At 40.5% G+C, this 72,089-nt stretch overlaps 1 protein-coding gene and 1 long non-coding RNA gene across 2 annotated transcripts; one reads left to right on the forward strand and one right to left on the reverse strand.

The window, feature by feature from the left end:
- Positions 1-6,895: 6,895 nt before the first annotated feature.
- On the reverse strand, positions 6,896-27,006 carry LOC134756874 (uncharacterized). Its single transcript, XR_010130242.1, has 5 exons — positions 26,529-27,006; positions 23,866-24,173; positions 22,265-22,368; positions 17,467-17,619; positions 6,896-10,520 (listed from the first exon to the last, which is right to left on the reverse strand). It is a non-coding gene; the product is annotated as an uncharacterized lncRNA (long non-coding RNA).
- A 263-nt stretch (positions 27,007-27,269) lies between these two features.
- On the forward strand, positions 27,270-45,138 carry LOC101127657 (spermatogenesis-associated protein 31D1). Its single transcript, XM_063696489.1, has 5 exons — positions 27,270-27,790; positions 28,672-28,755; positions 39,664-39,709; positions 40,311-40,371; positions 40,658-45,138. The coding sequence occupies exons 2-5, from the start codon at positions 28,687-28,689 to the stop codon at positions 45,084-45,086; spliced, it is 4,605 nt and encodes a 1,534-aa protein (XP_063552559.1). The 5' UTR covers positions 27,270-27,790; positions 28,672-28,686; the 3' UTR covers positions 45,087-45,138.
- Positions 45,139-72,089: the final 26,951 nt, after the last annotated feature.

Consider the following 72,089-nt stretch of genomic DNA (forward strand, 5'->3'; position numbering starts at 1 on the left):
ATATCTGAAGAAAGGTTCAAGGACAGGTACATTTTTCAGAAATAGTGGTTTAAGCACTATTTAAAAAAAGTTGTCACTGACCACAGGATCATATAAGTTGGTGGGAGTGTTTAGGGTATTGCTGGTTGGGGTAGGGTGTCAGGAACACTGTGGATGCTGCTTAAGAATTTGACACACAAGGCATGCCCATGATTTAGGGAAGCATATTTTGACCTCAACGTTGAGGTCTTTCTACTGTTAAGTCACTTGGGGAAGTAGTTCCCCTCCCTGTGTATTTCTCCACGCTGCCTGGATTGATGACATTTTTACAGAGCAAAAAGATCACCTGGCTGTCTGTGGCAGGAATGTTGACCAGGCAGCCACCTACCTCCTAGGGTAAAATATAGCTGAGAGTAAGGAAAAGATGCCTTTGAATGAGAAAGTAAGAAAAAAGTGAAGCTAGGAAAGGATGACCATGCTAGTCGAAAAAGATTTATGCCCCATCATGCCCATATCATGACCCTTTCTCAATCTGGATCTAGGCACTGCCCCCTTGAGGTTTACCAGGGCACTTGAAGAGCTGACAGATGCCATTTTGGCAGAAGTGTACATGGGGCTGTTCTTTAAGGACTTAAACAGTATCTGCAGGGCTGTTGTCAACATGGCATCCCTCTCTTTAGGGAAGGTAATCTTTGTGCCTTCTTTCTAGCCATGTTGATGGATATATGCAAGATCTTCCATTAGTGTATACAGTGCACCTATCAGGATGGAGGTGTCACCCATGATGTTCATGGGCTTAGTGGAATATAATAGATGTTGTCTAGAATACCTGCAGCTCATGGTCCAGAGGTGAGTCCTTGACTATGCATGAGGATTACAGACATTTGGAGGCTAGCTATGAATCTTTACAGAATGCTCCTTATGACTAAGAGTGTGCACATATGCACCCTTAAAATATTAGAGGTCTGAAGAGAAGGGAACTCCACTTATACAGACTGGGACTAATAAATGAGGTGAGTTTTCTAGAGGGAACTTGAGGTAGGTTTTCCAGGAAAATGTGTGAATTCTTGGTGTGAAAGCAAAAGCAAAACAAAACAAAACAAAACAGATGTCCACTACAGCTCCCTCACCATCCTTCTCTTTTCCTGTCCATGCTTATGCCACTGACCCTACTGTGTGCGAAACTTAGGATTGCAGAAATAATTCAGATTTCGTGAAGGCCTTAAGAAGGACAAAATTGGGATGAAGCCCAGAGCAAAGAACTTAAGGAGGTGGAGTATCCATGGAGGGCCCAAGCATCCATGTGGATAGGCTTCCAATAACCTGGCCTCCTAATTCCTCTGTCATTCCATGTTAGGTCCTTTACCTCCATTCCAGTTCAGTTACTGCCACACCCAGAAGCTATCATCAGAAGCATCTAAAAGTTATCATCAGAAACCCTCTGTTTTTGGAGGCAGAGTCTTGTTTATCCGCCCAGCCTGGTGTGTAGTGGCATGTTCTTGGCTCACTGCAACCTCCGCCTACCAGGTTCAAGTGATTCTCCTGCCTCAGCCTCCTGAATAGCTGGGATTAAAGGCACATGCCATGATGCCGGGTTTTGTTTTTTTTTTTTTTGTAGAGACAAGTTTTCACCATGTTGGCCAGGCTGTTCTCGAACTCCTGACCTCAAGTGATCTGCCTGCCTTGGCCTCTCAAAGTGCCGGGATTATAGATGTGAAGCACTGCTCTCGGCCACCTTCCAAGGGTTTTATCTTCAGAAGAATTATATGTCCTGAAATGCCTCTATTGAGTGGTAGCTAAACTCTAGTCTTGATGGACTGATCCATTCTTGCCTTGAAATAGGTACACAGTATACGCTTTAAATGGGTGAATTTTGTGGTTCATGTACTATATTGCAATAAAACTTAAAGGATTTAAAAAGAAGAAGTGCTTGAGGATAATAAGAATACAATAGGATACACCAAAAAGGAGTTAACACATTTTTGGAAGATGAAAACCTGGTGGAGGAGAGAAAGCTGATTTAGCAAAGTAGACAAAGCACCAATTATGCTTATTGCTGCTTCCTTCTCTTCATGAGGCACTGAACATGTTTTATTTCTTAAGTCCTTTCATTGAAGAGATGGTTAAACATACACAAGAGCAGGTAGAACAATATAACTCCCGATGTACCCACCACCTAAATTTCACAATTATCATTTGGTATGGATGATGCATCTCATGTTTTACATATGATTAAAGTGCAAAAGTCCATTTAAACATCTTGCCATCCATCTCTTAGAAGATATGCCATGTGCCATATGTCAATGCTGTCACATTCCTTTGATACTTATCACACGAGGAACACACTTATGTACAACAGACATACACAGCATTGGTGACAAGCACATTAAGCTTTAGTGGCCTTTGCAATCAGTTCTCTTTAAACTTCTCCTTTAAGTCAACCCCAAGGAGTCATTTGAATTTTTACCAACAGTCCGTACAAGAAGCAACCTTACAGAGCAAATTCAGTGCACAATATTGCAGTCGCTTAATCACACAGTAACTATAACATGAAAATAACAGTAGAAAACTGTGCATGTTGCTAAAAACTTGAGATTGCCATATAAGTGTTTTCAAATATTTAAAAGAAATTTTTCTATCACATATTTAAAATGAGTATTCATGTTTCCACTTATATAAATTAGATCAAATATACATGTTTATCTACCCTCCTTCCCATAGTGCAATTAAGAGTAAAAGATTATATGAAAAGAGGCTCAACATCATTAGTCATCAGAAAAATACAAATAAAAATCAACATGAGATAGCACTTCACGCCCACTAGGATGGCTGGAATAAAATAGACAAGTGTTTGAGATAAGTTGGAGAAATTGGAAGCCTCACACCGAGAGTGGGAATGTGAAATGGTACAGCTGCTTTGGAAAACAGGCATTTCCTCAAAATGTTGGCATATAACCCAGCAAATCCAATCCTAAGTATATACCAAGAGAAATGAAAATATGTGAGTGCAAAGAAACTTGTACACAAAGGTTCATCGCAGCATTATTCAAATAGCCAAAAGATGGAAACAATTCAAATATCCATCAACTGATGAATGTATAAACAGAATGTGGTATATCCATACAACAGATTACTATCTAGCCATAAAAGGGAATAAAGTATTGACACATGGTACAACATAGATAAACCTTGAAAATTTTATGCTGAGTGAAAGGTCAGTCACAAATAACCACATATGATTCCATTCTGATGTCCAGAATAGAGACATTACACAGAGGTAAAGTAGACTTAGAACTAGATTAATGAGGTGCAAGAAATGTAATAGCTAAAGGATATATGGTTTCTTTTTGAAGTCATAAAAATATTTTTAAAATGACTGGTGATGGATGCACAACTCTGTGAATATAAAAATCGCTGAATTATACACTTAAAATGGGTGACTTATATGGTATGTGAACTGTATTTCAATAAAACTGCTTTAAAAACTGAACGATTTAAAAAATAAATGCTTGACATGACAGGGACAGGAGAGGATACAACAAAAAAGGTCAACTCATTTTTGGAAGGTGGAAATCTGGTAGAGGACAGGTAATTGACTTAGTGCCTGCAAACCAATTCACACCATGTATTAGTCCATTTTCATGCTGCTATAAAGAACTACCTCAGACTGGGTAATTTATGAAGAAAAGAGGTTTCATTGACTGATAGTTCCACAGGTTGTTCAGGAGGCATGGCTGGGGAGGCCTCAGGAAACTTACAATCATGGCAGAAGGCAAAGGGAAAGCAAGCATGTCTTCACATGGCACAGGAGAGAGAAAGCTAAGGAGGAAGTACTACACACTTTCAGACAATCAGGTCTTGTGAGAACTTGCTAACACAAGAACAGCAAAGGGAAGATCTACCCCCATGATCCAATCACCTCCCACTGGATCTCTCCCCCAACACTGGAGATTACAATTCAACATGAGATTTGGGAGGGGACAGAGAGTCAAACCACATCACACCACAAAACTACAGAATACAAGTGACATGATGGAACCAAACAAGAAATTAGGAGTTACATGCCATAAACAAGGTTCATTGAAATTTTGATTCTTTTTTGTTTTACATTGTAATATTAGTCTGTTCTCATGGTGCAGATAAAGACATACCTGAGACTGGGTAATTTATAAAGAAAAAGAGGTTTAATGGACTCACAGTTCCATGTGGTTGGGGAGGCCTCACAATCATGGCAGAAGGTGAAAGGCACATCTTACATGGCAGTGGGCAAGACAGAATGACAGTTAAGTGAAAGGGGAAACCCCTTATAAAACAGTCAGATATTGTAAGACTTATTCACTACCATGAGAACAGTATGGGGGAAACTGCCCCCATGATTCAGTGATTTCCTACAAGGTCCCTCCCACAACACATGGGAATTATGAGAGCTACAATTCAAGATGAGATCTGGGGCCAGGTGTGGTGGCTCACGCCTGTAATCCCAGCATTTTGGGAGGCTGAGGTGGGTGGATTGTGAGGTCAGGAGATTGAGGCCATCCTGGCTAACATGGTGAAACCCCATTTCTACTAAAAAATACAAAAAATTAGCCAGGCGTGGTGGCAGGCACCTGTAGTCCCAGCTACTCGGGAGGCTGAGGCAAAAGAACGGCATGAACCCATGAGGCAGAGCTTGCAGTGAGTGGAGATCACACCACTGCACTCCAACCTGGGTGACAGAGCAAGACTCCATCTCAAAAAAAAAAAAAAAAAAAAAGATGAGATTTGGGTGGGGACAGCCAAACCATATTATTCCTTCCATGGCCCCTCCTAAATCTCATGTACTCACATTTGAAAACCAATCATGCCTCCCAACAGTCCCCCAAAGTCTTGACTCACTTCAGCATTAACTCAAAATTCCACAGTTCAAAGTCTCTTCTGAGACAATGCAAGTCCCTTCAACTTATAAGCCTGTAAAATCGAAACAAGTTAGTTACTTCCTAGATACAATGGGGTTACAGGCATTGGGTATATACAGCCATTTCAAAGTGGAGAAATTGGCCAAAACAAAGGGGCTCCAGGTCCCATGCAAGTCCAAAATCCAGCAAGGCAGTCAAATCTCCAAAATTATATCTTTTCACCCCATGTCTCGCATCCAGGTCATGCTGATGCAAGAGGTGAGTTCCCATGGTTTTGGCATTTTCCTTCCACATTTCCCTAGCAGAGGTTCTCCATGAGGTCCCCACCCCTGCAGCAAACTTCTGCCTGGACATCCAGGAATTTCTATAGATCCTCTGAAATCTATGCAGAGGTTCCCAAATCTCAATTCTTCTGGGCACCCACAGGAATACCATGTAGAAACTGCCAAGGCTTTGGGCTTGCACCCTCTGAAGCCACAGCCTGAACTGTACCTTGGACACTTTTAGCTATGGGTAGAGCAGCTGGGATGCAGGGCACTAAGTCCCTAGGCTTCACAAAGCAGGAGGACACTGGGCCTGTCCCATGAAACTATTTTTTCCTCCTAGGCCTCTGGGCCTGTGATGGGAGGGGCTGCTGCAAAGGTCTGTGACATGCCCTAAATACATTTTCCCCATTGTCTTGAGGATTAACAATTGGGTCCTCATTACTCATGCAAATTTCTGCACCTGACTTGAATTTCTTCTCAGAAAATGGGTTTTTCTTTGCTATCGCATTGTCAGGCTGCAAATTATCCAAACTTTTATACACTGTTGTCTTTTTAAAACTGAATGCTTTTAACAGCACCCAAGTCACCTCTTCAATGCTTTGTTGCTTAGAAATTTCTTCCGCCAGACACCCTAAATCATCTCCCTCAACTTCAAAGTTCTGCAAATCTCTAGTGCAGTGGCAAAATTCTCCCAGTCTCTTTGCTAAAACGTAGCAAGAGTCACCTTTATTCCAGTTCCCAACAAGTTCCTCATCTCCATCTGAGACCACCTCAGCCTGGATTTCATTGTCTATATCATCATCAACCTTTTGGTCAAAGCCATTCAACAAGTCTCTAGGAAGTTCCAAACTTTCCCACATTTTCCTGTCTTCTTCTGAGCCCTCCAAACTGTTCCAACCTCTGCCTGTTACCCAGTTCCAAAGTCGCTTCCACATTTTCAGGTATCTTTAGAGCAGCACCCCACTACACCCGGTACCAATTTACTGTATTAGTCCATTGTCACACTGCTGATAAAGACATATCTGAGACTAGGTAATTTATAAAGAAAGGTTTAATGGAATCAGAGTTCCATGTGTCTGGGGAGGCCTCACAATCATGGTGGATGGTAAAAGGCACGTCTTACGTGGCAGCAGACAAGAGATAATAAGAGCCAAGTGAAAGGGGAAAAACCTTATAAAATGGTCAGATCTCATGAGATGTATTCACTACCATGAGAATAGGATGGGGGAAACTGCCCCCATGACTCAATTATCTCCCACCAGGGCTCTCCCACAACACATGGGAATTATGGGAGCTACAATTCAAGATGAGATTTGGGTGGGGATACAGCCAAACCATATTGCAGTGTATAAATTTTTTATACATAATTAAAATCTTTTTTGGGGGGAGCTCTTTTTCAGTATATTGTAAAACCCTGTTGAAATGTTAGCATGCTTCAAATGTGGAAAGGGAATCCCAGGTTCTTGCCTGGAACAGAACCTGAAACAAGTGTTTTAAAGTTGGCATGGCATACTACTTTGGTGTATTAGTACACCATGCCAACTTTGCACACTACTAGGTCTAGGTGTGGTGGTGGCAACTGTGGGAATCAAAGCCAAAAATCTCAAACGTTATATAAAAATGTAGTCAATGGTCCATTAAAAAATGTATTTATTTGAAGTTTAATGTAATTAAACTTGCAGAAGAGTTGCATGGATGGTAAACAACAATATATTGGTTCATTTGCATTGCCATAAAGAAATACCTGAGGCTGGGTAATTTATAACAAAAAGAATTTTATTTTGGCTCACAGTTCTGCAGGCTATACAGGAAGGTGGCACCAGCATCTGCTTCTGGAGAGGGCCTCAGAAGATTTTTAGTCATGGCAGAAGGAAGACTAGAGCCAACATGTCACATGGTGGGAGAGGGATCAGGAGAGAGAGTGGGGGAGGTGGCACATTCTTTTAAACAGCCAGATCTCATATGAACTCATTTATTACCATGGGGAGGGCACCAAACCATTCATGAGGGATCCACCCCTTTGACACAAACACCTCCCACTAGACCCACCTCCAACACTGGTGGTCATATTTTAACATGAGATTTGGAGGGAACGAAACATCCAAACCATATCACAACAGTGTAACTTTTATCCAGATTTGCCTATTCACATTTTGACCCATTTGTGATCTCTCTCCTATATCCCTCCCTCCTACCTCCTCTCTTCTCTCTCTCTCTCCACACACACACATACACACACACACACACACACACACACACACACACACATGAATTCCTGGACATCAGAGAATACTTTTCATACATCATCCACTTTCTTCTTGACTATTTCATTGTGTATTTCTTAAGAAAAGAATATTCTTTTACACAGTCAATTATCCCCTTCAGTAAATTGAGCATTGGTGTAAAACTTTTAATTAATCTCTTATCCATATTCCATTTTTGTCAGTAATATCCTTTGTGGCTTAAAAATAACCTCCATTACAGGATCCAGTCTAGAATTATGTATTGCATTTAGTTCTCATGTGTCTTTAGTCTCTAATCTAGAGCAGTTTCTCAACATTTTTTTTATGGCATCACCCTTTTTGAAGAATATATTCAATGTGTAATTTTTATAATCCTCTCTTCTTGGAAAGTTTATGGTGGAGCTTATCTTGCTCTGGCTGTAAAGGACATTTTTACATTTGTGAGTTCTAGGGACCATACAGGCTGTTAGGACCAGACATTATAAACAAACAGAATGAAACCAAACATCCAAAACAACAAAAACCATCAGGATGCAAGGCTATATGGAGATATATTTCTCAACAGAGAGACCTCCTGTAGTCAAGGGAGGGTAGATGTGAGGAGGCAGGCTTAAAGTTTACCTCCTTTTGGGTAGAGAAAATGGAGAAGCTGTGGATACAGAAGACAGGTAAAGCTGTCATCACTGGTAAACCCTCGTCAGATGAAAAGGATTGGGTGCCTGGGGTCAAGATGGAGTCATCAGACTCAGTGAGGGAATTTAGGCAAGCAGTGTAAGGCAATGACACAAGGCTTAATTTCAGCAGTTCATAACCTAAGTAGAGAAGCTTCAAGGGTTGTAACTGTTAAATGACTGGCTAACATGGGGAGATAAATACATATATACTATAAACAAAATAGACATTGTTTGAAAAAAGTATAGAGGAGCCATAGGAATTGGGGTGAAAAGTTAGGAAGTAGATGGAAAAAAATAATAAAAACTTTCATAAAAGAAGTAATCATAGGCATAATTCAAAACAAAATGCTATGCTAATTTTCAATTGTGCTCATTATAGGCTATATTACACTAAGGAGAAATCTGCTTCCTAAATCAGGATAAGTTTGGTTATGTGGGTTGTGGTTCAGCACAGTTGCTCTGTGAAATTGAGGCAGAATTTTAAAATGCTGGGAAGAAGAGAGGGGGTTTGGTAAAGAGAAGAAAGAAGGTGCGTAGGATAGAACACTGTATAGGTAGAGGGAGCTAGATTTGAGAGCCCTTAGGGGTGAATAGCCTAAGAGAGATTAGAGGAGAAAAAATTACTGAAAGAGTTCCAAATTTTTTGCCAGAGATGGGCCATGCCTTTGTGCCCCTCTTTGTTGTACAGGTTACTCTGTTCTCTGATGGCTTTTGGTAAACATGGATCTTTTTGAAGAAATATGGAGGGGATAGGTTGCTGCTGAGTATATTCCTGGTTTTGTACAGGTGAAAAAAAAAACATTGTGTTCGTGGGGAGGTTATAGTTGAGGACAGAGTAGATCTTGAAGGTGTAAATCCATGGCCACGTCACTTTCAAAGATAGTGGGCTCCAAAGGCGGATCATGAAGCAGTAAAAGGTAATAGGTGGAATAAATAGAAAATGTTACTAATGTAAACATATAGTATCATGAAAGGGTGCAGTTGGAGGGTAAGATGAAGATCTAAAAGGACCCAGGGGAATGGACAGATCAGTTGGGCTAGATGATAGGGGGAAGAACTGTGGGTTCATCTTCCATTTGTTGTCCCCGCCCCACCCTCAAGAACTTCTGGTGTCTATGTTAAAGTTCCGTGATGTAGGCCTGGAACTCTGATCTGGAATGGGGACTCAGCACTCAGCTTCTGATAATGAAGACTACCTTCTTTGTCTCAGAAGCCTTACTGCACCGTGGCTGAGCTCCAGCTTGACTTCCTGGGTATTCCTATCCTTGCCTTCCTGTGTAGGATGGGGCTCCTCCTTCTATCTCTGTGCTACCTAAAGAGTAATCTGTGCTTTCCAATATTTTGGAAACAGAGAGACATCTGTCAGTTAAGTGAGCCAGAGCTGTACAGAGATTTTAGGTCTTTATTCTTTTCTAACATGTGTATTTAATGCTAGAAATTTCCTTCTAAACACTATTTTTGCTACAATTTTGATTTTGCAGCAAATTTTGATTTTTCCATTTTCATTTAGTTTAAAATATTTTAAAATTTCTCTTGATACTTCTTCTTTGCCCATGTGTGTTGTTTAATCTTCATGTATTTTGGGATTTTCTGGATATCTTTATGTTATTGATTTCTAGTTTTGCTACATTATGGTCTAAGAGTAGACATTATATAATTTCTTTTATAGTTATTAAGGTATGCTTTATGGCCCAGAATGTGATTTACCTTAGTTAATGTTCCATGTGAGCTTGAATAGAATGCTGTTGAATGAAGTATTCAATACATGTCAGTTAGATCAAGCTGATTACTAGTGGTGTTCTGATCAACAATATCTTCACAGATTTTCTGCTTTATCTGTCAATTACTAATAGAGACATTTTGAAGTGTCCCACAATAATAATGGATTTATCTATTTCTCCTTGTAGTTCTACCACTTTTGCCTCATATATTTTGACACTCTTGTTGTTAGATGTGTACACATTAGGAATTATTATGGCTTTTTGGAAAATTGACCCCTTTGTTATCATGTAATGCCCCTCTTTATCCCTGACAATTTTCCTTGTGCTGAAATCTGACTTGTTTTAAATTAATATAGCTGCCTCTATTTTCTTCCGATTACTGTTAGTGTGGTATGTTTATCTCCATCCCTTTGCTTTTAATCTATCTGTGCCTTTATATATTAGATGGCTATCTTGTGGGCTGGACATGGTGGCTTACCTGAGGTGCAATCCCAGCACTTTGGGAGGCCGAGGCAGGTGGATCACCTGAGGTCAGGAGTTCCAGACCAGCCTGGCCAACATGGTGAAACCCTGTCTCTACTAAAAATACAAAAATTAGCTGGGCATGGCAGCAGGTGCCTGTAATCCCAGCTACTCACTGGGGCTGAGGCAGAAGAATCGCTTGAACCTGGGAGACGGAGGTTGCAGTGAGTCACGATCACGCCATTGCACTCCAGCCTGGGCGACAAAAGCAAAACTGTCCCTAAATAAACAAATAAATAAATAAATAAATAAATGGGTATCTTGTGGACAACACACAGTTGGGTCTTATTTTTTAATCTACTCTGACAGTTTGTCTTTTAATTGGTTAATTTAGGCGATTCACATTTAAAGCAATTTTTAAAATACAGTTGGATTAATATCTACCATTTCTGCAACTGCTTACTATTCATTGTACCAGCTCTTTCCTTTTTCTCCCTCACTTTTTTGCCTTCTATGGTTTTAAACAAGAATTTTATACTATTTATTTTTAATTATTCATATTTAAGGTGTAAAACATGATGTTTTGATAAACATAGTGAAATGATTACTATAGTCAAGCCAATTAACATAGCCATCAGTTACTTTTTTTGTGGCAAGAGCATCTAAAACCTACTCTTTTAGCAAGCTTCCAGTATACAATACAGTATTATTACCTAAAATCATGTTGCACATTATCAAGTCTCTAGACTTTTTTATCCTACATAACTACAATTGTGTACCTACTTCTTCCCCGCTTCCTTCACTCCCACTGCCCCCACCCTGGTAACCACTGTTCTACTCTGTTTCTATATATTCAACTTTTTATAAAAAAAAGATTCCAAATACAAGTGAGACCATGTAGTATTTTTCATTCTGTGTCTTGACTTATTTCATTTAGCATAAGCCCTCCAGGTTCATCCATGTTGTTGCAAATGACAGGATCTCCTTCTTTTTAAAGGCTGATATATATATATCTCATAATTCCTTTATTCATTAACTGATGAACAGTTTGGTTGTTCCTATATCTTGGCTATTGTGAGTAATGTTGCAATGAACATTGGAGTGTAGATATCTCTACAAGGTACTGATTTCATTTTCTTTTGGTATACATTATATCTATTTTGTCTGATATAAGTATAGCCACTCCTGCTCTCTTCTGGTTACCATTTGCAAGAAATATCTTTTTCCATCTCTTTACTTTCAGTCTATGTGTGTTCTTAAAGCTAAAATGAATCTCTTATAGGCAGTATAAGAGTTAGTTATATCTTTATTATTATTATTATTTACTTTTTAATTTATTTATTTTTGAGACGGAGTTTCACTCTTGTTGCCTAGGCTGGAGTGCAGTGGCGCGATCTCAGCTCACCACAACCTCCACCTCCCGGGTTCAAGCTATTCTCCTGCCTCAGTCTCCCAAGTAGCTGGGATTACAGGCATGCGCCACCATGCCTGGCTAATTTTGTATTTTTAGTAGAGACGGGGTTTCTCCATGTTGGTTGGGCTGGTCATGAACTGCCAACCTCAGGTGATCCACCTGCCTCGGCCTCTCAAAGTGCTCGGATTACAGGCGTGAGCCACCAAGCCTGGCCAGTTATATCTTTTTTTAAAACCCAGGCACTCTATGTCTTTTGATGGGAGATTCACATTTAAAATAATTATTGATATGTAAGGATTTACTATGGCCATTTTATTAATTTCTGTTTTGTAGTTCCTTTGTTCCTTTTACCAACTTCCTTTATGATTTGAGGATTTTTTTTTTTTTTTTTTTGAGACAGAGTCTCACTCTGTTGCCCAGGCTGGAGTGCAGTGGTGTGATCTCCGTTCACTGCAAGCTCTGCCCTCCGGGTTCATGCCATTCTCCTGCCTCAGCCTCCCGAGTAGCTGGGACTATAGGCACCTGCCACCACGCCCGGCTAATTTTTTTTGTATTTTTAGTAGAGACGGGGTTTCACCGTGTTTGCCAGGATGGTCTCGATCTCCTGACCTCATGATCCACCTGCCTCGGCCTCCCAAAGTGCTGGGATTACAGGCGTGAGCCACCGCGCCCGGCTGGTTTGAGGATTTTTTTTAAACAAGCATTTTATATGATTCAATTATTCTCTTTTCTCCTAGCTTGTAAATTATATTTGATTATTTTTGATATGGGGTCTAGCTCTGTTGCCCAGACTGGAGTACAGTGGGATGGTAATGACTCACTGCAGGCTTTACCTCTTGGGCTCACAAAATGCTCCCACCTTAGCCTCCCAAGTAGCTGGGATAACAGGAATGTGCCACCATGCCCAGCTAATTTTTAAAAAACCTTTTTGTAGAGTTGGAGTCTCACTATGTTGCCTAGGCTGGTCTTTAACTCCTAGGTTAAAGTGATCCTCCTGCTTTGGTCTCCTAAAGTGCTGGGATTACAGGTATGAGCCACTATGCCCAGCCATAAATTACATTTCTTAAAAAAAAAATTAGTGGTTGCCCTAGTTTGTAATATATTGCATTTACAGCCAATCTTAATTCACTTTCAAATAACACTATACTGTTTCACAGTGTAGTAGCACAGGTACCTTACAATAAAATGCTTCCAATTCTTTCTTCCTCTCACTTATAACATTATTGTCATTCATTTTACTCATCCATGATACTATAATCACAAAAATGTTGTTTTTGGTGTCGTTCTTATTATGGCAATTAAGAATAAGAATAATGTAAGTTTTATTTTACCTTCATTTATTCCTTTGTTGGTGTCCTTCCTTTTTTTAAAAAATAGATAGATAGATAGATAGATAGATAGATAGATAGATAGATAGATAGATCTGAGTGATCATTTTCCTTCTCTCTGAAGAGCTACCTTTAAATTTCTTGTAGGGCAGATTTGCTGGTAATTAATTCCTCCTGTTTTGTTTGTTTGTTTTGGCCAGGGAAAGTTTTTACTTCTTCTTCACCTTTGAAAGATAATTTTGCTGGATACAGAATTCTGGGGGTGGGGTGTGGGGTAAAGGGGGTAGGCTTCTAGGCTTCTAGCAACACTTTAAATATTTTACTCTATTCTTCTTCCTTGCATTGTTTATCATGAGAAATCCAAAATTTTTATTCTTGTTCCTTTATAGGTAAGGTGTTTTTTACCCCTCTGGATTCTTTCAAGATCTTTTTCACTGAGTTTTCTGCAGTTTGAGTATGATATGCCCAGCTGCATATATATATATATTTTTTGAGACAGAGTCTCACTCTGTCACCCAGTCTGGAGTGCAGTGGTGCAATCTCCGCTCACTGCAACCTCCGCCTCCTGGGTTCAAGCGATTCTTCTGCCTTAGCCTCCCAAGTAGCTGTGATTACAGACACACGCCACCACACCCAGCTAATTTTTGTATTTTTAGTAGAGACAGGGTTTTGCCATGGTGGCCAGGCTGGTCTTGAACTCCTGACTTCAGGTGATCCATCCGCCTTGGCCTCCCAAAGTGCTGGGATTACAGGTGTGAGCCACTGTGCCCAGCCCCGGATGTAGATTTTTAAAGTATTTATCTTGCTTGGTGTTATCTGAGCTTCCATGATCTATAGCAGTCTGTCATCAATTTTGGTAAATCCTGTCATTATTACTTTAAATATTTCTTCTGCTTCATCCTCCCTTTTCCTTCTGGTATTCCAATGATATGTTATGTCACACATTTTGAAACTGTCTCATAATTCTTGGACAATTTGGGTTTTAAAATTTATTTTTTTTCCCCTTTGCATTCAGTTTGGGAAGTATCTATTGATATATATTCCAACTTACTCATTCTTTCCTTGGTCAAATGTAGTCTCCCGATGGCCCATCAAAGGCATTCTTCATGTCCATTGTGATTTTTTTTATTTCTAACATTCCTTTTTGATTCTTAGAGTTTCCATCTCTTTATTTACAGTTGTCATCTGTTCTTGCATGTTGCCTACTTCTTCCATTAGAACGCTTAATAATCATAGTTTTTTCTATTCCATGTACGATAAATCCTAAATTGGTGCCATATGTGAGTGCAGAACTGATGCTTACTTTGTTTATTTAGAATTTTTTCCTTGCCTTTTGGCATGCCTTGTGATTTTTAGTTGAAAGCCAGACCCAATGTATTGGGTAATAGGAAATGAGGTAAACAGGCTATTAGTGCTAGGATTTATGTTAATGTGGCTAGTACTTGAGCTGTGTTAAGTGTTTGCTGTTGTAGTATATGACAGAGCCTCCTGAATTTTCTCCAGTTTGCTTGTTTTTGTCTCCTCTGGTATCATTAGCTTTCCCTAAGATTACCTTCTTAAACAGAGTCTACACCTTGTAGCTCTTTGCGCCATCATCCCCTGTTACTATACTGGAGCTCTGTTAATGTGGTGTAAGGTATGTAGGAGGTGATGCAATTAAACGTCAGTCTTTTAGTCCTGTGTCCCTGGGCTGTGATGTTCACAAGTGTTTCCAAGCCTTTTCTCCCCCACCTCTTAGGTGAAACACGAAGGCTAGAGAGGGCTGGAGTTGGGTAACTTCCCTTTCCTCATGTGGGATCATGCTCTGGTAGCCTTTTTCCCTAATGAGTAGGCCTCTATTATGAAGAACACTCAGTATATTTGAAAATGGTAAACTTTCCCTTGTCCCTGCCAGAAGCATGAGAGTTTTCTCATTGCTATTCATTGTGAGAACCTGATGGGTTTCCCAGGGGTAAAACCCATGAAAATGCAGGGGAGTCCCTAAGACTGTGACCCCAGGAATTTTCTCACTCTCATACTAGTTCACAAACATCCTCCAGCAATTTGTCAAAGTGTCCATTTAAATGTTCCTACCAGTTTATGGCTTCAGTGGCTTCTGCTCTAGGTAAGCTGATCTCAATTATGATTCTCTTTATTCATCTTTCTGAGGATTTTAGGAGGGTTTGCCCTACAACCTCAATTCCCCAGTGGCTCCAAGAATAGTTATTTTCAATTTGTTCAGGTTTTTGCTTCCAAAGATGGGAGTGGTAAGTTTTTTGAATGTCAGAGCTGGAACCAGAAGTATCCCCTCAGAAAATGATTCCTTATTTTCCTGTTCTTCTTCCCAAATTTATAAATGAGTTTGGTTGGCTTAGAGAGACACTTGACATGGGAAGTCTGAGGAGAGGCTAGAACATCACTCTTCTAAGAGAAGATGTCAGACAGGGTAGGGGTTCAGGAGGACTAAGGTTTCCATCTGAAGCTCACAGACTACCTATCTGGCTGTAATGGAGAATTCCAGGATAAAATCCCAAACACAGTAATTCTGTGGTCCTGGATTAAATTATTTAGAGACTGGGCTCTCAAAAGAACAGTTTCTCCTGACACTTGATCATGAGTAATATTTCCATGTCATGTGTCACTCGACCAAACCTTCCTTCATGTTGGGCTGACGAGGAGGGCAATGCTGAGGGCCCCTGAGCAGAAGCTGGAGCTGGAGTGCTGTTTCCAGGACACAGGTTCTGTGAGGGAGCAAGATGTGACTGTTGGCCTCTGAATCTGTGCCTTCCTTGAACTGAGGACTGCTAACTGAGAACATCAAGTGCAGCTCTCACAGACAAAACGGTCCTTTGCATTTTTCAAAGGGAAAAATTGGAAATACTTTACCACCCTTAAAACTTCAAAAAAGAAGCGGTTTTTTTTTTGTTTGTTTGTTTGTTTGTTTTTTTGAGACTGAGTCTCGCTCTATTGCCTAGGCTAGAGTGCAGTGGCATGACTTGGCTCATTGCAGTCTCCGCCTCCCGGGTTCAAAAAATTCTCATGCCTCCGATTCCTGAGTAACTGGGATTACAGGCTTCCGCCATCACACCTGGAAGAAACACATTTCTTTTTTTCTTTTTTTTTTTTTGAGACGGAGTCTTGCTCTGTCGCCCAGGCTGGAGTTCAGAGGCGCCATCTCGGCTCACTGCAAGCTCCGCCTCCTGGGTTCACGCCATTCTCCTGCCTCAGCCTCCTGAGTAGCTGGGACTACAGGCGCCCGCCACCACGCCTGGCTAATTTTTTGTATTTTTAGTAGAGACAGGGTTTCACCATGTTATCCAGGATGGTATCGATCTCCTGACTTTGTGATCCGCCCGTCTCGGCCTCCCAAAGTGCTGGGATTACAGGGGTGAGCCACCGCGCCCGGCCGGAAGAAACACATTTTTATTAATTAAGATAGAGAGTCATATTATTCTCGTATAACGAAGGTCTGAGCTTCCTAGACGAGTGAGAGAAGTGATTTCTGGCCTCGCATTATTTTCTTTTTGTTCTTAGCATCAAGGCAGAGCCAAGAGGAGAAAGAAAAATGGGACATTTAAAGGTAAGGTTCTGCCCATTCAACCTCAGCTCCCCAAGGATGACCCTTCCTGTCTCTTCCATGAGGTCTCAGGTTCCCAATTTCTGAGGATGTCAGTTACTAGATACAGTCTCTCTTAGAAAACAGTCCTCACAGGAGAGGCTCACGGGAAAGCAATCAGACCTGAGACACCTCTGGGAGTCCCTGCTCTGCCCATCCATGCATATGAAGGAGTGATGAACCTGGACAACAGGTGCTGCCCAATAGGTGGCCATGTGAGATCTATTGTGGAAGGACTACTGGTTGGTTGGTTTGGAGTCACAACTTCTGTCTCTCCACTTTGTATAAGTACTTTGACTTCCTCCTCTTTGAGATAACCACTGACATCCGTACTTCATGTGATTTATTTTTATTATTTTTATTTTATTTTATTTTATTTGAGACAGAGTCTTGCTCTGCTGCCCAGGCTGGAGTGCAGTGGTGCGATCTCCACTCACTGCAAGCTCCACCTCCCGGGTTCACGCCATTCTCTTGCCTCAACTTTTGAGTACCTGGGACTACAGGTGCTGGCCACCATGCCTGGCTAATTTTTTGTATTTTTAGTAGAAATGGGGTTTCACCATGTTAGCCAGGATGGTCTCAATCTCCTGACCTTGTGATCCTCCCGCCTTGGCCTCCCAAAGTACTGGGATTACAGGCATAAGCCACCACACCTGGCCCCATGTGATGGTTTTGAGCATCACATGGAATACTGTATGTAAAAGGACTTTATAAACGAAGCCACTTACATATGTGAACCATGTTAATATTATCAATGACAATTTGAGCTTTTCTACAGATCCTTGAGGTTCTTCAAGACCAATCAACTAAGGGCACCCCTAAGGGGCATTCTACTCAGGCTCCTATAAGATCTCTTTGCTTCTAACTTCATCACTATCCTGTTACTCACCCTACTGGCTTGTCAGGTTGGAGAACTTGCCAGAGTGAAGTAGAGGAAGAGAGGAAGTTGTTTTTTCTTCTGCAAAGGTGACTCAACATTATTCTTCTTTCCAGTATCCCTCTTTTTAGTAGAGTTCATGGAATTATAGGGCATCACAAAAGCCTGGGGTTGAAATGGGAGGAAAAATCCAGTGTCAGAATGTAAGAGCCATAGGGAAAGGGGTAAAAGGTATACTGTGAGATAAGGAAAGCGGAGGGGGGCATATGAAAAGACAGCACGCATTGTGAGGCCTTAGCTTTGCAAGACCTGTCAAGGTCACATATGTTTGGCTGCAGCTTTGTACCTCGTCTCCTGTAGTCCTCTGGGCCAGCATTACAATACCATCCATTTTCGGCAACTATTATGTCCAGACCCCCTCTGTGAGGTGAGTAATAGAGCAAGTGCTGAGGTCAAGTGACTGCTGTTCCAGGAGTCCCCAGAAGATGCTGCTCCCTCTGCGTCCCCTTTGGCTTCCACAGCTTTTGTGACCAAGTCATCATTCACTTTGATCTCTGCCCTTCCAGCAACCCTTCCAGAAGATCTAATACTGGCTCCTCTGCCTGAGCCTTCTCCACTGCCGTGCTCCATTCTCTCACCTGACCTGAATATCCCCTTAGCTGACTTATTTTCACCCTCACCGCTGAGTGACCCTCTGCCACCACAGCCTGTTCCTCCCTTGGATTCCAAATTCTCTGAGGACCATTTCCCATACCAACAGCTTGCTTTTCCCCCTCTCCCACCACAACACACTCAGAAGGCAGATACTGATTTCCAACCCAAGGCCTCTCTGTCTCTGAACCCCATCCTTGACCCCACCCTTTCCCAAGATATCAACCCCTTATCAGATGTTTCCCACTTAAATCCCACTGATTTAAGTGATTGTGATCATACACCACCAACCCTGTCTGCTTCACCACCACAAGACTGAACTGTGACTCAGTCTAAATCAAGTTCCATCTTATTGAAACCTGTTTCAGAGATATCCTCTATGGAAAGTCCTATTTGGTTGTCCACTTACGTTCCGACAATCAGAGGCATGGACCATTCCAACTCAGAATTCTCATGGTGGCAGCCTTACGTCAGGAACATGTTCCTCCCCAGATTACCATATCCTTATTTTCAGCGGGAGCATGTTTCCCTTCCTTCACCAGAGACCTGTCTCTGGGGAGACTCTGATACCAAGCACTTGGAGGCCAGTAGCTATTCGTTTTTGGCCTTAAGATACAGGCACTCTTGGAAAAACAAATAAAAAAAAGAATGGCTTTCCAGATTTTGGAGAAGAAAGAAAAGGAGAAGGGATTATTTTCGAAATAAATGTGGTCAGAATACCAACTGACACCTTCAGGAATTTTATTGCAGTCACTTGTTGATGAGTAGGACACCACAGCCCCCCAAACCAGCTGGAACACCAAAGGCACAGCAGAGCAGCTGCACGTTTGTCAGCAGCTCCTGTATGTCAAAACTTTGGGGGGAAATTTGCAACAGAAATATAGCTAGCTCTTCTAGGGTCTTCCCTCTCTGCATAGTGAGTCCTCAGTGGCTACTCTCCTGGTCTCTAGGAGCAGCTCCCCACTAGTGTCTTGCTTTATTGTATTCAATACAGTCCAAATGCATGATCAAGAATCCCTACCACTTCCTCAGTTCCACCATCATCCCCTCACCCCTATACATCCCCAATCCTTTCCTCAAACCAACCACCAACCCCAGATCCTACCTATCACTCAGGTCCATTCCCAGGCTCACCTTCACTCCTCACTCCCTACCCTATCATCATCTTCTCCATCCCAGGTTAAGGACTGTGGAATATCTTCCCATATACTCCAGAATGAGGCTGACTCTTACACCTCAAATCAACATCTGGAATGCCATGTGTTGCAGAAACAACAGGAAGGTTTGAAGGGTTTAGTCCCTTTGCTCCAAAAATCTTAAGAAGCCCTTCATCCTCCAGCTCCCAACCTTCCATTGGTCAGCCAGTCCTTCCAGGCCTATGTTCCAGTCTCCACCTTTCCTGGTTATTTTCATATCAGAAATGATCCCCAAGAGAAATTGGAGCTCCATGTTCCAAAGAGGCCAGTCTTACACTGGTGCCTCCCTACCTGCAGGAATCTAGGATATCTAGCACTGATGAAGCCTTGGTGCAAATCAACAGAAATATCTTAGCAGAATTGCAGACATACTCACTCACAACCCCTTGAACTTCAGGGGCACAGTAGCAAAAATCTAGGGAAGACAGAATTGAATCTCCCAGGAAGTTTCCATGAGACGTCCCAACAAAGTTTCAGCTATGAAATGACATGGCAAAGAATCTTGGGTATATCTCAGCGAAGTGTTCATTACACAACCTACCAATGGTCTCAGAAAACTACCTGGTGAAGGGTTTGAGGGCTGTCTCTGACAGAAAAAGTAACTGGGTAGATAACTCAAGGAATGAATTACTAAGTGTATCAAGGAGGAACTTAGACCAGAATCAAGTGAAAACCATTCTTAGATTACATTTGAGCAGGAAGTTTTGGCAGGTCACTTTGGATAGGATTCCTGTTAGAGTATGTCATTCATGGCTGGCTAACAATACCTTGCCTCCTTCTGGGAGTTCTCATACCAATAAGGAAAACAGAAATGTGGCACCACTGGTGGGCAGGGTGTACTGCAAGATTACCACTCTGGAGCTTTCCTTTCTTGATTCCAAAACCCATCAGGTGTTGGAAGCTCATATGATGAGGGTTAGGGTAAGTCAGAGGGGGGCTCTACCCTTCAAGGTTCTTGAATCCATAAAATTCTATATGTTGAGAAAAGCCAAAACATGGCCTCTTCCCCAACTTAACTTTCCTTTGTCTGCCACCTATATTTCTAGGATGGTTTCTAAAGGTATGGTTTCAAGGTCCCTCGAGGGATGCTCTAATGCTTTTCAGGGAGACAAGTTAGAAATGACAAATCCAGTTCCCAGCTTGGATTGTTCTCTACCTGCCACTTCATCTGTAAACACAGGACAGGGAGCCTTGAGACAATCACCCTCTGCTACTCGCCATAAACTTACAGAGAATGCCCAGACAATTGAGAATGGCAGATAGACTTTTCTGCCCTCTACACACAGCATCATAGACAAAGAGAATCAGAATGAGACTGTACTAGCCAACAGACACAGCTCAGAGCTGTCCACAAGGCAAGATGGGCGTAGAGATGAATCAAGGAATGAGAAAGTGAGTCCCAGCAATAGTGTAGAAAGGCTTCAGGGCAAACAAAATGGTAGCAGAGACTTCAGAACATTTTTCTATGTCCAACGTGTCCAGGGAGATAGAGGAACTCTGTGCTTTTCAATCACAATCTAATTATATCTTGACAACCAGTGAGTTGGGAAGCTCCTCAGTGATGAACATGAATACAAGTAAAGAAGAAACTACTCTGACCACCAAATACTCCCCACCAAGAATATTGATTGCTGAAGATCCTAAATCATCAGACTTTAAAGGACAGCTGGTGAGCTAAAGTTTAAATTGGAGAGTGGGGAGCATAGTCAGGCTCAAGGCTGTCCCCGCGACATGTTCTTTACTTCAGATAGCTTGATTCTGATTCCTCACTGGCTCACTCCCTGAGTGTCTCCAGTGAGGATAGGGCAGCTTCCCAGGTACAGCATATCCACCCGGATGATGGAGGGATCAGCATGAAGCAGTTGCAAGAGCCCCAAGTCTCTAGGTACGTCTTATGGGAGTGCCAGGATAAGAATTTCCAAGAGGGGACCCAAAGCAAGACCCTTTTGGGACCCAAAGCAAGAGAATGTGGGAGCAAGGACTTGGGATTAGGAATATCCAAAGCCACAAGGAAGAGCCATCTTGGCAAGGACAGGAAATTAGAGGAGACTTCAATATCTCTGTCACAGAAAGAACCATTTTGTCTTGAAAGTTACTTTGGAAAAAAGATAAGGCATTTTCTTCAGTGGATTGATTTCAAGAGAAAAAGCAATGGGCAAGAAAGTCCCATGCAAAAAGACAAGTTAATGCCAGCCTTTCTACAGCACCAAGACCTAGTTGAAGGTAGACCTGTCTTTATGAGGACTCGTGAAGCTCTTGAGCTCATGACAGCCATTGGGAAGATACTAGAGGAGAAACTGGCATGTAGGCAGGAACCTGAGGACTTGGAATTAAATCAGCCAAAGAAGAGCCACAGACTCAGGCAGAGCCTGACAACAGACAACCCTCCAACTATGGGCTTCCCTCTGAACAGTGGCAAGCAGAAGGGTCAAGTACCAACCCTTATAACCAAGAAGCTGTCTCTGATGGCCCAAGTTATCTTTCAAGTGTTAGATGGATCAGGACTAGGATTAGTCATCCTCAGAAAGTTGTGACATTTAAAGAGCAGCTATTATGCCAGAGTAATCCCCCCCCCCCCGCCCTCTAGTGAGCCTGTGTCCCATCCAAGCCCCATCTGCATGCAAGTATGCCAGGTGCCCCTGGCTGACATTAAACCAGCTTAAGGCACTGTGTTCAGAGATTTGACCCTTCTTTGCAAACAGAAAATGCTTCTCCAGCACTTACAGGAAGGAAAAATTTTCCACAAAGAATAATCCAGTTCTTGTAGAGCCTCTCAGTTTTCATGATAGTATATCCTCTGATGAGAGCAATCTCTTTTTAGCATAACCAAGAATATTGACCCTCCCCAATAAATGTTTCTTTTAATATAGAGTGGTGTTCTCCATGTACTGCTCTGGAGGTGTGGATTTTGGGTATTCCAGAGCTTGTGCTCAGGGAAAGGAAGGAATTAGTTTAGGTCTTACTGTTTTTCTCTTCTGGCTTCTAAAAGATGACCAGTCCCTTGTAGGGAGCCTGATAATGGCCTCCTCAGTCTTATCCTAGGGTCTTTTGACACTTTTCAGATGTCCTGTAATTAAAACACTATTATTTCATAAAAGTACAAAAAGTTTACTCTAAAACCTTTCAGGAAGTTCCCCCTCCCCTCCCCTTCCCTCCCCTCCCCCCTCCCTCCCCTCCCCTCCCCTTCCCTTTTTCGAGTTTTGCTCTTGTTGCCCAGGCTGGAGTGCAATGGCATGATCTCGGCTCACTGCAACCTCTGCCTCCTGGGTTCAAGCGATTCTCCTGCCTCAGCCTCCCGAGTAGCTGGGAATACAGGCATGTGCCACCACACCTGGCTAATTGTGTATTTTTAGTAGAAACAGGGTTTCTCCATGTTGGTCAGGCTGGTCTCGAACTCCTGACCTCAGGTGATCTGCCCACCTCGGCCTCCCAAAATGCTGGGATTACAGGCATGAGCCACTGTGCCCAGCCTTTAGGAAGTTTTAGAGTTGGAAATGTGGGGGTTTTTAGACCCTGAAATCAGTGACAGGGAGAAATCTTTTTCTTGGATCTCTTGGTGAGGAATAAATATTCCTCCCAAGAGCCAGCCCTTCTCTCCCTCATGAAGTTTGGGGCAATGTGCCATGTTCCCCACCTCCTACCTTACCCTAATGAAAATGGAAAATGGGTAGTAGTACATCTTTTCCCTTTCTGTACCCTTTTTGGAGCAGTAGTGGGGATAGAAAATGCATCTCTGAAAGAGGCCAGGAATAAAAATAATTTTCTGAAAACAGTGGTTTACTTTCATTTTTAAAAAGCTACTGACTCCAGAGCATCAGACAGGTGAGTGGTCATTGTATGAGGCATGAATGGGTGGATTTTGCTATTGTGGACACTTATTTGGCTGAGGTATGGTCCAGGCAGGGTGGGTCCTGCTGAAAAATCTGTTATATGTGGCATGTTACTCTGTCTAAAAAGAACATTTTGAAGTTGACCATAAGGTCTCTTTGCTTATGAGGTTATCCTGAGGAAAGAGAAGACTCCCTTCTCTAGGGAATCTCTTCAAGATGCATGGCTTGATAGCACTCTTACAAGACCAAGAGATTGCCTGGCAATGACTTGTAGGAATGGTCACCAGGCAGTTACTCAGAACTTGGGAAAAAAGGAGACAGAGACCAAGAAAAATGTAATGGGAGAGTGAGTGGGCAAGGAAAAAAAAAGAAGAGGGAAAAGTATAACCTCATCATCCCTGCTCATAACTCCATCCTGGCATCCACTGCACCCAACACTCCTTTACCTAGGCCTCACTTCCTAGAGTCTAATAAGGGATTTTTAGAGCACAGTGATGCCACTTCAGTATAAGAGTATGAGGGATGATCTTTGAGCATAAACACAATATTTGCAGGGATGTTGTCAGACACAATATCATCCTATTTGGAGAAGGTGATCTTGGTCCCTGCCTTCCAGCCATGCTACTACATCTTACACCAAGGTTATGATGATTTACAAGTATGTTAGATATGTATTGCTGTGTAATAGACACCTCAAAATTTAGTGGCCTAGAAATATATATTTATTATCTTACAGTTTGTGGATCAGGAATCCAGGCAAGGCCTAGCTGGTTTCTCTGCTTCAGGTTCTCTCACAAGGCTGCAATCAAGGTGTCAGCTGGGGCTGGGGTCTCATCTGAAGGCTTTACTGGGGAAGAATACACTGCCATGCTCACTTGTGTAGCTGTTGGCAGGATTCAGTTCCTCAAGGTCTATTGGACTCAGGTCCTCAATTCCTTGCCGACTGTTGGCTGGAGCTAGCTGGAGGCCACCTTCAGGTCCTTATCATGTAGGCCTCTCCAGAGTGGCAGCTTGCTTCATCAAAGCCAGGAAAGGAGAGAGTCTGCTAACAAAACAGAAGTTACATCTTTTTTAAACTAAAATTGAAAATGATATCCCATCATCTGTATCTTTTTTCTACTGGTTAGAAGCAAATCAGAATGTCCAGCCCACATTTAAGGGGAGGGATAATTACACGTGTGTCAATACCATGAGGTAGAGTCACTGGAGACTTTTTAGAAGACTTCCTAACACAAGGGTTTCTTCTTGGCCATCCCATTGAGTTCACTGAAGCCAAAGTGGCCAAAGGTGCCAAATAGGTCGTCATCCTGATCCATATCCAGATGATCAAGGTGGAAGTTGTTTAACAGCTGTGTGGAGTGGTGGCTGGTTAAAAAAAAACACACACACACACAAACAACCCACAAATATCAAAGAAGTTGTAGCATCCAAAGAAAAAGAGAAAGTTGGTATGAAGGTAGAAGTGGTGTGGTAAAGTGAAAAGATCCCTTAGAACCACCTGAAATACCACTGCCAGTATTCAAACTTAGAGAAGAAATTAGGGGCAAAAAGTCTGGAAGTAAGACTGGCCCTAGGCAGGAGGGTTCATATAGGAACTCGATTAATTTCCTCAGCTTTCATTTCTATCCATGTCTTTGCTCTGTGTTATGAGTTGGCTTCATTAAGACTTTGTGTGTGGCAAGATCATAGCTATATTCTCCAGGCTTCAAGTGCAGATAAAAATAGGTTGCCTCTCCCACTAGTTCCTTCAAAAGTTCCATTAGTACCCTGCTGGCTCCAATTGGGTCACATGCCCATTCCTAACCAATCACTGTTGCCAAAAACGTGGAATGATCTTTTTGGCCAAGTCTGAGTTACATACCATCCTCAAAATAGGAATGTTGGGAAAGGCAACTCCACCTGCACGTAGACTGAAACCGAAATTGGGTTTAGTTTCCCATAAGGCAATAGAGGAAATATTTCCAGAAGGTGAGTAAATTCTGGGTGACAAAAGTAAGATGGATTTACTAAAGCCCTCTCTCTTACTGCTCCATTTCTTCCTTCTTGTTCAGAGTGATGTCATCGACCAAAGCTTAGAGGTTCAGGAAGAATGGTAATTCTGTGGATGCCTTGGGAGGGGAAAAAGTTGGGATTGGGGTTCAGGGTAAGGAACCCTCGATGTGAAGGAAATCAGTTGAAGGCCTCAACATCCAGGTGAATGGATGTCATCTTAAAGCCCTTTACCTTCATTCCAGTTCAGTTACTGCCATACCCTAGAACTACCAGGAACATCTCTGCTTTTTGAAAAAATACAGTCTGACATTCCACCCTTTGTCCTTCTCACTTATGCCCTCAGTATGCCAATTCTTCAACCAATTCAGGAATTGCAAGCCACTTTAAACTTTCTCCTTGCCAATCCAATACCCTTTTAATTTCCTTCCTCTCCAAGAAAAACTTCATGATCCACACTTAACCACAAACCTGGTTAAGATCTGGACTTTATGGTCTACTCCAAACAACCTATCCCAGTGTCTTTTCATCTTTCCTGCCTGGGAAAATCCAACTTGCTAACTTTACTAGACCTGTCTTCTAAAAACAAGCTGATTCTTTTTGGATAAAATCACACAATTAAGTGTTTGGTGCCACCATTAATTTATTATCTACAACTAATGGCCAGTTTCTAACACTGCCTGAAAATAATCCATTCATTCCTCCAGTGAGTACTTTGTGCTAGGCAGTCTTCTAAGCACTTGGGACACACCAGTGAGGAAGCAAAGCTCTCTGTCTTGTGGAGTTTATCTTATTATTTTCTTAGTAAATTTCTTTGCTTATCTACTCAAAATTACAATTTCACTTTCCTAATTTTCTCCACCCCACTCACCCATTGAACATATGTGCTGGACCACATGTATTACAAAGGAATGAGAAGACAACAGATGGGAACCTTTCATCATAAAACTTAAAAATATCCCAAACACCTTGAACTCCCATAAAATAACTTTGCTCTTTCCTTCCATTATACTTAAAGAGGTTTCCCTCAGATACCTGCCTTGATCCTCCCAAGCTGTGATCCGTCCTTGGTTTCCAATTCACAACACCCTCCACAGTGTTTTGGAATATTTGGCTTAATAGTCTGTCTTCCAGACTGAGATCATGTCTCCCTCATCACGGCTCTGTGCCCTGCACTTGGTAATTAGATAACTCAGAAACTTCTGGAGGAATGAAAGAGCAATAGGAAAGATTTCAGACAGGAGCCATACTACAGCATCTGTACAGCAAATTTGTATAGCGTCCTTTGGGGCCCAACCTTGCCTGGGGGTGGAGCCACGGCCAGGGGCAAGGCTTCATCCAGAGACCCGGCCTGAGAGGAAGCGCTGCTGGGCTTCCTAAAGGCGGCAGCGTTGGCCACAAATCTCACCTCAGGCTTCTGGATTCTGCCTCCATCGCTTCCGGAAGACAAGAGCTGAGATTTGCTTCAAAGACATGGTCCTGGAAAAGGTCTCTGGTCACCGAGTGCCCTTCTTCCCTACCCTGCCTGAAGGAGGATCTCTTCCTTCGTCCGCCAGTTTCTTTTCTTTTCTTTTTCTTTTTCTTTTTTTTTTTTGAGATGGAGTCTCGCTCTGTCACCCAGGCTGGAGTGCAGCGGCGCCATCTCGGCTCGCTGCAAGCTGCGCCTCCCGGGTTCACACCATTCTCCTGCCTCAGCCTCCTGAGTAGCTGGGACTACAAGCGCCCGCCACCACGCCTGGCTAATTGTTTTTTGTATTTTTAGAAGAGACCGGATTTCACAGTGTTAGCCAGGATGGTCTCTATCTCCTGACCTTGTGATCCGCCCGCCTCGGCCTCCCAAAGTGCTGGGACCACAGGCGTGAGCCACCGCGCCCGGCCTCATCCGCCATTTTCATCCCAACTGGCAGCGCGCCTCGCGGCCTGGGAGCCCCCAACCGATCTTAACGGCCCCGCCAGCGCGTGAGGCCTCGGAAACCGCTCAGAGCCCTGGGCGCGGGGCTGCACCTGCCAAGGATACTCGATGGAACTCGAGGGAGATGATGGTATAATAATTAGAGTAACAATGTTGACCGCTATTAAGGCTTCGCTTTGCATTGGCTGCCTGGCTTTGAATCTCATATTTCACTTATTTTTTGAGGAGATACTGATATCTGCTAGTAGAGTTGGCCCTGAGTACTGCAATGAACAAGTAAAGAACTTTGTTCAGTTAAGGGCCGAAGTTAAGGAATGGGCTAAGGGCCCTGATGCAGTTACAACATGGGATTTTTCAGACACCAGAGAGGCCAGTGCCTTGGAAATAAATGCCTGCGCTGGACAGAAGGACAGTGTAAGATGTCAAAATGCTGGTCCACACACAAAATTAAGAGATCATCATCCCTCTCTGTAGGATCAGTAACCGGAAGAAGGATGCTGTCTCTACACGCTGTTTTTCAGAGGCGTCAACAAGTGCTTTTTCCCCTTCTCTGAGGGAGCCAGAAGTGTGTCTGGTAGGAAGCGTGGTTGGGAACCCCAGGTAAAGGTCTACCAAGGCGCAGTGCCAGTGGACAGAGATTAGGTGTACTCCTGAGAGTGGAAGCACAGCCATTTGTCACGCCTTTCAAGATACAGGACAGCAAGACGGGGCTCTCCAGCAGAGAGGACTGCAGGCTTTTGCAGGACAGAAAATCTCAGGTAACTGTCTTTAATTACACAAATATTGATATATTCATGCATTTATTGAGAGCCTACTACGTGTCCGTGTTCCTTGTAAGACAGGAATAGCACTATGTTTGCCCTCATAAGAGGTGAGAGGGCATCCTTTTTGTGACTGTTTCCCTTTTTAGAAAGTAGTACAGGCCGGGCGCGGTGGCTCATGCCTTTGTAATCCCAGCACTTTGGGAGGCCGAGACGGGCAGATCACGAGGTCAGGAGATCGAGCCCATCCTGGCTAACATGGTGAAACCCCGTCTCTACTAAAAATGCAAAAAAAATTAGCCGGGCATGGTGGCAGGCGCCTGTAGTCCCAGCTACTCGGGAGGTTGAGGCAGGAGAATGGTGTGAACCAGGGAGGCGGAGCTTGCAGTGAGCCAAAATCAAGCAACTGCACTCCAGCCTGGGTGACAGAGCAAGACTCCCTCTCAAAAAAAAAAAAAAAAAAAAAAAAAAAAGAAAGGAAAGTGGTATACGGACAGTCCCTGACTTGATGGTTCTACTTATGGTATTTTCAACTTATGATGGGTTTAATCAGATGCGACCCCCTTGTAAGTCAAGGAGCATCTGTATAGCAAATTTGAAAGATACGGAAAAGTAGAAGGCAGAACCCTGTAGATTTCCATCCTTAAAACAATTATTCTTAGCATTTTGATGTTTATTTCCAGATTTTGCTATGAAAAATTTTTTTACATTGCTTAAATAAGTACTTAAAAAGAAAAACACATCATGTACATTTTATGTGATTATAAACTTTCATAATCTTTTTATAATATATTAAATGGTAGAATATTAATTTTACTTTTTGTTGATGTTTGAGTAGTTTCTAGTTTTTTAAAATATAATTTCAACTTTTATTTTAGATTCAGGGGGTACATATGCAGGTTCATTACCTGGGGATATTGCATGATGCTGAGGTGTTGGATACAAATGATCCTGTCACCCAGGTACTGAGCATAATACTCAATTGTTACTTTTTCAACGCTTTCCCCTTCCTGCCCCCCTCTAGTAGTCCCTAGTGTCTATTGTTGCCATCTTTATGTCCATGAGTACCCAGTGTTTAATTCCCACTATAAGTGAGAACATGCGGTATTTGATTTTCTGTTCCTGCTTTAATTTGCAAAGTGTAATGGCTTCCAGCTGCACCCATGTTGCTGCAGAGGACATGATTTCCTCGTTTTTTTATGGATGCATAGTATTCCATGCTGTATATGTACCACAATGTCTTTATCCACTTCACCATTGATAGACACCTCGGTTGATTCCATGTGTTTGCTATTGTGAATAGTGCTGCAACGAACATATGAGTGCATGCGTGTTTTTGGGAGAGTGAATAATTTTGGATATATACCCAGAATGAGAATGTGGGACAGAATGGTGGGTCTGTTTTAAGTTCTTTGAGAAATCCCCAAATTGCTTTCCACAGTGGCTGAAGTAATTTACATTCATCACAGCAGTGTATAAGCATTCACTTTTTTCTGTGGCCTCACCAGCACCTGTTGTTTTTTGACTTCTTAGTAGCCATTCTGACTGGTGTGAGATGGTATCCCACTGTGGCTTTAATTTGCATTTCTCTGATGATTAGTAATGCTGAGCATTTTTTCATGTTTGGCAGCTTGTATGTCTTCTTATGAGAAATATCTATTAATTTTACTTTTTGTTGACATTTGAGCAGTTGCTAATTAAAACATTTTAAAAAATATTTTGCTTACTGTGTTTGTTCATAATTGTACTTGCTTATAAACTGTCCTATTACAAACAGCAGAAAGCTTTTTTCTAAATGTTTATTTTCTTACAGCCCTTGGTCTACTACTTTTCTTTTTTTTCAGTTTCCTTAGATAAGTTATCCCCTCGTGTAGTTAACTATTTTAGCACTAACTTAATTCTTTGAATTTTAAGCCAGTGAAACCAACTGATTGCTAAACATCCTCAAGGTAAAATCTTACGAACTGAACTATCGTCTTCTGTCACCAAGCTGCTTTTCCTCTGATATCCCCATTGTTGATTAGTAGCACCAGGACACCCAAGCTAGAAACAGAACAGCTATTCTATGCTTCTCTCTTCATTTTCTCCATAGCTAGTCTACTAATATGTGGATGAGGTGGAAATATATGCTGGGCAAAGAAATCCTAGAATTCTCACTGTTCACTATGCTTCCCCCCAATAGACTTTAAGAACCTTCAGATCATCAGCTGTACTTTGAAGTACATTTTTAATTATATTAGTAATACATGTTCACAATCTGAGTCAAAATTAAAATATTCTCGTTGAGGTTAAATGTCCCATTCCAAAACAAAAACAGATATGCAATTCCACATAAAATTTTCTATCTATTGACTTACTTTATATCAATGTAGATTCTTGTTTTCTTACTGAATCCAATTCAGTCTGTTACTATCAATATTTATTTTGATGCCCAAATTGTCATAGATTTAGCTAGTTACTTCAATTTGACTTCTGTGTTCTTTGGATATATCTCTGTTATTTCTTACTTTCTGATACAAAAAGATGTTTCAGGCTCATCGTATACTTTTGCTGCATCAGTCCTGGGTCCAGCCATTTCTCTTAGTACCCCTTGTTCCTTTATTGGAGAATGGTATTTAGAAGTCAAGGTCGGAGTGCTACTTGTGTTCATTATTATTAATCTTAGGTGGTGTTGGTTTTAGGCCCTCTCGATGGACAGAGCTAGTATACACACATGTTCACACATTTAAATCTCAACCTATTTCTCTACATATCTATGTATCTTGAAAATCATGAATTTACATCAGTACCTCTAGTTGCAATTTAACACTACAGGGTTTATTCTAGTTTTCTTCCTTTCCACATTGGTGACTTCTTTCTCCAACAATGAGAAATCTGGTTCCCATTAGCCTAAACATATTTGCTTATTTAGTCAGTCCTCCTGTCTGTAAGCAATCTCTCATCACCACCATGGCCCTTCAGGTATGGCTGTCCTCTTCCACCCACTTGGGCTTAGACCTCTATGTGCCCAGCAGCTGTGTTATGTAGGCACCCTCCTCAACTCACTGGATATCCAAAACCTGGAACCAGGCAACCTTTCTATGATAAATGCCTATTCACCCTGCTTCGGCTCTTACACTCTGCTCTGGGACACTGCAACAGCTCCTAACTGCTCCCTTCCTCCTCTTTAGGTTTGGATACCTATTTTGCTTGACTTAACTAATGATTATAAGATTGAATTAGGAAGGGAAGAGGAAGAGACATACTGTATTCCCTCCCAGCACCCCACCCCTTATTTTATTGAGGAGTAATTGACATGCAAAAAATGCATGCATTTAAAGTGTACAATTTGAGGAGTTTTGATATACATGAATATGTACATGTTAAATCATTACACTCAAGATAGCAAACACATCCCTATTCCCCCATTCAGTTTGAGGTTTTTTTTTGAATTAAACTTTTTATTTTGAGATAAATATACATTCATGTGTGGTTGTAAGAAATAGTAGAGAGATCTCATGTACACTTAACCCAGTTTCCTCCAGTGGTAACATCTTATAAAATTGTAGTATGATATCACAACCATTGACATTGACATTGAAATAGCCAAGACACAGAACATTTCTCTCACCATGAGAACCCCTCATGTTGCCATTTTATAGACATACCCACTTCCTACCTCCCTCCACTCCACCTAATCTGTTTTCCAATGTTACATTTTTGCCATTTCAGTAATATTGTATATATATATATATATGTACACACGGAATATATATATATATATATGGAATCATATAGTACATAATTTTGGGGGAATTTTTTCCCCCTCAGCTTAATTCTTTTGAGTGTCATTTAAGCTGTTGGATTTATCAGTAGTTTATTATTTTTATTCCATGGCATGGGTGTACTGCAATTTGCTTTACCACTCATTAAATGACAATTGGGTTGTTTCCAGTGTTGAGCTGTTATGAATAAAGCTTTCATAAACATTTCTGTACAGTTTTCATGTGAACATAAATCTTCATTTCTTTATGATAAATGACCAGGAGTATGATTGCTGAGTTGTATGATAGTTGCATGTTTAGTTTTTTATGAAGCTGTCAAGCTGTAGCTGTACCGTTTTACATTTCCGTCAGCAGTGTATGAGTGATCCAGTTTCACCTCATCTTTGTCAGCATTTGGTGTTGTCACTATTTTTTAGAAACAAAATGCGCTGCTCTGACAAGTGTGTAGTGATATCTCACTGTGGTTTTAATTTGCATTTTCTGAGTGGCTAATGATGGTGAACCTTTTTCATGTGCTTATTTTCCATCTGTATATCTTCTCTGGTAAAATGTCTCTTCAAGTCTTTTGTCCATGTTCTAGTAGGATTGTTTGCTTTTTTTATTGTTGAGTTGTCAGAGTTCTTAACATGTTCTAGATATGACGCCTGTGTTGGATAGATGATTTGTTAAGAGTTTCTCCCAGTCTGTATCTTCTTTTCATCTTCTCAATAGAGTATTTTACAGAGCAATAGTTTTAAAGTTTGATGAAATTCAACTTAGCCATTTTTTCCTTTTATGAATTGTGCTTTTGTTGTCATGTCTAAGAACTCTTTGCCTGGCCTTTGACCCTGAAGACTTTCTCTTTTTTTTCCCTAAAAGTTTTATAGTTTTGTATTTACATCCAAGTCTGTGATTCATTTTGAATTAATTTTTGTGTAAGGTGTGAGACTTAGGCAGAGGATTTTTTTTTGCCCCTATGGATATCCATATGCTCAACACTACTGAATTGAATTGAATATGTTTACTCCATTGAATTGTTTTTTGTACTTTGTCAAAAATTCATCGAGCATATTTGTGTGGGTCTATTTCTGGGTTTTCTGTTCTGTTTCACTGGTCTGTGTATCTATCTCTCTGTTAACACTACAGAGTCTTGATTCGTGTAGTTACATAGCAAGTCTTAAAATTAGATAGACTGATTTTTTCTAATTTATTCTCCTTTTCCAAAATTGAGCTGTTCCTGTTCCTTGCCCTTTCTATATAATTTGTAGAATAATCTTGTGTATAAAAATATGCTGAGATTTTGATAGCAACTGTATTAAACATTTGTATAATTAGGGGAGAACTGACATCTTTATATATTAAATCTTCCAACCCATGAACATGCTATACTAAAGCTTTCCATTTATTTAGGTCTTTTGCATTTCATTCATTGGTACTGTGTAGTTTTTAGCATACAAGTCTTGTACATGTTTTATTAGATTTACACTTAAGTATTTTTTTTAGTTATTCCATATGATACTGCACTTTTAAATTTCTTGCCTATGTACTGATTGATAATATATAGAAACAATAGGATTTCATCTTTATTTTGTATCCTTTGACTTTGCTGAACTAATGTATAACTTCTAGGAGTGTTTTTGCAGATCCCTTGATATGTAAAAGGGAGGTGATCCACCCACCCTGGCCTCCCAAAGTGCTGGGATAAAACTACTGTTTTAAAATACAATTATAAAGGATTTTGCCTCAGAACCTGTTCTGCTTCAGGCTTTTGGGAATCCTGAAAACAGCTGCCTCCAAGTGGCTTATCCCACGGACAGTGGTCACGATATGAGGGCGAGAGCATTGAGGAGACTTCCTAGGCAATTGGGAAGATATGAAAGTCCTAAACTAGTAGTTTATCTATACTGAGCATCCTCAAGTGGTAGCATATTACTCTAAGAGCTTTTGGAAAAGACTTCTCCTTGGAGATAATAAAACCAAGTGCAATGTGAAATCTAAGACCAGACTTCTGGGTGACGGTGTAGGTAAATTGGGAAGATGTCATGGGTCCAGGGGTGAGACAGTCTTATCCTACCAGAAGCCACCTCTGCCACCTCCCACAGGCTGCTTAAAATGCTTTGGTAAGAGCTTATTACAAGGCTTGGTGGTAGAATGTGTGAAATGTTTTCCTGGGAGGGATGACATTTTAAACTTTTATTTTATACGTTACTGGTAGTCATAAGTAATATAGTTCTTAAAAGCAGATTTTAAGAGGGGGATAGGAAAAAAAAAACCTATGAAGACACTGATGCTACGAGTGGAAAGTAAAAGTTATCTAAGAGGTGATAGAGTACCAAAAATAGCTTTGTGTTACTTCCCAAATTTGCCAGCTTTTAGTGGACAAAGTGAATATTCTTAAATGTATGACTACTTTAATTTGAATATTACGGCATACTTTTTACTTTAAGAAATTACATATTGCCGGGCATGGAGGCTCACACCTGTAATCCCAGGACTTTGGAAGGCCAAGGCGGGCAGATCACGAGGTCAGGAGATTGAGACCATCCTGGCTAACACGGTGAAACCCCATCTGTACTAAAAATACAAAAAATTAGCCGGGCGTGGTGGCGGGCGCCTGTAGCCCCAGTGACTCAGGAAGCTGAGGCAGGAGAATGGTGTGAACTCGGGAGGCGGAGCTTGCAGTAAGCCAAGATTGTGCCACTGCACTCCAGCCTGGGCGACAGAACGAGACTCCGTCTCAAAAAAAAAAAAAAAAAAAAAAAAAAAGAAAATAAATTACATATTAATATTGTGTAAAGTAGAAGCATTATGAATGTAGAGAATTTATTCATTAGGGCTCTAATATTTATTACTGTCTGATCTAGAGAAGTCTCTTACCCTTTCTGGGCTTCGGTTTCATTCATTGATAAAATAGGCACAATATTCAGAGTAAGATCAAAGTGCCTGTTACAATAAAAACAAATATTAACAATAAAAAAAATAGGTATAATACCTGACCTGCTGACCTGGTAAGTTGTGAAAATGCACTGAGATGGCTGGAAGTAGAATTCTTCATAAAGTAGACAAATTTATTATTTATAGTTGGTGCTAGTGCAGAAAGGATAAGTGGTGTGAAGCACTGTCACTCAATGTCAATGGAATTTACTGTTGGTGGTACAGAAAAAGAAAATAAATATATCTCTAGTCTCTTGTTCCTTTACATTTTGAAGGTGCTTCTACCAGGTTCAGAAAAGGAATCTTATTAGCATTTGGGGAAAAGCCTTTTTACTGAAACTTCTGGTAGGTTTCAACTGTAGGCATACATACGTTTGTAAAGATATCTAGCCAATGAATGACATTTTAAAAGAGAGAAGCTGTTCTTTGACCATCTCCTCAAAGAATCATTAATCCATATTAGAAAATTGGAGAGAGTGCACATGCAGGGATTTTTTGCTAAAGAGCATGATGTGTCTGAGGAGTTATGACTCACAGTATCTCTGTTCCAGAGATCACTTGGCGATTGTAAATGCTGGAGGCGGGGGAACCTCTCCTCTGCGTTTGTATACCTCTTGAGCTGTGTAGAACTAATCGCTCCAACTGCACCAGGAGGTAAATGGCAGAGCCCATGGCTTACAGATGCTTGTGTCTCCTAGTTTCCAGCAGTAAGTATTTATTAGATGAAAACTTGGCTGAGACTGCATATTAAAGAGAAGAGGAAGGGGCATCTCTTGGCAGATTTTATCCTCAAGGCAGGTTACCTGCTCCTGCATAATTGAAAAGAGACCTGGCCTGGCTTGGAGGCTGTCTTAGCCCTTCAAAAGAGATCAACAAACAGTGGTGGCCAAGGGGGGTCAAATAAAGAGCTTTATAGTGTTAAAAGAAACTTCAGACAAATTAAATTTAAAGGAGTTTGAGCAATGAATGATTTGTGAATTGGGCAGCCCCCAGAATCAGAGCAGATTCACAGAGACTCCACGGGTGCCTCGTGGTTAGAACAAATTTATAGACAAAAAAGGTAAAGTGATGTATAGGAATTGGAAGTGAGGTACAGAAAGAGTGAGATTGGTTACAGCTTGGCGTTTGCCTTATTTGAACACAGTTTGAACATTCAGCAGTCTGTGAGTGGTTGAATTATGGTCGCTGGGATTGGCCAACACTCAGCTGTTGTTACAGGTGCATACTATTGAGTTAGGTTTTCAATTTGTCTGACTATTAAGCTAAGTTACAGTTCATCCCCAAGGACTCAAATATAGAAGTATGGAGTCCTTCTCAAGCCATACTTATTTTGCTTTAACAATAGTTTAAGAAAGACATAAGAAATTAAAAGACAGTTTAGAGGACAGCTGTCATGATAAAGGGTTTAGAAAAGAATGTGTAGGAAGATGGGTTAGGGGTGGGGGATATTGGACTTATTTAAACTGACAAGAGTCACCCGAATAAAGTATGACAGGCAGTTGGTATTTGGACATTTGCAGAAGTGATTATATAGAATATAGAGCAGATGTTCTCAAGTTTTTTTGGATGCCAAGGCACTCGGGAAAAGATCACATTTACATAACCCACAGTGTAGTCAGGTGAGGTTGCTTAAGACTACATTCTGCTCTAAGGCTTTGACACACCTAAGTCTCACGCTGCTACCAAACACTGATGGGATCAGTAGTATCATCCAAAATACCAGCAGGATGACTTAATAGTAGAAAGGAGAGCCTCATTGCTCTTATGAGTTTGCAAGCCAGGAAGGGACAGCATCCAGTGTGGAATGAAGGTGCTCTCTGTTGGAATAGGGGAAGGACAGGTTGTGTTTTACATTCATATTCATACATACTCAACAAGTTTCGGGGAGAAGCTATACATACTTCTGTGGGAGCTGAGCACACCACAATGAGTAAATATATGTATCATACATCCCATGTTCACTTTGGAATGGGGTTTTAGCACTAAAATGAGGTAGAATTTGGTCCTTTACATCATAAGGTGAACTATGGGACACAAAAGTGGTTTGTGTGCAGCCTCTATAAGCTGGCAGATACTGGCAATCTGTAATATTAGTAGCTTATCAGAAAAGAATGTTTGTAAGGCCGGTCCTCTGTCCGATCAGAGCTGATAGCTCATTTGGTTAGAGGCAGTCTATTTATAGAAAGTTAGAAATTTGCCATGCCATCCAGGCCCTGAACCCTTGACCCATAGGTAACTTTGTTTCCTTAACCTTAGGGCCTGTCTTAGTTGATAAAGGGGCATCTATTTTGGTCTTTTAGGTCATAATAGCTTAGCGCACTGTAACCTATCCCTGCTTTAAGGGAGTTGCATACTTGTTACCAAATTGATGTGGAGGGCTTGGACTGTCTGTATTTGAGGGAGAGTTAGAAATGTGGGGTCAAAATGACAAATAAGATTGAAATAAAAGGAGGAACTAATTGATTCTGGATTTGAAAATACTGATTGATTTGTCACAGGATGGGTGTGTGGGTGTGTTTGTAAAGAAAAGAACTTTTATCTGCGGCATGTGAGTCCTCTTAAGTTATCAGGCCTAGAGAGACATTAAAATGAGACAGAAATCACAGCCCTATTTCCTCCTTGAGCTATGTATTCATCTCTTGAAACTGCTTGCTATTGCCACATGGAGCTATATAGTAACCCAATAATGCCACACCTGACAGTGTAACCCACCCCATATAGCTTAACAATGTATAGCCAATCACTAATCAATGTCGCTTCTGTAAACCAATGAGAATTCCTGATTACAACTTTGTTATCAGCCCGCTCCTTGACCTCTTTTTTTGACTTTGAAAACCCACTCATAACTGCTGCTAATTGGAGTGTATATTCAGGGGGACTTGCATCTGTGTTCCCAGGTCGCAATCCTCAAGCTTGACCCAAATGAACTCTGTGTTTATGATAATTTGCCTCAACTTCTTCCTTTTAGGTCGATGTGTATGTGTGTTTGTGTAGAGAGTATGTTCCAAAAGTGCTTGAACAGTTTAAACCTCACTAACTTCAGAAAAGTAAGTTCTATAAATTAACCCCCAAGATCCCTTGAAGTTTTAATGATATATATTTATTGTACACTTATTTTTGTTTTATAGATGTTAAATAATGCATTATTAGTGAAACCATGCCCCAGAGAGTTGAAGAAAACAGTGACTAATGAAATAAATCAGTTTACAGGATAGGCGATTAAAAAACAACAACAACAATAACTTACTAAAATGCCAAAACTCTCCCTGCTTCTGAGATTAAAAAACTGGCTAAAATGAATTAAAACTATTAAGGCCAACTGGAGTTGGCACAGAACAAGCTGGCTGATGTCACAGCCCAAATTTCTGCCACGTTTCAACCAACTCCCCACAAATGTGCACATAGAATACATGAGGCAGCGTTAAACAGAACTGTGCATGCGGAGGACTTACAGACCTCCGCTTTCCTTCCACCAATCAACTATTAATTCCAGAGGCCACTCCCTAAACTTTTTCTAATAAAATGACCCCATGAAAGCCAGCACAGGGGACAGGTTTGATCTGGACTCCTGTCTTATTGTTCGTTAATTTACAATAAAAACCTTCTTTTCTCAAAAACCCAAATTGGGCAGTGAGCTTCTTTTCCTTGATAACATTAGTTTTAATCATTTGAGACAGTCACTCTGATTGGAAATAGTAAAAACTGACTTCAAAACAAAAAATGTAATGTTCAACATTCACAAAACGAAGCCAGTATAAAGGAAATTTAGGTTTTATATCTGCATATATGTAAGGCAGAAACATTCTGTAGGTAAGATGGATTTGAGGACATATGTGATCCTGAGAGTGGCAATGCCTGGGTACAACAAATATTCCAGGCAGTATTTCAGGCTTTCAAGGCAGTGTGGTTGGTGGGGTCCAAGTTAAGGGCTCCAAACAGTAAAGCGGGACTTGGGTAATGCCTGGTTTACTGTTGGAACAAACCAAAAATTCCACTAAGATAAATATATGACATGAAAAGGGATGGAGTTGGGAAATGGAGTGGCAAGGTAGGGCAGAGGGGCCTAGAGGGCCCAGGAGAGTCAGCTGGGCTGGTGGGGTTGGGGCTGTGGACACACCCTCCTATTGTTGCTCCCTCCACCCTCAGAAACCTTCTGTGACTCTTCCATGCTCTGTGATGCAGGCCTGTGCTTATAGTTAAGCCTGGGCACCCTCAGTGCTCAGTTGCTTCAGGCAGCTGAGCTATTCAGACCATTGAGAATATCCTCTGTTTTCTGAACAGCTATACTGAGACAGGGCTGAGCCCTGACTCACATTGCTTGGATATCGACCCCAACTTCACCTGCTTGAGTGGGTTGGGGTTGTTTATACTGTACTTGTTCTACGTGGTATTGACCCTGTATTCGTCACCTACCGAAAAAAATAATGACATCCAAAAGGTAAGGAACTGTGGGTGAACACCCAAGAGAGATGCCCTGTTGTGTTTTCCCAATCCTACTCCAACATTTCTAAATAAGTTTGGTTGGTACAGAGACATGTCTTAGATGGGAAGTCTGAAGAGAGGATAGAACTTCACTCTTCTGTGGAACAGGTTGGGCAGATGTAGGGGTTCAGGAGGACAAAGGTTTCCATCTGTAGCTCATAGACTACCTATCTGGCTGTGGTGGAGAGTTCCAGGATAAAATCCCAAACACAGTAATTCTGTGGTCCCAGATGGGATAATTTAGAGATTGTGGGCTCTCTGAAGGAGAACAGTCTCTGCTGAAATTTGATCATGAGTCAGATTCCCATGTCACCTGTCACTTGACCAAGTCTTCCTTCATGTTGGGCTGACCAGAGGAGTAATGCTGAGAGTCTCTGAGCAGAGGCTGGAGCTATAGGCCTGTCTCTGTGACACTTGTCCCATGAGGGAGCACAGATGTGACTGTTGACCTCTGAGTCTTTGCCCTCCTTCACAGTTGCTAACTGAGTACATCAAGTGTGGCTCTCACAGCAAAATCTTCTTTGAGGATTTTTCAGAGAAGCAAAAATGGGAACTATTTTATCACCATTAAAAATTGATAACAGGAACATATTTCTATTAATTAAAGACTAATATCATTCTTGTATAATGAACGAATGAATGAATGAATGAGCTTCATAGAGAGTGAGAGAAGTGAGTCCCAGCCTGTCATTATCTGTCTTTTGTTCTCAGCATCAGGGCAGAGCCAGGAGGAGAAGGAAAGGTGGGACATTTAAAGGTAATGTCAGCCTGCTCTATCTGAGCTTCGGGGTGACCCTTTCTGTCTCTTTTATGATGACTCAGTCCCATGATTTCTTAGAATGTCAGTTACTAGGTGCAGTCTTAGAAAACAGAGCCCTCAGAAGGCAGGCTCATGGGAAAGCAATCAGACCTGAGACACTGCTCAGAGGCCCTGCTCTTCCCATTTATGGGCAGGACAAAGTGATGGACCTGAGCAATGGGTGTTGCCCGATTGGTGGCCAACTGAGATAACGAGGAAGGACTACTGGTGGGCTTGGAGTCAGAGCTTCTGTCTCACAACTTTGCATAAGTACTTTGACTTCCTCAATGCTCAGATTCCTCCTGGAGGTAACCACCGATGTCTGTGTTTCACGTGGTGGTTTTGAGCATCACATGGGGTAATGCATGTGAAAGGACTTTACTAATGATGCCACATACACATGTGAACTTGTGAATATTATCAATGACTATTTGCCCTTTTCTACTGATTCTTGGGGCTCTCAGAGTTTAATATCCCAAGGGTCTTCCACAGATTGACTTCTGTATGAGCCGTGTGCCTCTATCTTCATTGCATATAACATACTATTCTGGTTTCCCAGACTGGAAAAGTTTCCAGAGAGAAGAGGAAGAGGAAAGGAAGCTGCTTTCTCTTCTGAAAAGGTGATTAATCTTTCCCTTTGTGTCCTGTTCCCACCCCACTCCTTCTTCTTTAGTGCATTCTATTCATTTCAGGGATTCCTTGCAGCCTGCTGTAGTTTTGGGAGTGGGTAGCCATAGGAACAGGTATGTGAATGAATGTGTTGGGGAGAGGCTGTAGTGAGGTCATAGGACCTCATATATGGTGAGGTCATGGGTTGGGGGCAATGTGATGTGGGCAGCAGGCTTTAGGGAACCCACCACTGCCAGGCTAACAAATCTCCTTTCCTTGTTCTGGTCCTGACTGCAGCTTTGGACCTCCTGTTTCCTGCAGTCCTCTGGGCCAGCATCATGATACCACCCTCTTTCGTCGACTGTTATGCCCAGACCCCGTCTGTCGGGTGTGTAACAGAGCAACTGCTGATATCCAGCGACTGCTGTCTTGGGAGTCCCTGAAAGATGCTGCTCCCTCTGTGTCCCCTTTGGCTTCTTCAGCTTCTGGGACTGAGTCATCGTTCACTCTGGCTTCCACCCCCTCAGCAACCCCTCCAGAAGACCTAATATTGTCCCCTCGGCCTAAGCCCTCTCCACCGCCCCCCTTAATTCTCTCACCTGACCTGATCACCACCTCAGCTGACTTATTTTCACCCTCACCACTGAGGGACCCTCTGCCACCACAGCCTGTTTCTCCCTTGGATTCCAAGTTCCCCATAGACCATTCCCCACCCCAACAGCTTCCCTTTCCCCTTCTCCCACCACATCACATTGAGAGAGTGGAGCCCAGCCTCCAACCTGAGGCCAGTTTGTCTCTGAACACCATCTTTTCATTTGGCTCCACCCTATGCCAAGATATTTCGCAGGCCATGAATCCCATTGATTCTTGTGCTCGTCATCACGGACCACCAATCCCATCTGCTTTACCACCAGAAGATTGCACTGTGACTCAGTCTAAATCAAGTCTCACCATCTTGAAGACTTTTCCGGAAATGTTATCTCTAGGTGGCTCTGATGGGTCATCCACCTCTGCCCCAACAATCAAAGGCATTGACCATTCACGCCCTGCATCTTCAGAATTCTCCTGGTGGCAGCCTCATGCCGAGGACTCTTTTTCCTCCAATTTTGTGCCATCTGATTTCATGGAGGAGCTTCTTAGCCTTCATTCTTCTGAGGCCTTTTTAGGGGGGCACTCTGTGGCCAACCTCATAGAGCCTGTTAACATCTCATTTCTCAGCCATGACATTCTGGCACTCCTGGAGAGACAAGTCAAAAAAAGGGGTGATTTCCTGATGCAGAAAGAAAATGGAAAGAAACCAGGATCATTCCCAAAACAACTTAGGCCAAACTACCAACTAAATTCCTCACGGAATATGTTAACCTCAATTGCTGTTAAGCATGACTTAGCAGAATCCTTTCCTTTTTGGGCCAGTAAAGGCAAACTAGAATGGCAGGACATCCATCAGCAGCCTCCGTACTCTAAGTGCTTTGAAGACCATTTAGAGCAAAAATATGTCCAGCTCTTCTGGGGTCTCCCATCTTTGCACAGCGAGTCTCTGCATCCTACTGTTCTTGTCCAACGTGGCCATTCCTCCATGTTTGTATTCTTCAATGGCATTACAAATACATCTATATCCCATGAATCCCCAGTACTTCCCCCTCCCCAACCTCTGTCCTTGCCTAGTACCCAACCACTACCCTTGCCTCAAACCCTTCCCCGAGGTCAGTCCCCACATCTCACTCAGGTCCAGTCCCAGGCTCAACCTCAATCTCCATTCCCAGCCCTACTACCTAGTCCTCTATTCCTGAGTAGGATCTGTGGAGTGTGTTTTCATAGACCCCAGAACGAGGCACGGTCTCTTTTGCCATCTGAAATTAACCGTCTGGAGTGGAACGTGTTGCAGAAAGTGCAGGAAAGTGTGTGGGGTTTACCCTCTGTGGTTCAAAAATCCCAGGAAGACTTTTGTCCTCCAGCTCCCAATCCTGTATTGGTCAGAAAGTCCTTCAAGGTCCATGTTCCCATCTCCAGCATTCCTGGAGATTTTCTACTCAGCTCTGAGGAAAGGAAGAAACTACAGCAATACATTCGAAAGAGGATCATCCAGTGCAGATGGGGCCTGCTCCGCAGAATCCATGAGTCTCTGTCATTGCTACGTCCTCAGAGCAAAATTTCAGAGCTATCTGTGTCAGAGAGCATTCATGGACCGTTAAATATCTCTTTGGTTGAGGGTCAGAGGTGCAATGTTCTAAAGAAGTCCGGATCAAGCTTCCCTAGAAGCTTCCATGAGAGGAGCTCAAATATGCTTTCCATGGAGAATGTGGGGAATTATCAGGGATACAGCCAGGAGACTGCCCCAAAAGATCACCTGTTGCATGATCTGAAGACATCTTCAGACGAGGATCTGAGGTCTAACTCTGAGAGAGACCTAGGAACTCATATGATGCGTCTGTCAGGGAATGATTCAGGGGAGAGACTAGGTCAGAAACAACTTGAAAATGCCCTGACAGTACATTTGAGCAAGAAATTTGAGGAAATCAATGAGGGTCGAATGCCTGGGATTGTGCATAGTTCATGGCACTCAGTCAAGCAGACAATGTGTCTTCCTGAGAAATCCCAAAGCCAAATTAAACATCGAAATCTGGTAACATTGGTGAGTGAGGACCACTGCGTTGATACTTCCCAGGAGATTTCCTTCCTTAGTTCCAACAAACAAAAGATGTTGGAAGCCCATATTAAATCTTTCCGTATGAGGATGCTGTGGGGCCTTCCCTTCAAGGTCCTTGAATCCATAGAAATCTTCAAATCGAAAGAGGACCTTTCCACTTCCTTTTCCCATTTCGACCTTCCCTCCTCAGCCACCTTCATTTCTCGGGGAGATTCCAAAGATGGGGTCTCTAAGTCCCGTAGACGAAGCACTTTTCAAGGAGAAAAGTTGGGAACAACAAGCTCAGTCCCCATCCTTGATCGTCCTCACCCTGTCTCCTCACCTGTCGGCCAAGAAGGGCAGGGGACCCTGAGAAGACAATTTTCTGATACTGACCATGACCTTATAGAGACAGATTCCAAAGATGGGGCCTCCACATCCCTTAGAAGAGGTACTACAGATTTTCAAAGCGAAAAATTAGAATCAACAAGCTCATTCCCCATCCTCGGTCATTCTTACCTTGTCACTTCACCTGTCAACCAAGAAAAGCAGGGGACTCTGAGAAGAGAATTCTCTGATACTGACAATGATCTTACAGAAAGTGTCCAGACAACGGAGGATGACAGACAGACTTTTCTGCCCCCGCCACACAGCATCGTAGACGAAGTCAGTCAGAAACAGACTGTACTGGCCAGTAGATGCAGCGCAGAGCTGCCCATAATGGAAGCTGGAGCTGGCTGTGAGTCATGGGATAAGAGAAAGAGTTCCTTTCATAATGTAGACAGGCTTCAGGGCAGTAGAAAGACCTTTCCTGTCACCAGTGCTCTTCAATCACAAACTAGGAACAACTTGACAACCAGCAAGTCGGGAAGCTGCTCACTGACAAATGTGAAAGCAAGCACTTCCAATGAAACTGAAATTTTCCCACCAAGCATATCAGTTCCTCAAGGTCCTAAATCATCATACCTTAAAAATCAGATGTTGAGCCAGTTAAAGTTGGTCCAGAGGAAGCATAGCCAACCTCAGAGCCATTTCACTGACATGTCTTTTGCCTTAGATAACTTGAGTTCCAAGGACTTACTGACTAATTCCCAGGGCATCTCGAGTGGGGACATGGGAACTTCCCAGGTGGTGCATGTCCACTTGGAGGACAGAGGAATCCGTGTGGCACAGAAGCAGGAGCCCAGGGTCCCTACCTGTGTCTTACAGAAGTGTCAAGTTAAGAATTTCCCACCAGCTGTAAACAGAGTGAGTCCTGTGAGACCCAAAGGAGGAGAGCTTGATGGAGGGGATGCAGGGCTGGGGACCTCCCAACGCAGGAGAAAGAGCCTCCCTGTTCATAACAAGACATCAGGGGAGGTGCTTGGGAGCAAATATTCCCCAACCTTGAAAACACAGCCTCCTCCTGAAAACCTTTTCAGAAAATGGATGAAGACCTTTTTGCAGCGGTTTAATAAACCCAGCATATCATATGAAGAACAAGAAAGTTCCTGGGAAAAGGGTAGCTCCCTGTCATCATCTGTGCAGAATATTGGTCGAGTTACAAGAGCTGCCTTTACTGGGACTACTGAAGCTCAGAAAATTAGGAAAGACACTAGGGAGTTCCTAGAAGAGAAGCTGGGGCATAGGCATGGGATAGATATCACCTGTCCCCGAGAGCCCCTTTCCTTCCCGGTGGGGCTTGGGAAAGCTCAGCACAACCCAGAAGTGCATGTCAGAGCAGAGCCTGTCCAAGGCTATCCCTGCACCTACAGGGCTCCCTCCTGCAAAGTGACACGTACCAAATCTTGCAGCCAGCAAGCTATCTTTGTTGGCCAGAATTATCCTACAAGGATTAGACAGATCATAGACAAGGACAGACAGCCCCAGAAAGTTGAGGCATTTAAGGGGAAGATATTGTGTCAAAGGCATCCCCAATCCATGCCCCACAGGAAGCCTGTGCCACATCCAAACCCCACTTGCCGGCGTCAGGTCAGCCTGGTGCGTCCAGCCGTCCCAAGCAGTGCTAAAAGCCCTGTGTTTAGTGATGTGCCTTTACTAACTGGACAGAAAATGCTTCCAAAGCATTTCCAGGGAGGAAAATTTCCCCCCACAAAATAATTCACTCCTTGTTGAGAATCTTGATTCTCCCCAATAAATGTTCTAATAAGAAGGATGTCTTTTCTGTGTATTGTGTTGTGGGGTATGGGTTTTGGGTAACTGAAGCTAGTGGTTAGGGAAAGGCGAGGTTAGCTCAGCTCTTACTGACTCCCTACTTTGACTTTTAAAATGTGCCGAACCCCTTGGAGCTGTTGTGGCGGAATGAGTATCATGTGCCTCCAAAAGCCCCTTCTCTCCCTGATGAAGTCCGAGGAGATGAGGTCTTTCCTACCTCTTTGCTTGAGACTTACTGATATTGTATGGTGGCCTTCACCTTCCTCCCCATTCGCTGTTTCATATCCTTTAGAGCAGTGAGGAAGGCAGCCCTTCCATATCTGAAGACAGGGTGAAGGACAGGTATATTTTTCAGAAATAGTGGTTTAAGCACTGTTTAAAAAAAGTTGTCACAGACCACAGTATCTTATAGGTTGGTGGGAGTGTTTGGGATATTGCTGGTTGGGGTAGAGTGTCAGGAGCACTGTGGATGCTGCTTAAGAATTTGACAAGCAGGGCATGCTCATGATTTAGGGAGGCATATTTTGACGTTGAGGTCTTTCTACTAATAAGTCACTTTGGAGATGTAGTTCCCCTCCCTGTGTATTTCTCCACGCTGCCTGGATTGATGACATTTTTACAGAGCAAAAATTCACCTAGCTGTCTGTTGCAGGACTGTTGACCAGGCAACCACCTACCTCCTAGGGTAAAATATAGCTTAGAGTAAGGAAAAGATGCCTTAGAATGATGAGAAAGTAAGAAAAAAGTGAAGCTAGGAAAGGATGACCATGCTGGTGGAAAAAGGTTTATGCCCCATCATGCCCATTTCATGACCCTTTCTTAATCTAGATCTAGGCACCATCCCCTTGAGGCTTACCAGGATGCTGCAGAGGTTACAGATGCCATTTTGGCAGAAGTGTACATGGGGCTGTTCTTTAAGGACTTAAACAGTATCTGCAGGGCTGTTGTCAACATGGCATCCCTCTCTTTAGGGAAGGTGATCTTTGTGCCTTCTTTCTAGCCATGTTGATGGCAATATGCAAGATCTTCCGTTAGTGTATACAGTGCACCTATCAGGATGGAGGTGTCACCCATGATGTTCATGGGCTTAGTGGAATATAATAGATGTTGTCTAGAATACCTGCAGCTCATGGTCCAGAGGTTAGTCCTGGACTACGCATGAGGGTTACAGATATTTGGGGGCTTACTATGAATCTTTACAGAATGCTCCTTATTTCTAAGAGTGTGCACATATGCACCCTTAAAATATTAGGGGCCTGAAGAGAAGGCAATTCCACTTATACAGATTGGGACTAATAAATGAAGTGAGTTTTCTAGAGGGCACTTGAGGTAAGTTCTCCAGAAAAATTTGTGAATGCTTGGTGTCAAAACAAAAACAAAACACAACAAAGCATAACAAAACAAAACAAAACAAAACAGATGCCACTACAGCTTCTTCACTATCCTTCTCTTTTCCTGTCCATGCTTATGCCACTGACCCTGCAGTGCCTGAATCTTAGGATTGCAGAAATAATTCAGATTCTGTGAAGGCCTTAAGAAGCACAAAATTGGGATGAAACCCAGGGCAAAGAACTTGTGGATGTGGAGAATCCATGGAGGACCCAAACATCCATGTGGATAGACTTGCCAATTACCTGACCTCCTAATTCCTCTGTCATTCCATCTTAGGGTCCTTTACCTCCATTCCATTTCAGTTACTGCCACACCCAGAAGCTATCGTCAGAAACATCTAAAAGTTATCATCAGAAACACCTCTTTTTTTTGGAGGCAGAGTCTTGCTCAGTTGCCTGGCCTGGTGTGCAGTGGCACGTTCTTGGCTCACTGCAACCTCTGCCTACCAGGTTCAAGTGATTCTCCTGCCTCAGCCTCCTGCATAGCTGGGATTAAAGGCACATGCCATGATGCCCAGCTGTTTTTTTTTTTTTTTTTGTAGAGATAAGCTTTCACCATGTTGGCCAGGCTGGTCTTGAACTCCTGACCTCAAGTGATCCACCTGCCATGCCTCTCAAAGTGCTGGGATTATAGGCATGAGCCACCATGCCTGGCCTCATCAAAACCACCTCTACATCTGTAATAATACAGTCTAACATTCCACCCTTTGACCTCATCCTACCATCCTTCCAGCCTAGCCCCTCAATTTGTCAAATTTTCACACTGGGTTATTATTTTTCTACTTATCTGTCTACCAAGTTTTTGACTTAATTTCCTCCTTCTTCAATGCAGGTTTTATGATCTATCCTATAACCAATATTTAACAAGCCCTACTTGAAATATGCCATATGCAATTCCCTTTAATCCTTCCTGTCTGACAAAATCCCATCTCTCTGCCTTTTCCATAAATGTCTTCCCTTAAATGACCTATCACTGTTGGATTAAATCTCACAATCAAGTCTACTGACACCATGATAAATGCATGGTCAGTCTTAGCACTACCTGGAAATAATTCACTCATTCATCCAAAAAATACTTATCCTGTGCTTACTAACAGAGAACAGTACTAATGAAGCTTTGGTCATTTTTCCTTAGTCCACTTTTTCACCCATGTATTTCAAACCTTCTGCACTTTTCTCAAGTTTAGGCCATCTCCACTTGCTCAGCAGATGTGCTGGCCTCACCATTCAGGAAACTAGAATCCATTGGATAGAAACGTTTCATAAAAAATTCTTCAAAAAACTATATCCATCCCTCCTTTGTTTCCTTCCAAGGTTTCTTCATTTTTTTTGAGACAGAGTCTCGCTCTGTTGCCCAGGCTGGAGTGCAGTGGCACGTTCCTGGCTCACTGCAACCTCTGCCTCTTGGGTTCAAGTGATTTTCCCAACTCAGGCTCCTGAGTAGCTGGGATTACAGGTGTGCACCACCACACCTGGCTAAGTTTTGTATTTTTAGTATAGATGAGGTTTCTCCTTGTTGGCCAGGCTGCTTTTGAACTCCTAACCTCAGGTGATACGCCTGCCTCGACCTCTCAAAGTGCCGGGATTACAGGTGTGAACCATCATGTTTGACCACCTTGCAAGGTTTCTGTCTTCAGAGGAATTATACTTCCTGAAATGTCTCTATTGAGTGGTAGCTAAACTCTAGTCTTGATGGACTGATCCATTCTTGCCTTGTAATAGGTATACAGTATATGCTTTAAATGGGTGAATTTTGTGGCATGTGTACTAGATTGCAATAAAACTGAAAGGATTTAAACAGAAGAAGTGCTTGAGGATAAGAAGAATGCAAGAGGGTACACCAAAAGGAGTTAACACATTTTTGGAAGATGAAAACCTGGTGGAGGAGAGATAACTTACTTAACAAAGTAGACAAAGCACCAGCTATCCTTATTGCTGCTTCCTTCTCTTCATGAGGCACTGAACATGTTTGTTTTATTTCTTAAATCCTTTCATTGAAGCGATGGTTAAACATACACAAGAGCAGGTAGAACAATATAACTCCCCATGTACCCACCACTTAACTTTCACAATTATCATTTGGTATGGATGATACCTCCCATCTTTTATACTATGATTAAAGTGCAAAAGTCCATTTAAACATCTTGCCATCCATCTCTTAGAAGATGTGCCACGTGCCATATGTCAATGCTGTCACATTCCTTTGATACTTATCACACGAGGAACACACTTATGTACAACAGATGTACACAGCATTGGTGACAAACACATTGAGCTTTAGTGGCTTTGGCAATCAGTTCTCCTTTGACTTTAAGTCAACCCCAAGGAGCCATTTGAATTCCTACCCACAGTCCACACAAGAAGCAATCTTACAGAGCAAATTCAGTGCACAATATTGCAGTCCCTTAATCACATAGTAACTATAAGTTGAAAAAAATATGAGTAGAAACTGTACATGTTGCTGAAACCTTGAGATTGTCATATAAATGTTTTCAAATATTTAAAAGAAATGTTTTCTATCACACATTTAAAAGGAGTTTTCGTGTTTCCACTTAAATAAAGTAGATCAAATATACTTGTTTATCTACCCTCCTTCCCAAAATGCCATTAAGAGTAAAAGATTATATGAAAAGATGCTCAACATCATTAGTCTGATCACAGAAATACAAATAAAAATCACTATGAGATAACCACTTCACACCTACTAGGATGGCTGGAATAAAAAAGATAAGTGTTTCAGATAATTTGGAGAAACTGGAAGCCTCATACACTGAGAGTGGGAATGTAAAATGGTGCAGCTGCTTTGGAAAACAGGCAGTTCCTCAAAATGTTGGCATATAACACAGCAAATCCAATCCTAGGTATATACCAAGAGAAATGAAAACATGTGCATGCAAAGAAACTTGTATGCAAAGTGTTTGGTGTGTCTATTCTTTTCCCCAGTGGTTAATCTTTGGCCCTTTGACAGTGGCTTGTTCATTTGCTCTTTTGTGCTTTTGAGGAAAGTCCTTTGTGTAGCTACTTCTGTGCCCTGAGAAAGTTCTGAGTTAGGTGAAACAAGGGCAAGCCCCTTGGATCAGTTCTTCAGGGACTTCCCAGACAGATCAAAACAGACAAACTGAACTACTTAGAACAAGGTTTGCTCTGCTTTTTCCTCTGGAACCAGGTACCCACACTCTGTACGGGGTCTGATATCTTCAAGGCTGCCACTGGGCTGGGAGTGAGGTGGAGCAATGGTAAATTAAAATGCTACAATGCTTTGTACAGTGTTTTAGTGGTTTTTCTCCTTGTTAGCCTTTGTTTGTCTGCAGTAAACCTTTGGCCATCTTCCAGAGTTTTGACAAGGTTGACTCTGACTGTGTTTGCCAGGTTTCTTTGTGTATCTGAGGAAGGTCACCTTCTCAGAATTCTCTAGTCTGCCATTTTGCTGACATCAGTCCCCTATGTCCAGCTTTCTTTTGATCAAGATAGTTTATCTTTTCCTATTATTTTATTGCATACAATTCATTTCTTTATATTTAAAGTGGTTTTCTTTTAGGCATCATATAGTTAGGTCTTACTTTTTAATCCAGCTGACAATTTCTGACTTTTAATGAGTGATGAGATCATGATAGGCACATTGCTAGCCCCCTAAAGATGTCCATGTCCCAATTTCTGGAACTTAAGAATATGTTACTTTACATGGCATAAGGGAATTAAGTTTTCAGATGGAATTAAAGTTGCTTATCAGTAGATCTTAAAATAGAGAAGATTCTGAATTATCCATATAGGCCCTATCTAATGATATGAGCCCTAAAATCCAAAACTTTAGAGAGATTTGAAGACAGAAGAGGCAGGAGCAGTTTAAACTGTGAGAGAGTCTCTGAATTTCTCTTGCTCGTCTTGAAGATGGAGGTAGGGGACCATGACCTAAGGCAGGAAGCAGTCTCTAGAAGCTCAAACAACCTGACAGATAGCAGGTAAATGAAAACATCAGACAATGAATTCTACTAACAACCTGAATGAGCAACGAAACAGATTCTCTTACAGAGTCTCCAAAAAAGAATTGTGTTCTCACCTTGCTTTTAGCCTAGTAAGACCAGTACCAGACTTCTGACATACAGACTGTAATATAATAAATTTGTGTTGCTTTAAGCCACTAAGTTTATGGTAATTTATTATGGCAGCAGCAGAAAACTAATGCAGACCATTGATATATAGTGTGATTATTGATATAGTTGGGTTTCAATCTACTTTATAGGTTACAGCAAAATTGTGTGGAAGGTACAGAGATTTTCCATACATCCTCTGCCCTCACACATGCACAGCCTCTCCTGTTATCAACATCCTCCACCAGAATGGTACATTTGATGGAACTACATTGACACATTATTATCATCCAGAGTGTGTAATCTACATTAGGGTTCATTCTTGGTGTTGTGCATTCTGAATCTTCTATGATATCATTTTTCTCCTTTTGGGAGGCTTATTAGCAATAGCTTTCTTCAGTGGTTGTAGTGGTTGTTTTAGACTTTAAAGTATGCATCTTTAATTTATAACAGTTTTAGTTGTTGTTGTTGTTTGTTGTTGTTGTTTTTTTGAGACAGAGTCTAGCTCCATCGCTAGGCTGGAGTGCAGTGACGCTATCTTGGCTCACTGCAACCTGTGCCTTCTGGGTTCAAGCAATTCTCCGGCCTCAGCCTTCCAAGTAGCTGGGATTACAGGCATACTCCGCCACACCCAGCTAATGTTTGTATTTTTAGTAGAGATGGGGTTTCACCATGTTGGCCAGGATGGTTTTGATCTCCTGACCTCGTGATCCACCCACTTCAGCCTCCCAAAGTGCTGGGATTATAGGCGTGAGCCACCTCGCCTGGCCAACAGTCTAATATATCACTTCCCATAGTGTTTCTCTTACATTCACTTGGCTTATTCTCTTGAAAATACCTGTTTAAGTGTATGTCTCCCTGGATTTGTTTGAACTTTTTTGGATGCAAGTTGATAGAATTCCAACCCAATGTAGCTTAAATGGAAAACAATGATGTGATGGCCTTGTATTGAGTATTTGCTAATCCCTGAAACAAAAAATGTAGCCATATGGCTAGAAATGTTGATGGGCCAGATTGGGTTGTGGACTTATCTCTAGGATAAGAAGGGCACTGGGTTGAATGTCCCCAAAACAACATGAAGTAGGGGTATAACTCCTGGAAGATCAGGGTAGTTGGATGGGAAAGCATGGCTGAGAAATACTAGAGTTCTCATTGTCCATACATTCCTGAAATCAGTTTCTTAGGATAGGTGTTGTTTTCTTTTAATTATTTTTTCTCATGTAAGTAACACATCATTATATTATCTGAGTTTAAAAAAAGAAAACAGTCTCCATAAGTCCAAACACCTCCACTGATCATCCCTTTCTAGGAGATAAACTCTTTATTTATTTTATTTTATTTTTTGAGATGGAGTCTCGCTCTGTCGCCCAGGCTGGAGTGCAGTGGCGCAATCTCGGCTCACTGCAACCTCCGCCTCCCGGGTTCACGCCGTTCTCCTGCCTCAGCCTCCCGAGTAGCTGGGACTACAGGCGCCTGCCACCACGCCCGGCTAATTTTTTGTATTTTTAGTAGAGACGGGGTTTCACCGTGTTAGCCAGGACGGTCTTGATATCCTGACCTCGTGATCTGCCCGCCTCGGCCTCCCAAAGTGCTGGGATTACAGGCGTGAACCACTGCGCCTGGCCCTCTTTATTATCACGATTTTCAGTGTGGTGTGCATTGCATTCCGTGCTGTGCATTGCATTTTGTGCTGTGCATTGACCTAGAATATTTATAGTTTATTTATTCATTTTACATAAAAAGAGATCACATTATGCATGTTACTCTGCAGCACGGTTCTTGAATTCAACAAATATCTTGTCATTCTATGTATAATAGTGCATATAGATATACTTCATGCTTTTTAACTGCTGTGTAGTATTTCTTTAGATGAATAGTTCATATTTTTTCGATTGTTGAATATTTATTTCCTATTTTTTATTATTAACAATGCTGCCATGAACATCCTTCTATATGCTTTACTGTGCATATTTTCAAGTGCTTCTCTAGAGTGTATGCCTAGAAATGAAATTGCAGTGTCAGACTTCACATTTAAAAAACATGTATTATTATTTATTTAAAAAATATATATAGTTTGAATAGGAAATAAATGCACATAGTAAAAGAAAAAACACTGAAAAGTTATGTAATGAAAAGTAGTCTCCCTCAATCTTGAACAGACTCAGTGATTTACTTTCATTACGTGTTAAATATTACAAGCCAGCTATTAATATTTTAAATATATCTTTCAATTTATGTTTGTCGAATATTTCTTCATGTTTAGTTTCAGGATATATGCCTTTGGTATAAATAGCATACCAGTTAGTCTGACTTCTCATTTTATACTGTCAGGTGATACATGGTTTATAATCCTATTTCTGATGTTTTTCAGTTTAATTGCTTGTTAAGTGTTGTCTGCTAGACTTTAACATTGTAAAGTTCTCTCTTCTTTTTTGTAATTACTGTTTTGTATACTTTGAGACTGTATAAATATTTTGTTATTCGTCAAACTTTTCATTTATTCATTCATTTATATTCATATGAACTCACGGTTTTCAATTTTATTTAGTTAATTATAATCTGTTGCTATCATTATTTATTTTGATGTTCATATTGTCATAGGTTTGAATAGTGGGAGCCCCTTCAAACTGATATCTGGGTCCTTTTGACATATCTCCATCATTGTTTGAACATTTTGTTACTTTGCTATCCAGCAATATGTGTTCGGGCCATCTTATATTTTTCCTGCACAAATCCTAGAATTAACCATTTCTCCAAGATACCCTAGTTCCATTTGCTGGAGAATGATATTTAGAAGCCAGTGTGTGGATACTAAGTGTGTTCATTGCTATTGGGGTATCAATGCTCCTATGCTTTCTCAGTGTACAGATTTATCTATCTATCTATATATAATATTATCTATATTATATTTATTTCTGTACCTATCTATATACATTGAAAACTATGAATTCATACCCATACCTTAAATTCTTACCAAATATCCAACACCACAGTGTTCATTTTAGTTTTCTTTCTCTCCCCCTCTTCTCTCTTTTTCCAGCAGTGAGAAATCTAGCTCTTATTCTTCTTAAAACAGGGAACACTTGTGATGTTTGATAGACTGATATTAATTCTTTCACTCACTTGGGGTATACTAGTGGCAGTAATCATGCAACATGAAAGCATGGATGATAGAGCTTTATTTGACAGTTGAATCTGAATGTACCATCTTAGAACATAACAAAAGGAGTAAAATCTCTAATTTCACATATGTAGATATTTATACTGTGTTATCACTACCAAGAGAAGCAAAATCCTAATTTGATATCTCAGGAGATAATTATATTATTATGCTTTTTAAAGTATAATGATGAAAATGAATTATGTGATATGAAACTGTCTATAAAACATCCTAGTGACTTTACATTTTTAATGACAATAATAGCAACTGATTTCAAGGTTCAACTATGAGCAACTCTGAGGGTGTATTTTAAGCATTTATTTAAATCATTTTCCCTTTAATTGGAAACTGTTTTTGATAATTGTTTAAGTGACCATCTACCATTTTACTTTCCAAGATTTATGGTTAATATTAGAATCAGATATAAAACTTTATATACTTTTCACATTTATATGTTTTTAAATTAAATAATCTTTAATTGAAGGTGATATTTGATTCATTGATTATCATATTTCTTCCTAATAACTGCAGATATTTTAAATGCAATATCAACTATTCTTTTTCAGGTTTTTGGCCTGACATTTCTCCATTCACACACTTGCCTTTTCACATTTTTAAATACTGTATATTACTATATGTTGATGAGGCTGGAGGTCTCTGAACTGAACTCCAACTTTGTATATCAGTCTATTTCTATATTCATTTTATCAAATAGAAAGCTAAACTTAATATGTACAAAACCAAAACCTTGTGTTTGTTTCTTTTTAAGATCAAACCTTATTCTCTCACATTTTCCCTGTCTCAGTAAATGGCAACATCCTTCTCTGAGTTTCTCAGGCCAGAAACTCTGGAGTCAGCTGTGACTTCTTTCTCATTCTTATACTCTGTAATTGGTCCATCATAAAATTCTTTATAATATATCCAGGATCTGTCCAATTCTATTTCCTTCTCATCTGTTATAGTGGATCAAGCCACCATCACCTCTTGCCTGAATTCTTGCTGTAGCATCTTAACTGTCCTCCTGGTTCCATGCTTGCCTTTGGGTCTTTTCTCCACCTTGAAGCCAGAGTGATCTTTTTCAAATATATATTGTATTATGCCACTTCTCTGCTCAAAAGAAGGTACCTTTGAATACCTTCTATATGATCTAACATCTCTCTATTTCTGTAGACCCATTTCCAGAATCTTTCCTTTACTTATCCTACTGTAGTCTCACTACTGGCCTTCTTGCTATTCTTTTAAAGTACCAAGCATTTGCTTACCTCAGGGCCCTTGCAGTCGTTATTCCCTGAGGCTAGCATGCTCTTTACCATGATATCTGCCTGGCTAGATCCTTCCATTTTGTTCAGATTTCTATGCAAGCATCACCTTATCAGAGAAAGCTTTCCTGACCACCTAAAGTAAAATAGCACCTACCTTTTCACACTTCCTATCTCTCTTATCAGGTTTAATATTTCTACATAGTACTTGTCACTGTCTAACATATTTTAAATATAATATGCTATATATATAGTTATATATATACTATCTACTATATACAGTATGTTTACTTATAGCCCCCACTAGATTATAAACTCCATGCAATCAGGAACATTGATTTTCTTAATACATGCCTCCTGTGTTTAGAACAGTTCCTAGAAAGTGATTGTTGTTCCATTAATATTTGTGGAATAAATAAATAAATTAAAACTCTTTGTGAGAGAAAGAATCCATTGTGTTTGGATTTCAATAGTGTCAATCAAGTTAAGACATTTCCTGGTACTTCCTTCTCCTGTCTTTGCCTGATTCCATCCTGGATGAAAGCAGAGGCAGCTTTGTGTGTGGAGATGGGATTGGATGGGTAAGAAATTGCAAGGTGGGCAAATGGAGGAAAAGGTCATATCCTCTCCTCGTCCACTCTAGGTCTCCCTGCTTAAAAGCACTACCAATCTGGCAGAAGGAAGACATTTTAACTTAAACTGAAGTTGGTATTTTGATGGATACATTGTACAGGACGTTTTAATTACTGAGCTAGATTATTCTTGGCACTATGAATGACTTAAAAGAAGAATGTTTAAGAACAGTCTGGGACCTTCCATCACCTAATATTTCCTTCACACGGCAAGAGAAAAATAAGTCTCCAGATTGTTTATGAAGGGTCTGTGAGAGGAACACATGAAAAATTTTCCCCCTGCATCCTATGGAGTTCTGCTTATTTGTTTAACCTAATGATTATCCTTCTATGTGGTCTTCATCACAGTGCTTAGTAATGTACTGTTTACCCTCTGTCTGCCTTACTAGACTGAGAGCTCAAGAAGACAGGGGCAGCATTTTTATTAATCCTGTTAATCCAAGACCAAGTATGGTACTTGACATGTAGCAACCATTTAGTGTTTGTTGAATAACCTCCCTCCCATCATTTTGATGCAAGAGTTACTTGAATGCCAAAAGTACTTTGAGTATGAGAAATTCAGTATTTCATGATACAAAGGAGGCAGAATGCTTAGGTATATAAAGAGATATTGTGTTCCGAGATTTAGATCCATTTACCCAATGAAAATTTACCATCACTCCATTCTATGGGAAAACACTTTACTTCTGAACTGTATCACAGTGTTGGCTTTATCCTTCCCTTCTTATTCAAGCTCTCAGCTACCTAATCTTTCTCCCCTATTGCAGCAGGCCAGGTGGGCTTTCATGAAGCCCAGTGTTTGGAATAAATGCTAAAAATAATCCCCTTTTCTCCACATCTTATTCTTCTTTAAAGGCAGAGCCTGAATCCTTACTGTTTAAATGTCAACATCTCCTGTATTCTTGTGGCAAATGCAAAAAATATGACAATGTTTTGAAAGACTGTGGAGAGTGTTTGTTTCAGTATAAAAACTATAGCATTACTATCACTGTGATCCAGAGATGAAAAGTTATAAAACATTTTGACTCAAATAGATGCCACATGAATTTAATAATTTTCATGTGGATAATCATTTTTCAAACAAACTGTAGCCATGACTTAATCCCTCCTAGAAAGACAGGAGTGTATCTTCAAACAAACTGCCTAAGCTGTTTGTTCACAGTTTGCTTTTTGATTCAGCAGGATGGATTACGAGGGGTAACAACCAGAGCTGTGACAGCTCTGGCTAAATCCCACCTGGCGTTCCATCCGTCTCTCCTTTAAAAATCTCTCCAAGTTTATAATTCTACAAAAGGCTTAACGGTACTCACTGGAGGAATGCCTTGGCTTGGGAGCAGGGGTAGGGAGTGGGGATTTAATATGCCAATTAAAAAATTTATTGTTAATAACAAATTCTTGGGTTGTTTCATTTGCAACCCAAGTGTAAATCCTATGTGAACAATGCAAGCACTGGGCTGAAAATGAAGTGAAATAAACACTTAGGGCCTATCCCTAAGTGTTTCACTAACTTTAGTGAATCTTTTCTGGTCAGTGACAGCCTAGTGAACTTTCTTGAGGGACAGTGAAACTGCCATTTTTCTGGCCTCTAGACATGGTCTCGTCTATAGCACACATCCACAATCATATTGCTTATACAATACATATATGAAACTTCCTTCCTCTTATTATTAGCCTCCTTTCTACTGTGATTACCATCAACTTCATTTCCCTCACCATGGCTAAAACTGTCAGTAGGGAGGAAATAAAAATTATGATAATGTTTTAATACCTGTTCTCACATGTATTAAAAGAGAAGAGTTCCAGAGAGAAGAGTTGTCAAATAGGAGACTAAACGGCGACTATGTATTCTATGACTTCTGTGATATCATACAAGATACTTTATAGCCTTTTGGTTAGAACAGGCAAGTTAGTTGTTAACTGTTTAATGCCAGGAACTGTCCCCTTTGGACTGTTAACATATTGATCAGTCTTCATCACTCATGAACTGTGTAGCAGATAATTTGCCATTAATAATTAAAATGCAGATGTTTAAGAATAAATTATTTTAAAAATGAGAGCTCAGTCAAAGCTAGCATTACAGTAAAATAATATTTCATTTACTTGCATTGAAACAGCAGAAAAGAAGGTAGGGTAAACATGGAGAATCCCATATTTCCATAACAGTATGATATTTCTGGGAGTATAAAAAATGTTAAGAACCACTGATTTAGGCCAAAAGGTCCCCAAAAGTAGAAGCAATATATGGCAATATTAGTATAGACTCCCTCATTCCTTGTCATCATTCCCTGAATGGGAAGGTAATTCTGTACTTCATACTTTCTTCTTGACGTTATCTTTGAGACTTGGTTTCTAATATATAAGTATTTAGCATACATTCAATCACACATGCTAACAAGAAAGGGACACTATCAGTAAAAAACTATAAATCAAATTTTGCTTTGAGAATGAACTTTGGATTTCAGCCTACTCTGTCAGACTTTATTCCTGTTTTGTTATTAAATGCCAATATTATTTACATCTAACTTTCTTTCCCTTTATCACACACATATGATGGAAGTGCTAAGCAGGAGTACAGGGGAACAAGGTCTGGTAACCTATGGGGAAAAAAATTAAATCTGGCATTTGGTTCCTGGACCATTCAAGAGTAGCAGTCTATCTAAGTATTGATGTTTGTATGTGTTAGAATAAAAGTGTCATCTGTTCAGGATATTCCATTAACAACATGTCTTTGAAATTTAGTGGGCTTGATATTCAAGAAAAGCATAAAATGAGAATATGGAATTATACAAGTCTTTTTCTTTCTTTAGATCTTTGACGGGTATGTGCAATCAACTTAAAGCCTTTTTTTGTCCTTTGATTATTCAATTTAATTATTGTATTCCATTGTTTTAATATATTTCTGTGGTTTCTATGTTTTGCACATTTCACACCATGATTTCACTTCATTGTATTTTAAGACCTGAGATTCAGGTACAATTTGTTGAAACTGTTAACATATTTTTTTTTTTTTCCTGCCTGAATCAGGGAGACCCAGGATGCTGTTCAGGCCTTATCCCAACCAAATTCCCCTCTTCACTTTGCAGGGCCCATCGTAGTCAAATGTGCTAACTTCTAAAATAATAAATAGCACTAATTCAAAATTTTTGGACTCTTAAATTAGCTACTTGCAGGTTCTTGTTGAAAGGTATACAATATTGCATTGTAAAGAAATTTAAAATATTTATGGGTATTTTTGAAAAGCTGCATTATGTTAAATAATATTACATGTAAAGCTATTTAAAAGAATTTTTTTTTTGTATTTTGTGTAACAAAAATTGCTCAGGAGCATGCTAAACCTGAGGCCAAGTTGTTTCTTAGTATGACTTTTTTAAAAAACATCTGCTGAGTAGCTACAGGGCCAAAGACTTGGAGAACTTGTTTCTGTTGCATTTGCATATCTTTTTTTTTAAATTTTATTATTATTATACTTTAAGTTTTAGGGTACATGTGCACAACGTGCAGGTTTGTTACATATGTATACATGTGCCATGTTGGTGTGCTGCACCCATTAACTCGTCATTTAGCATTAGGTATATCTCCTAATGCTATCCCTCCCGAAACTGTTACATTTTTAACAGTGCTTTAGGAATATATTAGAACCTGTTATAATTTTTTAATTAACTTCTGTTTGCATATTTATTAATGTGAATGAGAAATTATAGCTTACATATACAGTTATCTATATGTAACACCATAAATGCATTTATAAATATACATATTGAAAGCATATTTCTAGCATCTATAAATGCCTATTTTTTAGTGTATACACATATGAAAACAATTTTCAGTGTACGTATAGTCACAAATGTTTCCTATTGGCATTTGAAATGAAATTTAAATTCCATTTTGTTTTTCTCAAAAATTGATCAATATAATTGATTAAATAATCAGCTTTCATCTTTTTGTGTATGAAATGAATGTTTTTTGCTTTTACCTGATACAGTCTTTTTAGGGTAGTTAGAGTTTGGGGAAGGGAGAAGCAACAGGGAGTTCTTAGAATAAAAGTGTTAATTCCCTGAAGAAAAAGAATTGAGAAGCAATGTAGTGACAATTGCTTGGCACTAGTCTAACAGAAGCAAGATTTAACATGCAAACCCTGTTTTGTTGCTCTTGTTTTCCTGGTACCCAAACAAAAGCAAGATAATCATTTTCACCCCACCCACAACTACTCAAAATGGGCTCTAATTCAATAAGAAAATAAAGAAACTTTTCTATTTGCTTTTGAGAGTCTGAGTTCTTTGGAGAGGGGCTGAAAACAGGGAGGAAAACAAATATTTGTTAAGTGATAACAGTGTGCCTGAATTACGCTAAATGATATCAGATACAAAAGAAAAATGCTAACATTTCTATAAACAGGGACCCACAAACAAGGCACATAGAGGAGACAATGAATAAACAAGGCATTGTTTATCTACAAGATTGGCATTGTACAAAATTTGGGGTTATAGACCCCCGATAATCTATTGAAAGAATAATACACAGTCACACATAATTTGTACACAGTTTTGGCAGGGGAAGGTCCAAGGAAAAACCCTAACATGGAGGACAGGACTATAATTTTAGGTCACCATTTCTTCATTATTTATTCAGAGGAGTCCTAGATAAGGACATATACGACTCTTATGTTCTTTCATAACACCGTATGTCTCTCCTTAGGTTTTCATTGTTATAAAATAGTATATATTTGAATAATTATTTGCTAAAGCCTGTACCCTCGACTATAAGCTCCATGTGGGCAGAAATATCCTCGCTCATCATTTAATTCCCCAGGATGAACACAGTTCCTGGTACATAGTAATCACACAAATATTGGTTGAATGAAACAATGAATGAATGTGGATTTGACATGAAATATGGAGGAAGTTAGAGAAGACAGCATTATGTGTGCTAGAGTTGTTGGTAAGTTTCATAGAGGATGAGTCACCAGTGCAATTCATGATTTTTGAGGACCTATCATGGGCATGGCCTTGAGCTATTCATGCGGTAGAGCTTGTTTTTGAAAGGAAGTATTGATGATCTCAGAGGCAGGGAAGAGGCATCTTGGATTAGGGGAAATAGGCTAAAAGAGTAGTGTGAAATAAGCACAGTGCATTAGAAAACTAGTTCTTCTGGTGGATGAAGGATAATTGTAGAAAATTTGGTGGGACCATGCATTGTTTTGATAAAGGTGTTGTAGTAGTTTGGATTCTTCATAAGCAGATCCTGCGGTGAGTATTTGTGAGCAAGTGATTTCTTAAGTAAGTGCTTCCAGAAGAGATTTATAAGGGAGTAGAGGGAAAGGGAAGAAGCCAAGCAAGCGCGTGTGTATGTTTAGGCAAAGTCTCAGTCTCAGCCTGATCCTGCCAGGGAGTTCTCAAGTATAAATGACACCTCAGAGTATGTGCAGACCCAGGCAAGGGAGCCACATATTCACGCTTCCACTTTAGGGCTATTCCAGGACATGTAAACTTCCAGGTCCTTCCTGTTTTCTCTCAAGAGCAGGTATAAAGTAGCTCAGGAGAAAGTATCAGGTGCTGTGGGCCATTAGAAGCAAAACACACTGAGGCCAAAGGATAGACACACAGAAAGGTCAAAGTGGGGATGGGAAGGAATCTGGACAGAGGATTTGTGGGGTCTGCTTCAGGAATTCTAGCCTGACTTGATAGGCAACAGAGATTTGTCACAGGTTTGCAAACCTCGATGCACATTAGAAGCACCTGAGGAGCTTTTAAAGAAAAATTAATTCATCTGGCTCAAGCCCAGATGAATTAAATCAGAACCTCTTCAGGTACAGTTTAGGCATCAATGGTTTTTAAAAGCTTCTCCTGTGGAATCAAATGATTGCCTGGATTATAGACTCTTGGGTAAGGATGTGGCAGGATGCAAATAGTATTTTAGGGAGATATATTGGTAGGGACTTTTAGACTGGACTGAAGGGAGAATAAACTGGAGGAGACAACAGAGTTTTGGCCAAAGGTGATGACTTAGACTGTGATGGTGGCAGAGCAATGGACATAAAGAAACGAATGTGAGCGATAGTTAAAGGAAAAATTCAAGAGACTTACTAACTGATTGAATGGGAGGGCTTGAGGGGATGGAGGAGTCAAAGATGGCTTGAAAATGTCCAGGCTGGGAGTCTGGCTTTGAAGCAATGTCTTTGAAGTACTGTGACTCTCAGACCATGTGGAAAATTATATCAGCATAGCCCTTTGACATTTTCAGTTGGAAAAGGAAAGATGCTATTATTAATGAGGAAGCTTCTCTCAGGGACTAGATTATTCTTTGGTCATGAATTAGACATTCTGTTACCACATTCAGGCTAAAAGTGACTGTTTAAATCATATGATCCTTAATATAACAAAACTAAATATACCTTATGTGGCCTGAAAAATTTGTTCCCAAGGAACTTGGACTTTGGGTATTCATAAAATGGTGTTCATAATTCCATCATACTGTGCTAGTGTCAATATTCCAGTTGAAAGTATTGGCATTGGTTAGTTCTGCTATTAATTTGGCTAAATATACAAGTTTACAGCCATCTATCTTTTCCTTTATAGTAGTCATAAATTGCAACCTTTGACACAACATATATTACTAGATATAACTTTAGCATTTTATGCTTTTTTAATATGGTAAGGTGCTTTTTATGTTTGGGGAGTGGTAAAGATAATAACCTTTATCTCAATACAACAATTATACAAGCATTGAGAGTTGCATATTTTACTTAACTGTGTAACATTTCTTTGTAGGGACAAAGTAAAAGATAATTGTAAAACTAGTAATGGTACTCTTTTAACATAATGCTTTCTCAACAATTCACATGAAGAATTCTGTAGGATAGTAAAGAAGGTACTGTAATTATTTGTACCTTACAAATGAAATAGTTGAGGCCCACAGACCATGGTTACTCAGCACAAAAAGTGGTGGAAAAGAGACTGATGTCAGAACATTTGTTTCCCAGGTGAAATGTGTTTCCTTTATGGGCTAGCAGTGATGTCATTCTGAAGCATTAAAAAGTGATTCTTCTGAGTTCTGCTTCTCCCAGGTAATGATCATTTAGATTTGGTTATCTTGCTTCTTGTATATGAACTGTGGCGTTTTATTGGGAGCAGCAGCAGCAGCAACAGTTATCAGTTTGACACTATCAGATGTTAGACGTTATTACTGGTACTTTGCAAACATTTTCTTTAATCTTCTTAAAAACCCTATATGGTAGATAAATAATAACCTCATTTTGCAAATAAGAAAACTGAGGCTGAGAATGATGTTTTTCTTTGACAAAACAGTGTATTTTTTAGGCATTATGGTTCAAAGCAAAGAAGAAAAGAAAAAGTGTATTCCTGATTTAAAGTTTACGCTACAAATATGGGCTGGGCGCAGTGGCTCACGTCTGTAATCCCAGCACTTCGGGACGCTGAGGTGGGTGGTCACTTGAGGTCAGGAGTTTGAGACCAGCCTAGCTAACATGGTGAAACTCCATCTCTACTAAAAAAACAAAAATTAGCTGGGCGTGGTGGCGGGTGCCTTTAATCCCAGCTATTTGGGAGGCTGAGGTGGGAGAATCACTTGAACCTGGGAGGCAGAGGTTGCAGTGAGCCGAGATCGTGCCACTACACTCCATCCTAGGCAACAGAGGGAGACTCTGTCTCAAAGAACAACAACCACAACAACAACAAAACAAACAAATATGTATTGAAACCATACTCTTCAAATAGCTTTCTTATATGCATGTTTAATGTTTTACTTAGAAGGATTTCTCTTTGATTAGTTTCTAGTCCTGGGATGTTTAGAATAATTTTTTCCTACTTCCCCTAAGACTCCCATTATTTTTTAAAGTATGAATACTATTAGGTGGTGAGGTAATATTTATGATCAATTGTGGACAACTGTGGCTGCAGGTTATGTCTGTCCTTCATGTATATTGTTCTAGCTTTCTTCTCATGGCTCCTTCCAGGAACTTCCTCTTTAGCAGCCTGTATTTTCACCACTGAGATATAAACATGATCCAGTTTGGCCAATCAGATTATTTGATTAACCAAGACTTAATGATTGATTATTTTAGGGATGGGCAAGTAGGGCTGTGTAATAAAGAACTTGGCCTCAGCTCAGGCAGAGGTCTGGCTGGCCTTTGATTCCAGTTCCTGGGAGGTAACTTCTAATCCTTTGCATTTCCTGCTAAGATTTCCTTTGTTATTCATGGTGGGCACCTGGGACCACAACTGGTAGTTTATGTTCACAAGGTGACTTCTGTAGGTCTTTCAGGCCATGTGATGTCAGACTGACATCTGGAGAGTGTGGAGGGCTGGAAATTAAATTAAACTATGTGGATAATTATTTACTCAATCAGGCCTACATCATGAAACCCCAATAAAAACTTAGGACACAGAGTTTGGGTTTTGTCATGTATTAGTGCTGCTGGGGTAATGCACCTCTAAGGATGATGGAAGCTTCACATCTGGACCCCTCCCAGACTTCACCCTGTGCATCTTTTCTGTTGGTTTGTTCTTACTTGTATCCTTTTATTATAATAAGAATGTAATCATAAGTATAATACTTTCCAGAGTCATGTGAGTTGTTCTAACAAATTATTGAACCTGAGCTGATCACGGGATCTACCAAATTTGTAGCCAGCTGGTCTAAAGTGAGGGCGGTCCTGGGAACCCCCAAACTTGTGGCTGGTGTCTAAGTGAGATCAGTCTTGTAGGAACTGTTTCTTCTCACTTTGCACTTTGGCAGACTCATTGCAGTTGGTGTCTTGATAGACTTGGTAGTCTGGAGGACTGTGCTCTTAACCTTGAGTTTGACCAACATTGAGTAAGGGCCAAGCAGATTATTCCATAGAATTGAGCAGAGTATTCCATGTGGACTTAGAGAGGGAAATTCTGTTTCTGGAAATATTAAGCTGGAGATTTTAAGCTGGAAAGGTGCGGTTGGTTTGCTGGTAGCCATCTTGACTATCATGTGATGATAGCCTGTGTGTAGATTGTAGCTAGGTAGAGTAGGAATGATGAAATGGAGAGAAAAACATCCCTTATGGTATTGTCTGAGCCTGTTGATCTCGCTGTGCTAAAAGCTGTATGTATCTATGGTTTCCTGATTCAGCAAATCATTAAATATCCTTTGTGCTTACACTAGTTTAGCTTCCACCATTGCAATCAGAGAGTTTTGTCAATATCTGTTGTTTGGACCTCATGTTTCTCCTGGAGGATCACATGTATTAGTGAATAAAACTTTGATTGAGAGTCTTCTTATTTTTATGTAATTGATATAGTTTGCATATTTGTCCCTGCCCAAATCTCATGTTGAATTATAATCTCCAGTGTTGAAGCTGGGGCCTGCTGGGAGGTGTTTGAATCACAGGGGCATATCCCTCATGGCTTGGTGCTATCTTCGTGATAGTGAGTTCTCATGAGATTGGGTCATTTAAAAGTGTGGCAGGCACCCTCCTTCCCACTGGCTCACCACACACACAACTTTTTCCTCTCATGCTCCTGCTCTGGCCATGTGACCCGCCTGCTCCCTCTTTGTCTTTTACGATGACTGTAAGCTTCCTGAGGCTTCCCCAGAAGCTGAGCAGATGCCAGCCCCATGCTTCCTGAAAAACCTGCAGAACCATGAATGAATTAAACCTCTTTTCTTTATGAATTACCCAGTCTCAGGTATTTCTTTCTTTTTTTTTTTTATTATACTTTAAGTTTTAGGGCACATGTGCACAACATGCATGTTAGTTACACACGTATACATGTGCCATGTTGGTGTGCTGCACCCATTAACTCGTCATTTAACGTTAGGTATATCTCCTAATGCTATCCCTCTCCTCTCCCCCCCACCCCACAACAGGCCCCAGTGTGTGATGTTCACCTTCCTGTGTCCATGTGTTCTCATTGTTCAGTTCCCACCTATGAGTGAGAACATGCGGTGTTTGGTTTTTTGTCCTTGCGATAGTTTGCTGAGAATGATGGTTTCCAGCTTCATCCATGTCCCTACAAAGGAGATGAACTCATCATTTTTTATGGCTGCATAGTATTCCATGGTGTATATGTGCCACATTTTCTTAATCCAGTCTGTCATTGTTGGACATTTGGGTTTGTTCCAAGTCTTTGCTATTGTGAATAGTACTGCAATAAACATACGTGTGCATGTGTCTTTATAGCAGCATGATTTATAATCCTTTGGGTATATACCCAGTAATGGGATTGCTGGGTCAAATGGTATTTCTAGTTCTAGATCTCTGAGGAATCGCCACACTGACTTCCACAATGGTTGAACTAGTTTACAGTCCCACCAACAGTGTAAAAGTGTTCCTATTTCTCCACATGCTCTCCAGCACCTGTTGTTTCCTGACTTTTTAATGATTGCCATTCTAACTGGTGTGAGATGGTATCTCACTGTGGTTTTGATTTGCATTTCTCTGATGGCCAGTGATGATGAGCGTTTTTTCATGTGTCTTTTGGCTGCATAAATGTTTTCTTTTGAGAAGTGTCTGTTCATATCCTTCACCCACTTTTTGATGGGGTTTGTTGTTTTTTTCTTGTAAATTTGAGTTCGTTGTAGATTCTGGATATTAGCCCTTTGTCAGATGAGTTGATTGTCAGGTATTTCTTTATAGCAAGGCAAGAACAGTCTAATACAGTAATCCTGATAATCACATAGAACATCATTTTAAATATACTTTAAATGTTTAAATGTTTATTTATAAAACAAAAAATCTTTATATCTGTGAAAACATTTCGTTAATAAGTGCCCAAGTTTATTTCTCTGAGTTACATTATCTATTTACTTATATATCTATCTAACTGTATTTTTGGTGTGCAAATGAAGAGTAATGGGCAAAATGTAAAGTCAAAAAGACTCAGGAAATAGACATACTTGCTAAATAATCTTTGTTGAGCTAAGCAAATAATGAATAAAAATCTGATATTCTAGGTGCACAGGTTTGAATTCAGGAGCAAAATCTTTTGGATTAGAATTATATTATGTCTAAATTCCCATATCCAGAAATTATCCTATTTACAAATGAATGGATAGAATTTATTCAAGTATAGATTATACACATGCACACACTTTTTAATCATGATGAAATTTGTCCCATTAGAAAATAAATACTCATTTTAGAAAATGGGAAAAATAAAAATGTTCATTAATTAAGATGTATTTATTTAGCACTTATTATATATGAGGCATGCTCAAAATATAGCAGTGAACAAGACAGATGTACTTTTTGCTTTCATGGAGATTAAATTTTAGTGGTATACAAAGAAAACAAAGATTAACCATAATTCCGCCTCTCTGAAACAACATGGTTAATATTTCAGTGCATTTCCTTCCAGAGTGTGTGTGTGTGTGTGTGTGAGTATGGTGTGTGTGTGTAACATAACTGGATTCATGTCTGCATACATGTCTGGATTCTTATTTTTTCTTTTAGCTTTTTATCTTGAATCTAACCTTAAGCCTTTTTTTCAAAACATTATTCTTAATGATCATTAATAGTAAGTTATATTTATGTACCTCAAATTTTTTTATTATAATACTATGATGAGTAGTTTTGGCAACAAATATTTTTCTAGACCCTGATTATTTCATTAAGATACATTCTTACCAATGAAGTGAATCGTCAAAAAGACAGGAACATGTTAAATGTTGTTTTAAATAAATATCAAAAGATTTTTCCAGAAAGAGTGTATTATAGTAGATTTGTTTCCCTTTTCTTTTTTTGTTTTGTTTTGTTTTGTTTTACTTTGAGACAGGGTCTTGCTCTGTCATCCATGCTGGAGCACAGCGGCATTATCATGGCTCACTATAGCCTTGACTTGGGCTCCAGTGATCCTCCTACCTCAGCCTCTCCAGTAGCTGGGACCACAGGCACACGCCACCACACCCTGCTAATTAAAAAAGTTTTTTTGTTTGTTTGTAGTGATGAGGTCTCCCTGTGTTGCCCAGGCTGGTCTCAAATTCCTGGACTCAAAGGATCCTCCTGCCTCAGCTTCCCAAAGTGTTGGGATTATAAGGTGTGAGCCTGCCAAAGAAGAATTAGAAAACGCTTATCTCACTTCACCTTTGTCATCATTAAATATTGATGTACATTGCTTGCTAGCATTGTTTTATACTTTTGTTTGTGTTAAAGGGTATTATTCTCCAGTATACCTTCTAATTGATTATTTCAGGTTTATAAGAAATCAGTTGATATTTTCTGTGTAATGCCCATTCTGCAGCAGTGGTCTTGGGTTTGGAACAACAACCAAACTCACAAAACACAATAGGCTTCACTCAGCTTTCAGTTAATTTAGCATTAGGAATAGATACAGATGGAGAAGAAAACAGCATGCACAGTAACAACACAGAAAAGGTTTTGTGATTTCCAAGCACAGATTTGAATTTGTCAATTACTTCACCCTTAATACATGCATGGTGATGAGAGATGAACCTAGGTGGATAGACCATCTCAAATTAGGGAGTCTGTCAGCCTCAGGATCCCTTCAACTTTTACATAGCTTATCAAGTAGCCTCTTCAGGGATACAGGAGAAGCACCTCTTCTTTGTGCAGCTGCATCTTATCAATATATATTCCTCATTTCTTGATAAATAATTTAAAGAATTTTAATGATAAGGTACAAGTCTTGGTCTAGTACAAATCCTTGGCTAGAAATTCTTATTTATTATAGAACAATTGTAGATATACTCCTAACTATTCTTTGAGTTAGTCATAGGCATCAGTGAAGCTAGAGGAAAGAAACCAATTGTTAACCTTTTCCTTTAATCCTGTATCTAAAATTTTCATTAAACATTCTTTGTAATTCTAAGACTTTTACAGTTTATTAACTTGTGTGTGTGTGTGTGTGTGTTGTAAGTAAATATTTATTTAATGTACTTGTTATGAAAAAGACTGTGTATGTTGAGACTATGGGTCTCTGGAATCAGTTTGTCTGGGTGCAAATCTCGATTCCTGCCCTTACTTAGGTTACTTGAATTTTCCTTGCCTTACCTGTAAAATGAAGATAATAATAGTATCTATGTCACAGAGTTGTTTTATAGAGTTTTATATGTGAGTTTTAATATATGTAAGTTTTAATGTATGTAATGAGTTTTAATATATGTAATGAGTTTTAATATATGTAAGGCAATTAATTCCAGGTACCTAACAATTGTATATGCAATTTTATATTCTTGCTATACGAGACAATGTTATAAATTTAATTTAATTTAATTTTATTTTATTTTTTGAGACAGGGTCTCACTTTCTCACCCAGGCTGGAGTGCTGTGGCATGAGTTCGGCTTACTGCAACCTCAACCTCCCAAGCTAAAGCGATCTTCCCACCTTTGCCTCCCTAGTAGCTGGGACTACAGCCTTGCACCACCATGCCTGGCTAATTTTTTGTACTTTTTGTAGAGATGGGGTTTTGCCATGTTGCCCAGGCTGGTCTCAAACTCCTGAGCTCAAGCTATCCGCCTGCCTTGGCCTCCCAAAGTGCTAGGATTACAGGCATGAGCCATTGCACCTGACCTATAAATTTTTTTTCAACTATCAAACTTAGTTTAGAAGACTCAAGAGAAGAAGGAAAGTCAATTGTATTTACCCATGTTGTTGCTTACTCTTTACTTTTTTCCTTCCAGGTATTCCGTGATTCCTACTTTTGTCATTTGATTTCTGTTTAGAGAACTTCTTTAGTCATTTTCTTTTGTTAAGGATAGATCTGCTGGCAACAAATTCTCTTAGTTTCCCTTCATCTGAGAATGTACTGATTTTCCCTTCACTCTTGAAGGATATTTTCACTGAATATAATATTCTGCTTTCAGAAGTATTTTAATTCAACATTTGAAAAATGTCATACCACTTGCTTCTGGTCTTCATGAGTTCTGATGAGGAATTAACTATCTTGGATTTGTTTTTCCTGTAAAGGTAAAGTGTCATTTCTTTAGTTGCTTTGAATATTTTTCCTTTGTTTTTAACTTTTCAAGAAGGTTTTATCTATAATTTGTCTTGATATGGATTTCTTTTTTTTTCTCTTTCTTTTTCTTTCTTTCTTTTTTTTTTTTTTTTTGAGACAGAGTCTTGCTCTGTTGCCCAGGCTAGAGTGCAGTGGTGCAATCTCGGCTCACTGCAAGCTCTGCCTCCCGTGTTCACGCCATTCTCCTGTCTCAGCATCCCGAGTAGCTGGGACTACAGGCGCCCGCCATCATGACCGGCCAATTTTTTTGTGTGTGTTTTTTTAGTAGAGACGGGGTTTCACCATGTTAGCCAGGATGGTCTCGATCTCCTGACCTTGTGATCTGCCCGTCTCGGCCTCCTGAAGTGCTGGGATTACAGGCGTGAGCCACTGCGCACGGCCTTGATATGGATTTCTTTTCTTTGAGAAAGTGTCTTGCTCTGCTGCCCTCGCTGGAGTGCAGTGGCACAGTTACTGCTCACTGCAGCCTCTACCTCCTGGGCTCAAGTGATCCTCCCACCTCAGCCCCATGAGTAGCTGGGACCACAGGGGCACGTCACCTCGCTTGGCTGATTTTTCTTTTATTTTTTGTAGAGGCAGAGTCTCATTGTGTTGCCTTAGCTGGTCTTGCACTCCTGGGCTCAAGCAATTCTCCTGCCTCAGTCTCCCAAAGTTCTGGGATTATGTGTGTGAGCCACTGCGCCTGGTCTTGACATGGATTTCTTTTTTATTTACTCTGTTTGAGATTTGCTCACCTTCTTAAGTCTATAAATTTGTGTCTTTTGCAAAATTTGGGAAGTTTTAGCTATTACGTCTGTAAGTACTTGTTCAGCCTCACCTTTTTCCTCCTCTTCTCTGGGACTTTTATCAGGCAAATATTAGATTTTTTTTTAATAGTCCCACAAATCCCTGAGGCTCTGTTTATTTTTTTTTTCAGTCTATTTTGTCTGTTGTTCAGTTTGGGTAATTTCTATTGTACTATTTTCAAGTTCTTTGAACTTGATTCTTTCCTCTGTCACTTGCATTCTAATGTTGTACCCATACATTGAGTTTTTTTGTTTTGGTTATTGTATTTTTCAGTTCTAATATTTCTACTTGATGGTTCTTTACATCTTTTATATCTTTGCTGAGATTTTCTGTTTATTTGCTGACACTCTCAATTCTTTTATTTGCTTCAAGTGCATTTGTAGTTGCTTGCTGAAGTATTTTTATGATGGCATTTTCAATTTTTTTGTGAAATAATCCTATCATGTCATCTTGGTGTTGGTATGTGTTAGGCATTCTTTGTTTTCATTTAATTTGAGCTTTTTCTGCTGTGTGGCGTGTTGTGTTTGGCTGTAGTGAAGCTATTATTATATACGCTTTCTGTCTTGCAGGGCTACCCCTTTTCTGGTACATTAACTAGAGAGAGTAGGTTTTTTGGGGGACTTTTTTTGGCAGGCACCCTTTGGCATTTTCCAGTTTTCAGTTTCTTCAGCTGCAAACTCGGGATATATGAAGCAATAGGAAAACAAAGGGAACTCACCACCACTTGTCTTTTTCCTTGGGTCTTAAGGTGTCTAGCTAGTCTGTCTTCTTTTCTCCATTTCTCAGAGAATAGAGAAAAGGTTGGGTGTAGTGGCTCACACCTGTAATCTCAGCATTTTGGGAAGCTGAGGCAAGAGGATCGCTTGAGCTTAAGAATTTGAGACCAGCCTGGGCAATACAGTGAGACTCTGTCTCTACACAAAATATTAATAAAAGAGTCCTCTTATATTTGTTTAATAGAAAACATCCAGGGCTTTTAAATTGTACTTAGCAGGAGAAATAGGGAAAAGTATAACTACTTTAGTTTCTAGTAGTGGAAGTCCACTGGCTCTAATTTTTTTTTTTTTTTTTTTTTTTTTTTGAGACAGAGTCTTGCTCTGTCACCCAGGCTGGAGTGCAGTGGCACTATCTCGGCACACTGCAACCTCTGCCTCCCAGGTTCAAGCCATTCTCCCTGCCTCAGCCTCCTGAGTAGCTAGGATGACGGGCTCCTGCCATCAAGCGCAGCTAATTTTCGTAGTTTTTTTAGTAGATATGGGGTTTTGCAATGTTAGGCAGGCTGGTCTTGAACTCCTGACCTCAGGTGATCCACCCACCTTGGCTTCCCAAAGTGGTGGGATTACAGGCATGAACCACCATGCCCAGCCCATTGGCTCTATTTTGATAATTATTTTCTTTATGCTTTCTTGAAAGATAATAGCTATCTTTGACCTACTACTTGCCAACATGTATATGTGAAGATAGTTTCTTCTATTGTCTGCTCGAGAATGTATGGAGCCCATTTCTAGCTGAAAGGTAGGTAGATGTACTTAGTTCTCAGCATAAATTCTAGTAATTAATATTTATAGGCATTTACCAAATTGACTCTTCTAGCTAAACAATGGTAGTATCACTTTTTAGCCCCAAGTCTGATTCTTTGGCAGTCTGAGTTAAGGGGGCATAGATTGG

Source organism: Gorilla gorilla, chromosome 13 (genome assembly GCF_029281585.2).
Source record: "Gorilla gorilla gorilla isolate KB3781 chromosome 13, NHGRI_mGorGor1-v2.1_pri, whole genome shotgun sequence".
Lineage (NCBI taxonomy): Eukaryota > Metazoa > Chordata > Mammalia > Primates > Hominidae > Gorilla > Gorilla gorilla.

What these genes read in the sequence shown, in the direction of transcription:
- LOC101127657 (XM_063696489.1), top strand. Translation starts at nt 28,687, where the DNA reads ATGCAGGTTCATTACCTGGGGATATTGCATGATGCTGAGGTGTTGGAT. An exon ending in CAAATGATCCTGTCACCCAG is followed by an intron (nt 28,756 to 39,663) that starts GTACTGAGCATA and finishes TTTTGTTCTCAG; the next exon opens with CATCAGGGCAGAGCCAGGAG. An exon ending in GAAAGGTGGGACATTTAAAG is followed by an intron (nt 39,710 to 40,310) that starts GTAATGTCAGCC and finishes CTGGTTTCCCAG; the next exon opens with ACTGGAAAAGTTTCCAGAGA.